Source organism: Nicotiana tabacum, chromosome 15 (genome assembly GCF_000715075.1).
Source record: "Nicotiana tabacum cultivar K326 chromosome 15, ASM71507v2, whole genome shotgun sequence".
In the NCBI taxonomy this organism is placed as follows: Eukaryota; Viridiplantae; Streptophyta; class Magnoliopsida; order Solanales; family Solanaceae; genus Nicotiana; species Nicotiana tabacum.
In genome coordinates, this window is record NC_134094.1 from 98,079,225 (window position 1) to 98,151,313 (window position 72,089).

General features: G+C 38.0%; 2 protein-coding genes and 1 long non-coding RNA gene across 4 annotated transcripts; 1 reads left to right on the forward strand and 2 right to left on the reverse strand.

Moving 5' to 3' along the window:
• Positions 1 to 31,596: 31,596 nt before the first annotated feature.
• On the reverse strand, positions 31,597 to 35,299 carry LOC107794140 (uncharacterized). Its single transcript, XR_001649876.2, has 5 exons — positions 35,202 to 35,299; positions 34,927 to 34,997; positions 34,712 to 34,798; positions 32,741 to 33,125; positions 31,597 to 31,793 (listed from the first exon to the last, which is right to left on the reverse strand). It is a non-coding gene; the product is annotated as an uncharacterized LOC107794140 (long non-coding RNA).
• Positions 35,300 to 38,350: 3,051 nt separating this feature from the next.
• LOC107794142 (mitogen-activated protein kinase kinase kinase 5) lies at positions 38,351 to 45,761 on the forward strand. Of its 2 annotated transcripts, XM_016616606.2 has the most exons (11): positions 38,353 to 39,096; positions 40,676 to 41,287; positions 41,365 to 41,452; positions 41,824 to 41,886; positions 41,976 to 42,139; positions 42,370 to 42,445; positions 43,735 to 43,794; positions 43,876 to 44,001; positions 44,182 to 44,403; positions 44,596 to 44,684; positions 45,398 to 45,761. In XM_016616606.2, exons 1-11 carry the CDS (start codon positions 38,717 to 38,719, stop codon positions 45,612 to 45,614), a joined length of 2,097 nt encoding a protein of 698 aa, XP_016472092.1. In that variant the 5' UTR covers positions 38,353 to 38,716; the 3' UTR covers positions 45,615 to 45,761. The 2 variants fall into 2 exon arrangements, with proteins under 2 accessions (XP_016472093.1, XP_016472092.1); XM_016616607.2 differs by lacking the exon at positions 44,596 to 44,684 and having other exon boundaries at positions 38,351 to 39,096.
• A 1,852-nt stretch (positions 45,762 to 47,613) lies between these two features.
• On the reverse strand, positions 47,614 to 48,861 carry LOC107794143 (protein MIZU-KUSSEI 1-like). The gene has a single exon (XM_016616608.1). The coding sequence runs from the start codon at positions 48,795 to 48,797 to the stop codon at positions 47,991 to 47,993; it is 807 nt and encodes a 268-aa protein (XP_016472094.1). The 5' UTR covers positions 48,798 to 48,861; the 3' UTR covers positions 47,614 to 47,990.
• Between the last annotated feature and the right edge of the window lie 23,228 nt (positions 48,862 to 72,089).

Consider the following 72,089-nt stretch of genomic DNA (forward strand, 5'->3'; position numbering starts at 1 on the left):
ACACCACGATCCTTACTCAAAGCTCACCACTAGAGATCCCAACATAAACCACACTGCCCTAAGGCCCATAAGCCGTTGTATTCTTCCTAAGCACCTCCATAAATACCACAACCGAGACATCCACTCTTAAAGACCTTATGTGAATTTAAAATTATTTCTCTTTCCTTTATTATACTGGAATATATAATCCATAGTCATACAGAATTAGCACAAGTCCCGGCACCATCCAATGTAACTAACTGATTCTAGCGATATACAAATCCGAAAAATTTTCAATTACTTACATATAAATCTTTAACTCTTTAGAACCTTTTTGAGAGTCATCCACTCTGCTCAAATCTAAATTGTTTCGCCCAAACGGGCCGAAAGACACGTTCCCCATTAGCACTATAACACTCAAAGAAGTAATCCTGCTTTAACACCACCGATTGATTTCATACTCCATGCGCACTACATTCTTCGCAAATAACAACTTACTCGTCCCTATGATTTTCATATACTCATAAAATGCAATATAACCAGTATGCAGGAATTTTCTTACTCTAGTCATCCTCGATCTCAACCTCTGCAAGTCATAACTAAACCACAAAGATGCCTCAGACCCAAACTTAAATTTAACATATAACCATGAAATTGAATTGTCAATAACAGGCTCCCCCACTTGGCTTAAAGCCATAGAACAAAACACTCAATAACTCACAATACACATACTCTATTACTGCCATAATACCGCAGTCAGTTCAACGAGAATTCTTCTCAAGCTCATGCAACACCAACCATAAAATACCTCCATCATCCACAAAGCTCGCATTCATTCTCTTGATAGTCAAGTCAACTTTCTCAACCAGATTCAAATTCAAATCTCAACACATACACCCCGCTGGTAGAAAAGAAACTCTCCACTCAATATTATAAGGAGCACACCTCCGTAGATTACTCCGCATGAGATAACCCACATGCTTAGCCTAAAATTGGCATCTTGATATACCCTTTCGCAACCACAATTACTACGGAATCACTTAATCTTTTCGAGCCCAAACTCATTAACAAGAAATGAGAATTTAATTTGTCCCATAATTTAACAACGTGAAAGATCCCTTAACACATTCATACTCGAGACTACGTCGAATCAAGACAGGCATCAAGCACCCAATGGCTCTTTTTACATCTCAAGAAACTTTTCTCGTCACATTCAAACCATCACATAGTCATTCAACCACTCATCTAGCCACAAATTTCACTCATAGGGACACTATCGGACGTATAAGTCCAAACGCACAAGTTCTCATAACCGAAACTATCGATCTTAAGCTGCAGTCTAACTCTAGCATCAAGTCCTCCAGACTAGCCCATCACCAAAACACAAAATACTCATCTCGAACCTCGTTCATGGAATCATAAGCAGGCTATACACGGCTAATACCGAGCACTCACATGCACACACGAATGCGTGAAAGGAATTCAAAGAATTAGGTTTCAAGCTGAATCAATTCCGCACTAGAAGGAGAGAAAGATGGGAAATTATCCTAAATGCCTTGTAGCCTCTCGAAGATAAGTATGGACGTCATCATACAGATCCGCAAGACTCTACTCGACACTTGCTCATGACTTGTAGAACCTATGAACCTAGAGCTCTGATACCAATTTGTCACGACCCAAACTCCAACTAGCCGTGATGGCACCTAACCTCACCCGCTAGGTAAGCCAAATAACAACAATCCGATTCAATTAATATTTAACTGACTCTAATACACTCCCCAAGGACTGGTAGTACAAATCATGAGCTACTAGGATTAGAATTTACAAAGCTGGTATGAAATAAAAATATGTCATCTGTCTAAAATATACATGAACATATTTAAAATTCTCAAACTACCATAAACAAGAGGCAACAATGACTAAAACACAGGTACATCTTCAGATCCAGCTCTCGTCGTACGTATCTACATCAACATCCAAAATTTGCACGCAAGGTGCAGAAGTGTAGTATGAGTACAACTGACCACATGTACTCAATAAGTAACAAGACTAACCTTTGGGCTGAAAGTAGTGACGAGCTCAACATGTATAGTCCAATATAAAAATAACAGTACAAAAATGTAGGCATGTTTTCAAGTTCAATAGTTAAGCTCAGTACAAGTAAAATAGCTCAATTCTGACTGATATGAGGAATATGACATCTCTATATCTACATGCCAATGTACATACTATATGTGATGCACTTCAGTGGAAACCTCGTATACTCAAATCTCAAATACTCAATCACTCAATACTGTATCTGGCAATCCATCCCAGTGAAGAACTATCCCATATATATGTACACATCGACTGAAAGTTAATCATTCAGTACTGTATAAGGCCAATACAGCCCAGGGTAAATTTATCCCCAAATGTAAATGACTCGGGCAAGATTCATGTCCAGGGAAATTCATCACAATTATAAATAAATAAGGCAAGTCCATGCCTTAGGAAGTCCATCCTGAATATATATAAATAAGGCAAGTCCATGCCCTGGGAAGTCAATCCCGAATATAAATCATCTGCGCTCACTGTGGGGAGGTGTAGACTCCAGAGGGGCTCCTTCAGCCCAAGCGTGATATAAAGCCGATATGGCCTGCTGCAGACGGGCAGCCCCGATCCATATAATAATAAAGGCGATATGGCCTACTGCAGGTGGGAAACCCCGATCCATATAATAATAAAGCCGATATGGCCTGTTGCAGGCGGGCAACCCCGTTCCATATAATAATAAATATAAAGCCAATATGGCCTGCTGCGGCGTGCAACCCCGATCTCATAAATATCCTCACAATGGATGAGCATGACTGAGTATGAAATGTACATTTTAAAATAATTAATTCAACAGCAACACGACCCTATGGGTCCCAAAATATCGGCATATAGCCTAAACATGATCTTTAATACAGTCTCAGCTCAATTTCTCTAGCACATGGAGGATATGAGGATAATAACATGATTTTTTAGTTTTTACAACTCTACAGAATTTATTCAAGTCACCATTTCTATGGTGCACGCCCACACGCCCGTCACCTAGCATGTGCGTCACCTCCATATAAATCATATAACACGTAATTCAGAGATTTATACCCTCAACTCCAAGTTTAGAAGAGTTACTTACCTCGAACAAGCTGAATCCAATGCCGAGCAAGATAAAAAATACTCCAAAAATTCTATTCCACGCTTATCAACCTCCAAACGCCTTCATATCTCCTCAATTCAAGCCAAATGATCCGTATCTATTCAAACAACGTGTAAATTAATCACAATGTACTCCAATACTTACAATTTAACAATTTATAAAAATTCCCAACTCTGCTTGAAAAGTCGGCAGTGGGGCCCATGTCTTGGAATCTGACAAAACTCACAAAATTTGATAACCTATTCAATTATGAGTCCAACGATACTAGTTTCACTCAAATCTGACTCCAAATCGACATTCAAATCCCAAAAATTCCTTTTATGAAATTTATACAATTTCCCCAAATTTCCATCTCAAAAAACTAATTAAACGATAAAAACAATGATATATTCATGTTTATTAATCAAATCCGAGTTAGAATCACTTACCCCGATGAATTTCTTAAAAATTCCACAAAACATCGCCACAAACCGAGCTCCCAAAGTCCAAATATAAAATATGAGATGAAACCCTCATTTATATGGTACCAATCTGATCTCCCAATGTGCTGACTACACATTTTTTGTGCGGTCCGCACATTCCAGTTCCGCGGCCGCAATCCAAATTGTGCGGTCGCACTTCAGCAGTGACTGCACTACCAGGCTTAGGTAAATTGGCTATACCTTTCAATAAATATGTAAAAATGATGAATGGTTTAACTTTCTGAAAACTAGATTCAAAGGTCTATAACTTTTGTTTTTGGATCATCTCCAAATGCTTTGTAGATTAAAAGATATAAGCTTCCGAAGTCGGAACATCGAATCTATAGAATCTTCTTTCTGCAGCCGCGAGAGGATTTCTGCGGTCCGCACCTGAGGCTTTGCCTCAGCACTCCAAAATGTGCCCCCAAAGTTCCAGAATAGCATCAGAGTGCCGAACAACATCAAAGTGCCAAAATGCCCAGACTCGCTCAAAACTCACCCCGAAACATACCCGAACCACTCAGGCCCCCGTACGAATGTACCAACAAGTCTCAAAACATATTACGGACCTACTTGAGGCCTCAAATTGCATATAACAACATCGAAACGATGAATCGTACCATAATTTAAACTTAAAATTTTTTTAAAACCTTACGATTTCCAAAACTCGTGCCGAACCATATCAATTCAACTCGGAATGAACTCAAATTTTGCGTACAAGTCATAAATGACGTAACGAAGCTACTGACATTTTCGGAACCACAATCCGAACCTGATATCATCAAAGTCAACTTCCGGTCAAATTTATGAACATTCCAAACCTTCAAGTTTCCAACTTTCGCCAATTGGTGTCGAAAATTTGTAGAAATATCCAAATAAAATTTCGGGCATACGCCCAAGTCCAAAATTACCACCCGGACCAAACGGAATCATCAAAACTCTAATCCGAGGTCGAATTCTAAAAAGTCAAATTTGGTTAACTCTTCCAATTTAAAGCTTCAAACACGAAATTCATTCTTCCGAACTAATTCCGAAACACCTGAAAACCAAAACCGACGATTCACACACGTCAAAATACATCATATGAAGTTATTCAAGACTTTAAATAGTTAAAATGAGTGTAAATGTTCAAAACAATAAGTCGGGTCGTTACAATGCCTCTCATTAGATAGAAGGTAAAACTCTTTATATGAACTTTACCAAGAATCACGGAACTCCTACCCTTCTCGCATGAGGTAGCCCACCTGTGTAGCCTCATATCGACATCCTCCAATGAAATTGCCATAGATACATCCACTATGAAATCAGTTAATTCTGATGAGTCCACACTCGTTCGTCGGCCTAGGAAATCCATTCATTCCAGTAATATCAACTAAAGATCCAACAATACGTTTAAAACTCGAAGCCATATTGCATCCCAAAACGATAATCAAATATTCACGTTCCTCTACATTCCAAGCAAACTCTTTCGTCACATTCGAACTTCCTGAGTACAGAAGCCACCACCCCAAATGAAATACACAAACTTAGTCATTTGTTCATCATAATCCAAATCACACCAAACTTTCTAAAAGCATGTGGCTATCCTACCATAAAAATCCATATGATTCGCTAACACTCCCGCTCTAGGTTAACCATCTTCCTATGCAAACTACTAGATCTCTACTGCTCGTACTTGGCCTGTTAACAATTCAACCACCGCGAGACATATCCCACCATGTCCTTTCTCATCATCCGCCACCAATCATACCGCCCCAATTCATGATCCATCTGTGTAGCGTCCGAACAAATAGATTGCCATCAACTCTAAGCCTCATTAATGACCATCCCCCTTGAGCCATCAACACAGAAACATCGATCCGACCCTGAAGTCACAATACACCACCATCCCTGATAATCGCTTCTTAGGTACCATTTCACAACACCATGCCCCAAAGGCAAACAAATGAAAAGCATCCTACCGACGAACCTTAATGCGTGCAAACAAGGACGATAACACCACAACATAAACAAGAATTCCACCAAGTTCAGAAATACGCAATATCATAACTTCGCCAACCAATGCCTGAACATCCATAGTCCAATTGCCTCTCCTCCGCTGGAACTAAATGCAGAATCAACCAATCATGAACCGACTAATCCTCCCCCGAATCATTCACTACTGTGACACATAAGCAAGAACCCTACCATTCTCACCAGCACTGCGCGATAACAGTGCATGAACATCACAATATACTGTGTAAAGCCTCGAAACCATGGGCAACACTGACACTGGGCTAAAATGACAGAACACCTCTTCACAAGGAGACGATAACAGCCCGCCCGCATACGCATGGAAAAATATCCTGCACCACATTTATAGCATCTCCACAACTCATTGGTGCCCAACTATTATGGAAGGCTCGACATCGCGTACAAATGAGTAGGAAGGAACTGAAGATATAAGCTTTGACCGAAATGAATTCGCACGACAAGGAATCAAGAAAGGAAAGTTCTCCTAACACCCACGTAGCCTCTCAAAGATAAGTACAGACGTTTCACAACTTGCCAAAATCAACAATACCAAAGTTACCAGAACATATAGCCCATGGCTCAGCCACAATACAAACAAGAATCTCAATAATAACAAAATGAGTGAGAATTACTCAACAAGGAAAGATATCTCAATAATCAACAACTTCAAATAAGAATAACCCAGCAATAAAGGAGGTAACATGACAATAAGAGAGATGACAAAGGCAATAAAGGCATATAAGAACATGTTTGACAATAAATGATAGAACATGTGATAACAACATCAAGTAAAGCATGTAAGAGCAATTTATCAATGGAAGATCTAATATGATATTTCAATTGCTAATTAAATGCATGAAAGAGTCTAAACCGGTCGAAAACCACATATAAGCCCGTGTACACACTCGTCACCTTATATACACGTCTTTCACATAATCAAAATAAAACCAATCAACTCAAGTCCTAAGGGGTAGTTCCCCCACGCAATGTTAAACAAGATACTTACCTCAAACAAGTTAAATCAATCCCTTAATAAGACTTTTCCGCGAAAATCCAACTCAGGACGGCTCGAATCTAGCCAAAAGAACTTAATACCATAAATACAAACCATAGGAAGCAATTCCGGATAATAAAGTTGCAATCTTTAAAGAAAATCAAGAAGTCAACTCAAAAAGTTAACCCTGAGCCCACACCTCGGAACCTTACCAAACTTACAAAATTCGAATACCCATTTCGATACGAGTCCAACCATACTAAAATTATCCAATTTTGATCTCAAACCGACCTTCAAATCCTCAATTTATAGTTTAGGAAAGTTTTCACAAAAATCCCAAATTTCTCCAACTCAAATTACTAAGTAAATGATAAAAACAATGATGGACTCATGATTAATGAACAAAACCGAGTCAAAAACATTTATCTCGATCCAATCCTTGAAAACCCCCTCCAAAATCGCCCAAAACCAAGCTCTCTAATACAAAATGTGAAAGATGAAATAAAACCCTCGATTCCCCCCTTTTCGGTCCAGTGATTTCCGCTTCTATGGATAACTGGTCACTTCTACGACTCCGCATCTGCGGAAAAACCATTGCAGATGCGGCTTCATTAAGGCTCAACAAATTTTTGCTTTTGTCCAGCCAGTGCATCTGCGGACACAAGGCGCTTCTGCGCATCTGCTTTTGCGGAAAGAGACCACACTTGCGGTCCCAAGTCAACAGACAAGACTCTGCTTCTGCGGAAGGAATCCGCATCTGCGGTTGCGCACCTGTGCAAGGACCTCTGCACCTGTGGACCCAACTCACCTAGCCCCATCTCGCATATGTGTCCAAGGGACCGCTTCTACGGTGCCGCACCTGCGACCATGACCTCGCAGGTGCGATCGTACCAGAACTCAGCAGGCATCAAACTTCTTCAAGTCTCCAAATGAGTCAGAACTCAACCCAAATCACACCCGGGGGCCGCCCGTCCGAATATACCATCAAGTCCCAAAACACATAACGAACCTACTCGAGGCCTTAAATCACATCAAACAACATCAAATCTACGAATAGCACCCCAAATAAAGCCTATTGAATCAATGACACTCAACTTCTAAAACTAACAACGAATCATATCAAACCAACTCTGAATGAGCTCAAATTTTGCATGCAAGTCCCAAATGACACAACAGACATATACCAACTCTCGGAATCACAACCCGAGCTCAATATGAATAAAATAAACTCTCGGTCAAACCTCTCAACCTTCCAAACCTTCAATCTTCCAACTTTTGCCAAAAATACCAAATCAACCTACGGACCTCCAAATCAACATTCGGACATACGTGTAAGTCCAAAATCACCATACCAAGATATTGGAAACATCAAAACTCTCTTCTAGAGTCTCATACAAAAAAATCAAACTCCGGTCAACTCTTTCAACTTAAGATTCCAACCTTGGGACTAAATGTCCCAATTTACTTCAAAAATCACCCGAAACCAAACCAACCACTCCGAAAAGCCCCATAACCATAATTGAACATAGAGGAGGCAATAAATAGGAGAACAAGGCTAAAATACTCAAAACGACCGGTCGGGTCATTACAAGAATGCAGCTCACCATAAAGTCCCCTTAGCAATTGCGCCTATGTGCCAAGATGACCAGCAAAATAAACATGTCTCAGTACCTGCATATTTAGTGCAGAAGTGTAGTATGAGTACATAAATCAACGGATACCCATTAAGTATCAAGCCTAACCCCGAAAAAGTAGTGACGAGGGGTTGATATCGACAATTACTAGTGGTCCAATACATTAAGTACAATAAAAGTAGACATGTATGAAGCATGGCAAGTAAAACAGATATAGGTACATAATACTATCCTCAACTAAAGAGTAAAAATGAAGTCCTCAAATACCAGATACTTACTCAAATGGAATACATAATGGTCAACACTAAATAAACGGTCACATCAAGTAAGGAAGACTCATAAGTACAGTGACTCTTTATCAACTATTTCACATGATTCTGCCAAGGCGCACGACCCGATCCCATAAGAGTAATGGCATGATTTCATGTCATGGCGTATGGCCCGATTCCATAATAGTAATGCTGAGGCATTCATCCCGATACCGTAATAATCGTGTACACTACCGAGGGTCGACCAGCTCGAACCATAGATGTATCTCATAATACTGCCAAGGTCGTACAACCCAATCCATAACAGTACTGCTGAGGCGTTCAGCTCGATTACATAGGAATAGTGAAACTTGATGGGTCACTGGCCCAACTCACGAGTATATGTGTGAGTGATGAAATTCAAGATAATTTTCAGACAATTTCATACAACACGGGTTAAATCCATAAAATAAGTAGTATAAGTTCCACGATTAACTAAGTAGCTCGTCTAGTATCTAAGATAACAAGGTTCGATACTCTATACAAGTCCAGTATTAGGCTAAATATGATAATTAAGGCAAGTAAACATGCAAGAATAACTCAAATAATACAATTAAAGCATGGTGTAAGTCTAAATATACCCGGACCTAATCATGAATTCTAGCATATGCATGGACACTCGTCACCTCATACGTGCGTACTCCCACAACATGTAGCGCATAGCAAATATAACACCTACGAGGTAAATTTTCCCTCACAAGTTTAGACACGAGACTTACCTCGCTCCGAAATCAGATAACCGACTCCAATGCCTCTCTAACACCTCAAATCAATGCCAAACGCTCCGAAACTAGCCAAAGAACGTGTAAACCAATCAAAATATACTCAAGACTCGTAAATTAATAATTAGAAATAATTTCTAACACCTCACGAAAAGTCAATAAAGTTAACCCCGGGCCCACGTACCCAGATTCCGAAACTTTTAGAAATTAAATATTACCCATAACACCACAAACTCAAATATATAATTTATTCCAAATTTTATGTCCAATTTCATGGTCAAAATCCAAAAATATAATTTTTAGGTTTTTCTTCAAAAATCCCACAATTCCTACCAATTGTCAAGTAAAAATCCATATATAATCGATGTATTTAACTTACAACAAGTAGGAATCACTTATCTCATGATAGATGATCAAAATGGCTCTTCAAAATCTTCGCAAAATCGACTCCAATAGAAGAAATGAGTCAAATCCCGAGAGGCTAACTTATATTCTACCCAGGTACCTCTTTTTCGCGAACGCGGCATGTTCCTTGAGTTCGCGAAGCACAGCATGTTCCTTGAGTTCGCGAAGCACACTTAGCTACTGCTCTGAAAATCATCTTCGTGAACACGACACTAGGACCGTAAATGCGATGATTTATCAGGCCGCCCCTTCTCGAACACGATCACGCCTCCGCAAACTCGAAGGCCAAGTCTCCAAGCCTAGCTTCTCTTTCGCGAACGCGACCCGGCTATCGTGAACGCGGAGAACCACTGCCCAAACTTTCATGAATGCGACTCTTCGATCGCGAATGCGAAGAACAAACGACCTCCAGCTCAAATCCTTCTTTGCGAACGCGTGCTCCCCACTGCGTTCACGAAGGACAACACCAAAAAAAGTAACCAGCAATAACAAAACACACTGTCATAGTCCGAAACCACCCTGAAACACACCTGAGACCCCTGAGATCCTGTCCAATCATACAAGCCAGTCCCAAAACCTTATTCAAACTTATCCAAAGGCTCGAAACGCCACGAATAACATCAAAACCACGAATCGACGATCAAAATCCTTCTTTTTAAATTTCAACCTTCAAACTTTTCCGAATGACACTTAGACATTCCGGATCATGTTCAAACTTCACACACGAGTTTCAATCAATAAAACGAACCTATCCAAGGTTCGAAAACACCACCCGGAGTCATATGACACCAAAGTCCATTCTAGGTCAAACTTGGCAAATTTCAAAACCTTCAAAAAGCAAACTTCCAATATTAAGCATCGAATCGCTCGTGGACCATCCGATACTCAACCCGGACATACATCCAAGTCTGAAATCACCTTACAAACCTAAAGAAACCTTCAAATCTTGATTCCAAGGTCGTTTACTCAAAAGTCAAACTTTGGTCAAACCTTCCAACTTAAATCTTCCGAATTGAGAATTATTCTTTCAAATCAGCTACGAACTTCTCAAAAATAAAAACAAACTACATGTGCATGTCATAATGCATAAAATGACGTTACTCAAGGTCTCAAATCGCCGAATGACATACTAGAGCTCAAAACGGTTGGTCGGATTGTTACAGATTCCCCCCAAACTTCTCATCACCTGGCATTACATCATTAAAATCTCCTTCCAAAAGCCAGGGACCCTTATAATTATGATTAATATTTTCTATAATCTTTTCATTAACAAATCTCTGACAGACTTAGTGGTGCTAGCATATATAGACAAAAATAACCAAGTGTTTTCGCAAATGAAGTACCTCAATAGTTGCATGGATCTCTTGTCACTACTAGAAATTCGGTAAAAAGCGATAAAAAAATCGACCAACATTGGTCGGTAATGGCCAAAAACCGACCAAAACGCGACCATTTACGTGTGGACGGTATTTTTGTGGTCGGAAAGGAATACCGACCAACTTTGGTCGGCCAATTAAATTCAAAAAAAAAATATTGCAATTTTTTCCGACCAAAGTTGGTCGGTATTTTAATTATGTAATAAAAAGATTCACCATCTAGGAATCGAACCGGGGTCTGTACTGTGGTAGAATACTATTCTACCACTAGACCATTGGTACATTTTATTTTAAGACTATCTTTTATTTGATTTATACTCTTTAATTATATTTTCGCACGAAAATAACCGACCAAAGTTGGTCGGTTTTATTAAAAAGTAAAATTACCGACAAAAGTTGGTCGGTTTAGAAAAAAAAAAATTAAATTTTTTTTTTTGAAAAATCGACCAACTTTGGTCGGTTTTTTGACCCACTCGGTCAACCTTGATCGGTTTTTGCCGAATTTTTAGTAGTGTATTTTCCTCTCACAAAATTATGGTGTGACCCTAGTATGATCCCAAAGGATCACCATACCTCCAGCTTGGCCCTCCGCAGGGACCTCGATCATTTCGCTGAAACTCAAAATCATTAAGTAACTGATAGTGAGTTTCCATCCTAGTTTCCAGTAGTTTCTCAGTTCCTAAAAGAGTTATTGTTTTACTTCTTAAAAACTGTTGGATTCAGTATGTTTATTTATTAATTTTCATTTCTTAAAAAGGATGATCACTATATATTTTAAAACTGTTGGATTCGGTATGTTTATTCTAACATCACACGAAATAATTTTACTTAACTATTCTGCTTCAAATTCATTAAATTATTTATACATTTTTGTTTGATTACATTATTATGTAAATTTGGTAAGCTACTATATTAACCTTTTCTATTTGCTTTTTCTATTTTATTATCCTCGTTACAACAAATTTTGTTAGCTATAATAAACTACTTTTTATTCGGTTTTTTTAATTATACTCTTTAAAACTAAACCTGTTAGCTACAAAAAAACCCTCTTAGCTACAATATACTGCTAATTTTTATTTGCTTTTCTGTTTCATATATGCAGAAGTGCTTTTTATAACTAATAAAAACGTATTCCTGTGATACAACCCACGAGCAAATTAAAGAGATAAATACAATGTGCACGATCCAACTGTCACGATCCAAAACCCAGGTCGTGATAGCACCCAACGTCGCCGTTAATCAAGCCAACGTTGAATTGTCAACTTAATTATTTATTTTATTATTTTTGAAATCATGAATCTAATTAGATAGAGAAATTAATGCGATAAAAGTCATAAGATACATACGATTTAAATAAAATATAAATTAAAAGTGTATCAATGTTAAGCAAAATTATAAATAAATTCTAGAATATCCCAAAATTCGGTGCCACAAGTGCATGAGCGTCTGCTAAAGAGTGCAATAATAATACAATATCTGTATGGAATGTAAAATAGACCGGATAGAGTAAATAAATAAGATGGAGACTCTGAATGCTGCGGTGCGTAGCATAGATATCATCTCACCATAAAGTCACCTCAGCAGTTGCGCCTACGCGACAGGATGACCACCACGTGAACCTATCAGATCCTGCACCTTTAGTGAAGAAGTGTAGCGTGAATACTTAAATAAATACGTATCCAGTAAATATCTAGCTTAACCTCGGAGAAGTAGTGACGAGTGGTCGACATCGATACTTGTGGTCCAATAAATTAATATGATAAATCATACACAGATATGAAGCACAACAGTAATAATGAGGAAAAAACGGTAACTATCATAATCCTCCAACATTCCTTCTAACAATATAAATCTCTCGATGTCATATGCCGTCTCAACGCATCAGAAATATCAAGTGTAATCTCAAACAGATAAGGAATACTATATAAATGTCAGGTCTCAACAAAAGAAAAAATCTCACGAATATTCGGACTCCTAGCGGTATAATGCATGATTATGCTGAGGTCGTACGACCCGATAGAGAGTGGTGTGTACACTGCCGAGGGTTGACCGGCGCGAACCAAAGATGCATCTCAATATACTGCCGAGGCATTCGACCCGATCCATAGAAAATGAAAAATTTTATCGAGTTACGAGTCACGTGCTTATAACACAGGTACATGAGTATAAAGTAAACATGACTTTTTACTGTTTATCAAATATCTTGCCAAACAACTCAGGGTGATAAAGCTTAGCCTAATGTATTCCCAAATCAATGACAATTATAAATTCAGTTAATTAAGCTAGCAAATTGAGTTTAAATAATTCAAATATTACATGATAAGGTCTTAAGTCTACCCGGACATAAACATGTTTTAGCTACGTACGGACTCTCGTCACCTCGTGCGTACGTAGCACCCATAACTAGTATCACATAACAAATTTTTAATACCTACGGGGACATGAAACTTACCTTTCTTCGAAGTTCCATAACCTGTTCCAATGCCCCTCTAACACCTCAAATCAAAGCCCTTCGATCCAAACTAGTTAAACAACATGCAAACCAATAAAAATATACTCTAATGCTCTCAATTTAGCAATTTATAAAAATTTTCAACTCCGCTCGAAAAGTCAACAAAGTCAACCCTCGGGCCCACGTATCCGGATTCCGAATATTTTCGAAGATAAATATTACCCATAATGCCACGAACTCAAATATATAATTTATTCCCAAATTCATGTCCAATTTCATGGTCAAAATCTAAACATACCAATTCTAAGTCTTCTACCAAAAATCCCACATTCCACATAAATTCTTGAATTTACAAGTCTAAATTCGTGTATTTAACTCACATCGTATAGAAATCACTTACCTCATGATTGATGATAAAAATGCCACTCCAAAATTATTCCAAAGTCGGCTCCCATGGAAGAAATGAAGTAAAAATGAGCCAAAACCCCGATTTAAAACAACACTACCCAGCCCGACCTTCTTCGCTAACGTGGCAAGTCCCTCGCGTTCACGAAGTACAACCAGCTTTTGTTTCCCAATTCCTCTACGCGAATGTGAGACAGGGCACGCGAACGCGAAGCTTTACCAGCCTGCCCATCGTGAACACAGCTGCACATTCGCGAACGTGAAGACCAAATCCCCCCCCCCCAGCCCAGCTTCATCATCACGAACGTGCTTATGGAAACGCGAACGCGAAGCCTTGCCGTCCAAACATTCACGAACGCGAAGCACAAAATTCCAGCAGCCAAAATCCTTCTTCGCGAACGCATGAATCCCTTCGCGTTTCTGAAGAACAAAATCAGACACCAGCACCAGCAATTGCAAAACAAGAAAAAATTATCTGAATCACACTCGATGCCCCTGGGACCCCGTCCAATCACACCAACAAGACCCAATACCTTATCCAAACTTACCCAAAAGCTCGATATGCTACAAATAACATCAAAATCATGAATCGACGATCAAAATTCTTCTTTCAACATTCAAATATTCAAACTTCGACGAAGGCTTCCGAATCATATCTAAACATTCTGGAATGACGCCAAACTTTACGTATAAGTCACAAATCATGATACGAACCTATTTTCAGTCTCGGAATCCCAAATAGATGTCGATAACACCAAAGTCCACTTCAATTCCAACTTAGGAAATTCTAAAACCTTCAAAATGCCAACTTTTCACATTAAGCGGAGAAACGCTCCCGGACCATCCGATACTCAACCCAAACATATGTCCAAGTCCAAAATCATCATACGAACCTATTGGAACCTTCAAATCGCGATTCTGAGGCTGTTTACTTAGAAGTCAAACCTTCATCAACCCTTTCAACTTAAAGCTTCCGAATTAAAAATTTTCCTTTCGAATCAACTCTGAATTTCCCAAAATTCAACTCCGACCACATGTACAAGTTATAAAACATAAAGTGAAGCTACTCAAGGCCTCAAATCGCTGAACGACGTGCTAGAGCTCAAAACGATCGGTCGGGTCATTACATTCACCCCTATTTAAACATACGTTCCTCCTCGAACGTGCCAAGAACCATTCTGGAGTTTCCCAAAATCGTTGTTAAACACCTCCTACACCTACCCGTGCCACCATAGCCCATGTGAGCACATTAGCTCGAGTCAGACTGACAATCCTTCCTTCTACCTTAGCCAACAAGCCTTAGAGCCAAATTCTAACATCCGAAATTCTTTACGAGATCTGATTCTAATTTACGAACACCGTATCAATCTCAACACGTTGTACCAAACATGATCATGCACCCATGCTGAAACCACACAATGCACCACATAATTCGTATGCCTATAATAACATCCTCCAACCATATAAGCTAAAAATTCACTAACCCGATGCCCATAGTATACCTCATAATGCGTATAAGCCCTAATCCAACCCTCACAATACTGCAACGATGAAAGCGACATGTAGAAGCTCATTACCACCTGCCAAATCAATAAAAATTAGAGTCTCTCTGCTTGACAAGAACCATTTCCTTATTCTGAACTGATTATTGACATTTTCCTCCTAATATACATTGTATAAATGCGATTGCAGTGATTTCAGGCCCGACAACCGCGTCTCACCCAGTACAAGTTGCTCGACCGACAAGCCACATAAAAAATAACCTAAAATCTCATACGACGACATCAATGCGTCAACAAGCCACAACTCGAATATGACCAATTAGTAAAAAAATGAACTCGGGAAAAGAACTATCCAGCCCGCATAACGAATAAAACGAACCAACAGATGCTATGAACTTATCTCAAGAGGTGAGAAACAAGGCACACAAAATAAGTATCAACCTCTCACTATTGCAGCGTGCAACCCAATCCACACAAGATACCGTTACGGTGTGCAACCCAATCCAAACATCATACTTGTGGCGGCGTGCCACCCGATCCACACATAACAATCAATAAGGAAATACCTATCGATCCAAACTGTTCATACTTGAAATGCCCGAATATCGACCACAAGCATGCCAAGTGCATAAACACAACCCTGGGGAGACAGATAGTGCCATGCGCTACTAAATGTCGAACACGACTAAGATGCAATAAATGACCTACATCTCGAGAGCCATTTTGCTCATATAACACCACAAGCTACACGGTATCATAACACATGTGCGAATAATCCAGTCGTCTCACAAGCCATATGGAATAATAGAGTACTACATAGAATAGCTGACGACAGGAAGACTCTTCCGTAAGCAATGCTATGGTGAAGGAACATGTTTGACCTGATGTAGAGCATACATTCACCTTAGATCTACCCACAGACCTCATGCTGATTTCAATAATCCCATACTGAGCCAACAACCTTTCAAGGATCCACAATGACCCTATTAGTAACACATACGATCGATAGTCAAATTTAGAACAATTTCCATAGTTTGTAACCAAAGGAATAGAGTATCTCTCAGACATAACTCTCCAATCAGCGACAATACTAGAATCTTCATACCTGATTTCAATCTCTAACACTTAGATGACTAACACGTCATAATTATACAATCATCCCATGGAATATACTCCTACAACCTTCCACACCGGGTAGTAAAAACTACACATCCATGGCTACCAACCATACTATTTCTATAATGCAAATCATGAACCCAAAATTAAATACACAATACCTTTTCCATAAAACAACATTCTCAGGCGACACTAAAATAGCGCCAATATTCTCTAAAAGTCTGAATCTCTGCCGCTTCTTTGAACTCATGACATCCTCGACAAAACTAAACCGTAACCTTGACTTTTCAATCCCATATCGCTCACTGCAATATCATGTTGTTACGCGAGAGTACAAGAATTTTATCATAACTCCTGAACCATCAGTAAAATTAACACTTCATCAGCTCGAAACCTTTCACTTAACTCACTTTAGAAGAAGAGACGTCACCCACAACCAACTTTCCATAATCGCAGAAAATGCAAACCTCAAGTCGTGGCCTAAACCACCATAACTCTTCCAGAATCTATTTACGCATAACCCAACCATCAGAATCAAATACCTCCCAATCAATCAAAACATGTCGATTGTCAAGCCCGCACGTACAACTATGAATCACCTGTATAGCCTTACCACACCGAAGAAACTGATCATTTCCACAACCATACTGATTCGAACCATTACTAACTGACTCAACTTCTTTATGACTTGCCTTCAAAATAATAGCTCTATTCAAACACCTAGCGGACCTTAAACAACACTCATCCCGAGTGACCAAAGTCACTAGACCACATCGTCTCAATACTTATAAGCTTTCTCATACCCTCCTCATGCACTCAATAGTACCTCCAACTGATACACCCATTCAGAAAGACCTTCCGCGAATCTGAAGTTATTTTTCCCATTTCTCCAACACTGCACCACAGACCCGATGATAACATAGAATTTCCCCAAGTATTCTTCACACTCTGCTGCAAAATCCAGTCCTCAACCATATAACGAACCCAAAATTCTTAGACATTGCACTTTAACTCTTAAAATCATTATTAAGAGTCACCCACTCTGACCTGGTCCCGAATATAACTAAACTCTAGTGCTCTGTTAGCACACGAACACTCCCAAAGAAGCAACTAGATTTATTCTTTTCCTTGTACATCACATCCACAAGAAGCATAAACAGTAAGTCATTCCAAAATCTGCACATGAATCGATAAGGCAAAATATAGCACACATTCATCAAGTCCTTTTCCCGAATTACCCTTGATGTTTTCTTTCCTTAGTCATAACAAATGCATAATGTACAGATAACCCGATACTGCCAAGGCACACATCCACGTGACCCAATCATAGACGGTGGGCTCCCCCACTTAGATTTAAGCTACAATCACATAAATCCAGAACCCACACCAGCTCCCCCTTCTTAATTACCATGATATCGCACCGTTAACCCGCCAAATTTCTCGTAATCTCTTGTTAAACTTGTCATAAAACATTTCAAATTATCAGCCACAATCGCACCTTCCACCTCCTAACAATCGTACCATCTTCATCAAGCAATCCAAGCTCACATCGCAGTACATGCCTCCCGCTGGGTAAAAAGTAGAACTCTTCGTAGAAACTTTATCAAAAATTACGCGCCTGCTAACCTGCTCACAGGAGATAGCCCACCTGTATAATTCCATATCGACATCTTCCAACAGCATTGCCCTAGTCACAACTGCCACGAAATCAGTAAACCCTCATAGGCCCATGCTCGTCCACCAGCTATAAGAGTTTGTCCATTCCCCATTAGCATCAACTGAAGTTCCAACAATACATTCCAAACTCAGAGTCATGTTGCATCCCAAAATGATAATCAAGCTTTCACACCCCTCTTCATTCCAAGCAAACTCTTTTTCGTCATATTCAACCTTCCTCAGTACAGTAGATACTATCCCAAAGGAAATTCATAGAATTAGTCATTGTCCACCATGATCCCTAAATCGCTCTAAGCTTTTGCAAGGCATGTGGCTATCCTACCACATAATCCATACGCTACTCTACCACTCCCACTTCGGTTAAACCATCTCCTTAAGCAACTATTTGGCCTCTGATGTTAAAACTTGACCTGCTAGCAATTCAACTGCCGCGAAACACCTCCCACCATGTCCTTCCTTCTCCTTCGCTGCCAAAATACTACCTCAAATCATAACCCATCTTTGTAGCACCTGAACGGATCAACTGCCACAAACTCCGAGCCTTCATAAAGATCATATCTCTCGAGCCATCAACACTAGAAACATCATTTCGACTTTAAAGCCACCATACAAGATCATCTCTGATAATTGCTACTTAGGCACCATTCCACAACACCCTGCACCAAAGATAATTCAAAGGAGGCCATAACACCGATAAGCCTTAATGTGTTCCAACAAGGACAAGAACACCACATCACGACGAAGAATCAAGTAGGGAAGTGCTCCTAACAGCCCTACAACCTCTCGAAGGAAAGTACAGATATCTCTGTATCGATCAGCAAGAGTGTGCTAGGCTTGCTCATGACTCGTGAGACCCAAGTGAACCTAGTGCTCTAATACCAAGCTATCACGACCCAAAACCCACTATAGGTCGTGATGGCGCCCAACGTCACAGTTAGGAAAGCCAATGGTGAACTTCCAACTTAATTATTCATTTCATTATTTTTGAAATTATGAATCTTATTAGATAGAGAAATTAATGCGTTAAAAGTCGTAGATACATACGATTTAAATAAAATATAAAGTAAAAGTGTGTCAATGTTAACAAAAATCATAAACAAATTCTAGAACATCCCAAAACTCGGTGTCACAAGTGCATGAGCGTCTGCAAAAGAGTGCAATAATACTATAATATCTATTTGGAATATGAAATAGACCGGATAAAGTAAATAAATAAGATTGAGACTCTGAGGGTTGGGTGCCTAGCATAGAGAAAAGCTCACCATAAAGCCCCTTGAGCAGTTACACCTATGCGCCACGATGACCACTAAGTGAACATGTCAGATCCTGCACATTTAGTGCAGAAGTGTAGCGTGAGTACGTAAATCAACGCGTACCTAGTAAGTATTTAGCCTAACCCCGGAGAGTAGTGAAAAGGGGTCAACATCGACACTTACTACTGGTCCAATAAATCAATATGATAAATCGTAAATAGATATGAAGCACAACAGTAATAATGAGGTAAAAACAGTAACTATCATAATCCTCCAACATTCCTTCTAACGATATAAATCTCTCGATGTCATACGCTGTCTCAACGGATCAGAAATATCAAGTGTAATCTAAAAAACGTATAAGGAATACCATATAAATTCCAGGTCTCAACAAAAGGAAAGTCTCACGAATATTCGGACTCCTAGCGGTATAAGGCACGATTATGCCGAACTCGTATGTTCCGATCCAGAGTGGTGTGTACACTATCGAGGGTCGACCTACGCCAACCAGAGATGCATCTTAATATACTGTTGAGGCGTTCGGCCTGATCCACAGGAAAGGAAGAAACTTATCGAGTTACGAGTCACGTGCTTACAACACAGGTACAAGAGCATAAACTAAACATGACTTTTTATTGTTTATCAAATATCTTGCCAAACAACTCATGGTGATAAAGCTCGACCTGGTATATTCCCAAATCAATTTCAATTATAAATTCAATTAACTAAGCTAGCAAATTGAGTTCAAATATTTTCAAATATTACATGATAAGGTCTTAAGTCTACCCGGACATAAACATGCTTTAGCTACGTACAGACTCTCATTACCTCGTGCGAGCGTAGCACCCACAACTAGTAGCACATAATAAATTTTTAATACCTACCTCACAAGGTCAGACATGAGACTTACCTTGCTTCGAAGTTTCATAACTGACTCCAACGCCCACCTAACACCTCAAATCAAATCCCTTCAATCCAAACTAGCTAAACAACATGAAAACCAATTAAAATATACTACAATACTCTTAATTTAACAATTTATAAAAATTCTCAACTGCGCTTGAAAAGTCAACAAAGTCAACCATCAGGCCTACGTGTCCAGATTCCAAACATTTTCTACGATAAACATTACCTCTAACGGTACGAACTCAAATATATAATTTATTCCCAATTTCATGTCCAATTTCATGGTCAAAATCCAAAAATACCAATTTCTAGGTTTTTCTTTAAAATCTCAAATTTCAACTAATTTTCTTGAATTTACAAGTCAAAATCCATGTATTTAACTCATAATGTGTAAACATCACTTAACTCGTGGCATTTATATGGTATTTAAAACAACACTGCCCAGCCCGACCCTCTTCGCGAACGCGGCAAGTCCCTCGCGTTTGCGAAGCACAACCAGCTTCTACTCTCCAATTCCCCTACCCGAACGTGAGACAAGGCACGCAAACACGAAGCTTTACCAGCCTGCTAATCGCGAACGCGACTGACATTCACGAAGGCGAAGACCAAATCTCTCACATGGCCAGCTTCTTCATCGTGAACACTCTTGTGGAAACGCGAATGACAAAGCCTTGCCGTCCAAACCTTCACGAATGCGAGACAACAGTCGGGAACGCGAAGCACAAAATCTCAGCAACTAAATCCTTTTTAGCAAACACGTGAATCCGTTTGAGTTCTCGAAGAACAAAATCAGACACCAGCACCAGCAATTACAAAACAAGATAAACTGATCTGAAACCACTATGAATCATACCCGAGGCCCTCGAGACCCTGTCCAATAACACCAGCAAGTCCCAATACCTTATCCAAACTTATCCAAAGGCTCGAAACACCACAAATAACTTAACAATCATGAATCGATGATCAAAATTCTTATTTAAAACATTCAAACTTCTCGAAACCCAGGTATTCAATTCTTCCAAATTTCCTATGGTTATTATCGCTAGGTGAAAATTTAGTCAAAGCACTTAAGTTCTCATTCTATGAAATTATTTTTATATGTAAGTTTAAGTATTCATTGAAATAAATTGATAGAGCTTTTGAGGATCATATTTTCTAGTCATGGCAGAGAAGTTTTCTTTGAATGCCCATATGATAAAAGTTTATCTTTAGTTAGTGCCAAAGTTAAGTGAGAGAATCTTTCATATATAGTATTTAATTGTAGAATACATAATTGATGTTATTGGGTCTAGAACTAAGGATTTATAATGAAGTCACTTTATCTTTTTGTAAAATCAGTTTACTTGAATTCATGGCCTCTCCATCTATATACCTTTGTGGAAGAATGAAAATATTTAGTTGAAAACATTACTTGAATCAGTGAGGTGAGAGTTTCTAGATTTAAAGCTAAGTAACAACAAGTAAGAATTAATAGCTTATGAATTGACATGATTAAGCCTATTATTGTAGATTTCGCGTTGTCGAATACTCGAAAAACTTGAAAAGACGAATTGCAACTAAAGTTTTAAGGTGAGTTGAGGTTTACTTTCCTAGTAGGGAATTCCATTATAACCCTTGTGCTCCATATGTTAGCTAAAGCTAAGTCATGTCTTCTCGTGATCCAATGCTCAGTTCACTTATTCTTATTCAGTACGACATTATATGTGACATGAATACATGCTTATGTATATTACCAATTGTTATATGCCTGTAATTGTGATATTCACATTCAGTAGGGAGAAGGGGCCACCCTCCCCCAGCGTGAGTGCCATGATTTCAGGGTTACCCTCCCCATGCTCGCAGGTGCCAACTATTTGTTGGGGAGATAGGCCAACACTCCCCCGTACGTGTTCCCAGATGCTCACGTACGCAGCGCCATTATGCATAACAATTAACTTTGAAAAATTATATCTTAAAATATATATAACTCAGTTTCTATTTCAGATATCAGTTATGGGCTCAATTTCTACGTTAAGTTTCAGTTTTAGCTTACATTCTAGCTTACAGTTTCAGTTTCCAGATTATTACTTGGTTGTAAACTTTTATATGATTTTCCATAAATCCCTTTTCTTTCTTATATTTTCTAGAAGGTCTCGCTACACCTTTTTAGGAGGTAGCCTATGAGACTTATTGGGTATCCTTTGGTGATACTTAGCCCGTTTGGGCCTGCTACGCCGTATGGCAGGTATTGAGGATGCAGGTAACGAGGCACGTGGCTAGAGGAGATATTCTAGATTCAGTTTACAGATTCCGTTGATTCATCCCATAGGTAGCGGACCCTTTTCAAACTATTATTTATAACTAATTTTTTGCGTTTATTTTATTTTCGGGGGATGCCCCCGCAGGCAATGTATTTTAAATATTATTTTTTAGATTCTAGAGGCTCATTACTTGTTAGTGGGTCAGTATTAAAATATTTTGAGATTTATACTTTATTTATTATATTTTATCAGTCTGCTTAAGAACTGTTATTTGATTAGAATTAATATTTAAGCATGTTAGTTTCTTTACTATTGAACTTGAAGTTTGATACAAATAGTATAGGGTTCACTCAACGAGTGGTAAGGGTTGAGTGCCAATCACGTCCCACCGTAGTTTGGGGGAGTGACAAGTTGGTATCAGAGCAGCCAGATTTACGGAGTTCTAGGAGTCATGAGTCGTGTCTAGCAGAGTCTCAAATATGCATATGTTGTGCACCATACTTATATTTGGGAGGCTGCAGGACATGTTAGGAATTATTTTTTTCTTTCTCTCCTTTGATTCTTATATCGTGCGTTAGAGCTAAATGTTTCTGAATTCTAACACCCATTTATCTCTCATTTCATCACTAACAAGATGGTTAGAACAATCAACTTCATCATCTGTTGCTAACAATGTTGAGATACCAGTTACTAATCATCAAGAAGCAGCACCAGAGGTGCAAGCCGCACTAATAGCAACAACTGTAGTTAGAGGATGTGGCAGAGGTAGAGGTATAGGTCAAAATGCTAGGTTTAGAGGTGGAAATGCCAGAGGTAATAAGGCTCGTGGTAGGGCCACAAGACAAGCACAAGCTCTACCTCAACAGGTTGTTAATGATCGGGTACCACCACATCAGCAGGATAATCGAATTGATAGAATTTTGGACTTTTTGGAGTCCCTAGCCCCTCCAACTGGTGGTCGGGCTGCACCTGTTCACGCTCCTCCTCGGGACCCACATGATTCAGATAAAGAGGTTATAGGAGATTATTTTCAAGCTCCACTCGAGGTACCACCACCAGTTGTCCCTGCAAATATTATCCAGAGAGTGCAGTTACCAACAAGAAAATTTGATCCACATGCCTTTCTGAAATTAAACCTTCCTACTTATAATGGTATCGATAAAGAAAATGAACCAATGTTATTTTTGGAAGAGATAGAGGAAATGCTTGTTTCTTTTGGTTATCTTAACACAAGCCATAGAGTTGATTGAGTTTTGATTGAAGGGTGCAGTAGCACAATGGTGGAGAGGTTACAAGAAGGCCAAAGATTCTACATTACTGCCACTTACTTGGCCCTAGTTCAAAGAAGCTTTCAGAGCTAAATTTTTACATGGAGTCGGATGGATGAGCTCCGACGTCAGTTTGAACATCTTAAATAGGGTACCATATCAGTGACTGAATATGAGATGGAATATATAAAATTGGCAGAGTATGCACCTAATTTGATACCGATAGAGAGAGAAAAAGTGAGAAGGTCCATTGAAGGCTTGAATCCACATATGGCAAAAGATATGACTTCACATCAGGATGACAAGACTTATCTTCAGGTTGTCAATATCGCCACGCGTAAGGAAGCTTTTGATAAAATCGCCAGGGAAGCTAGAGATAACAGCAAGAAGGCTAGAACAACATGTATTTATAATAGATTTTCAGTTGAGGGTAAGAACATCAATCATTTAGCTCACATTCAATTAATGGCTCACTCATCTCCTTATCCAGCTCCACCCATACATAGCCAGTAGAGTAAGGGTTAGGCCCCTCAGGGGCAAAGTTCAACTAGTCAGGGCCAACCTCGATTCTCCTATCCTATATGTCCTCCGTGCAACAATAAAAGATATCTAGGGAAATGCCTTTTGGGTCAGAAAGGTTGTTTCCACTGCCACGATCCGGGTCATATTAAGAGAGAATGTCCACTACTTGGACAACCTCCGGGGACAACTCCAACCAGACATGCAACATCCATGGGTAATTTTATAGTTGCACCTCCTCCAGTTCGGGCATCTAATACTCAGACTGGGCGTGGTGCCAATAGAGGTGGAGCTCTGGGAGGAGGCAGACCAGCCATATTCTATATAGTTCTAGATAGGCAGAATGCTGAGGCGTCTAATAAAGTTATTACAGGTATTCTCTTAGTTTGTGATCGCCTTGCTTATGTATTAATTGATCCTGGTTCAACTTTCTCCTATGTGTCTCCTTATTTTTGTGTCAAGTTTGGAAAAACACCAAAAAAAATTAGGGGTTCCGTTTGAGGTTTCCACACCTATAGGGGAATCTGTTAAAGTTGAACTTGTTAGATATGGTAGAGTTTGACATCATAGCTGGCATGGACTGGTTATCTTCTTGTCATGCTACAGTTGACTGCCACGCGAAGATCGTTAAATTCTCATTTATTGGGTAAGATCCAATTATAATTAGAGGTGAAGTGGGTACACCTGTGGGTAAGTTTATTTCTTACCTTAAGGCTAGAAAAATAGTGAGCAGCGGGTGTTTGGCGTATCTAGCACATGTGCGGGATATAAAAGTTGGCTCCCCAGTGCTTGAATCTGTACCGATTGTGAAAGAGTTTTTCGACGTGTTCCCGGATGATCTCCCAGGGATACCACTAGATAGGGAGATTGAGTTTGGCATAGACACATTGCCAGGAACTCAACCAATCTCGATTCCTCCTAACAGAATGGCTCCATCCGAGATAAATGAACTCAAGAAGCAGTTACAAGCCCTCTTAGATAAGGATTTTATTCGACCTAGTATTTCACCTTGGGATGCTCCAGTGTGTTCGTGAAGAAAAAATATGGTTCCCTATGGATGTGTATAGATTACCGCCAGCTGAATAAGGTTACTATCAAAAATAAATATCTACTGCCCAGGATAGATGTAGGGTGCCAGGTATTTCTCAAAAATAGATATGAGATCGGGATACTATCAGTTAAAAATCAGAGAAGCACACATCCCGAAAATAGCTTTCAGGACTCGGTACAGTCACTATGAATTTTTAGTGATGTCCTTTGGGTTGACCAATGCACCAGTAGCTTTTATGAACTTAATGAACAGAGTATTCAAGCCTTTCTATGATAACTTTGTCATAGTATTTATTGATGATATTTTGGTATATTCTTGTAGCCAGAAAGAGCATGAGAATAACTTGAGAACACTTCTTCAAATACTTAAGGACCTCAGTTGTATGCCAACTTTTCCAAATGTGACTTTTGGCTCGATACAGTTACATTTTTTGGGACACGTGGTTTTGAAAGAAGGCAGTAGAGTAGACCCATAGTAAATAGAAGCAATTAGGAATTGGCCTAGGAAGACGACCCCTACAGAGATTCGCATTTTTCTAGAATTGGCAGGTTACTACTGTCGTTTTGTATAAGAGTTCCCTTCAGTAGCTGCCACGTTGACAAAATTAACTCAGAAAAATGTAAAGATCCAATGGTCTGAAGCTTGTGAGAAAAGTTTTCAAGAACTCAAGAACAGGTTGACTACAACCCCAATCCTGACTTTGCCTACCCTTACAGGTAAATTTATGATCTATTGTGATGCTTCCAGAGTAGGATTAGGAGGTGTTCTTATGCAGAATGATAAGGTAATTGCTTATGCTTCTAGGAAGTTAAAGAATCATGAGAGAAATTATCCTACCCACGATCTTAAGCTAGCAGCAGTTATTATTTTTCTAAAAATATAGCGTCATTACCTTTATGGAGAGCAATGTGACATTTATACAGATCACAAAAGTTTGTAGTATATATTCAAGCAGAAAGAGTTGAATCTGAGACAACGTAGGTGGTTGGAGTTGCTTAAAGATTATGATTGTAATATTCTTTACCATCCAGGTAAAGCGAATGTGGTTGCTGATTCTTTGAGTAGCAGATCCATGGGGAGTTTGACCAAGTTGTGTGGTCGGACATCCAATAGTTAAGGAAACCTAACAAATAGCTAGCCAAGGGGTTCGTCTCGATGAGAAGTATGATGGAAGGTTGATAGCAAGTATGGGTGCTAACTCTACTTTAGTAGAGCAAGTTAAAGCCAAACAATTTGATGACCCTAGCTTGCTTAAGCTCGAGGAAGGTGTCCTCAGTGGCAAGATTAAGAATTTTGCACTTGATGAGAATGGTGTGATGAGACTTGATGGCCGTTTATGCATGCCTAATGTAGAAGATCTTTGATGGGCAATTATGGTAGAATCTCATAGCTCCAGATATTCAATACATCCAAATTCAACAAAAATGTATCATGATTTGAGGGGTGTTTATTTGTGGAATATTATGAAGTGAGATATTGCAAATTATGTATCACGGTGCCTTAGCTATCAGCAAGTAAAAGCTAAACACTAGAGGCCAGGTGGCTTAGCTCAAGTCATTGAAATATCAGAATGGAAATAGGAACGAATAAATATGGATTTTATGGTTGGCTTGCCACAAACTTTTAAGAAACATGACTCCATTTGGGTCATAGTAAACCAACTCACTAAGTAATCTCACCTTTTGCCAGTCAAAAAAACCTACATGGCGCCCCAATATGCATCATTATACATAAAGAAGATTGTTCGGTTGCATGGTTCTCCCATGTCTATTATTTTTGATAGGGGTGCACAGTTTACTGCCCAGTTCTAGCAGAGTTTTCAGAAAGGTCTCGATACCCGAGTTAATCTGAGTATAACTTTTCACCCTCAAACGGACGGACAGGATGAGAGGACAATTCAGACTTTGGAAGATATGTTACAAGCCTGTGTTCTTGATTTTAAAGGAAACCGGGATGATCATCTACCTTTAATTGAGTTTGCATATAATAACAGTTATCAAGCAAGCATTCAGATGGCCTCATTCGAGGCCCTATATGGGAGACGATGTTGTTCGCCTGTAGGGTAGTTTGAGATAGGTGAAACAAAGCTTACTGGGCCAAACACAGTAAAAGATGCCTTGAAAAAGGTGAGACTTATTCAGGAACGACTTATAACAGCTCAAAGCCGACAAAAGTCATACTCTGATATAAGATGCCGTGATCTTGAGTTCAAAAAGGGTGACTATGTATTTTTAAAGGTGTATCCAATGAAGGGTATCATGAGGTTTGGTAGAAAAGGGAAGCTTAGCCCAAGATATAGAGGGACTTATCCAATTCTTGAAAGGATTGGGCTTATGGCGTATCGACTAGAATTACCTCCAGAGTTATCTTCTGTGCATCCATTTTTTCATGTGTCCATGCTGAGATAGTACTTTCATGACCCGAGTCATGTACTTGATAGATAGGAGATAGAGGTAGATGATACTCTGACATATGAGGAGGTCCCTGTAGCAATAGTAGACAGGCAGGTTCGTAGACTTCGAACCAAAGACGTTTCTTCGGTGAAAGTAATATGGAGCAACCACTCAGCTGAGGAAGCTACGTGGGAGCCCGAGGATGTCATGAAGAAAAAGTATTCTTATTTGTTCGAGATTTCAGGTACATAATTCAATTTAAGCTTTAAAATATTTAGATTGTCAAGTTATGTGATATTTGTACTTATAATGATGTAAAATGGCTTTGGCGGGTATATGTGTATGCCTTGATGTTGTATATTATTGGATTGAGTAGCTGAAGGTGCAAAGTGTTATTGTTCGATTGGTTTTGACAGGATTGAAACTTTTGGGATAACTCCAGTTAAAAAGGAAACTCAGCCGAAATGTTTGAAAATTTTAGGAGTTAGCCAAATTTTAAGGTCCTAAGCGATAGTGAGAGTGGCATAAGGCCTAAGATCTTTCTTTATACTCAAGAATAACTGTGATATGACATTTGAGGACGAATATTTCTTAGGGGGAGAGAATGTAATGCCCCATTTCGCTAGCTTTTAAATACATATTGCTTAATAATAGCAAGTAGCAACTACAATGATTAAAAAGCAAAAAGAGAAAAAGAAAAAGAGACTTAGTGGGACCAAAGCCTAAAGGAATTAGAAGGGTAAAAGTTTTTTTTTCCGTGAGAAGGGTTGGTAAAGGTCTTTGTCTGAAAAAGTAAATAGAAAAAAATGAGATTTTAGCAAGAAAACCAAAGTAATTTAATTGCTTTAGGAGTTAGGCAAAGAACGTAGAAAGCCATAAAAAAAAGTCAAGGTTTTGTAATTTGCCATTCTCGAAACCAAGGTATTCAATTCTTCCAAATTTCCTATGATTATTATCGCTAGGTGAAAATTTAATCAAAACCCTTAAGTTCTCATTCTATGAAATTATTTTTATACGTAGGTTTAAGTATTCATTGAAATAAATTGATACAGCTTTTGAGGTTCATATTTTCTAGTCATGGTAAAGAAGATTTCTTTGAATGCCCATATGATAAAAGTTTATCTTTTAGTTAGTGCCAAAGTTAAGTGAGAGATTCTTTCATATATAGTATTTAATATTAGAATACATAATTGATGTTATGGGTCTAGAACCAAGGATTTATAATGAGGTCACTTTATCTTTTTGTAAAATCAATTTACTTGAATTCATGGCCTCGTCATCTATATACCTTTGTGGAAAAATAAAAATATTTAGTTGAAAACTTTACTTGAATCAGTGAGGTGAGAATTTCTAGATTTATAGCTAAATAACAATAAGTAAGACTTAATAGCTTATGAATTAACATGGTTAAGCCTATTATTGTACATTTCGCGTTGTCGAATACTCAAAAAACTTGAAGAGACGAATTGCAGCTAAAGTTTTAAGGTGAGTTGAGGTTTACTTTCCTTATAGGGAATTCCATTATAACCCTTGTGCTTCATATGTTGGCTAAAGCTAAGTAATGTCTTCTCGTGCTCCAATGCTCAGTTCACTTATTCTTATTCAGTACGACATTATATGTGACATGAATACATGCTTATGTGTAAGTGCCTTTAATTGTGATATTCACATTCAGTAGGGAGAAGTGGCCAACCTCCCCCAGCGTGAGTGCCATGATGTCAGGGTTACCTACCCCATGCTCGTAGGTGCTAACTGTTTGTAGGGGAGACATGCCGAGACTCATCCGTACGTGTTCCCAAATGCTCACGTACGTAAGGCCATTATGAGTAACAATTAACTTTGTAAAATTATATCTTAATATATATATATATAACTCAGTTTCTATTTTAGATATCAGTTATGGGCTCAATTTCTACGTTAAGTTTCAGTTTTAACTTATAGTTTAGCTTGCAGTTTCAGTTTCTAGATTATTACTTAGTTGTAAAATTTTATATGATTTATATGATTTTCAGTATATCTCTTTTCTTTTTTATATTTTCCAGAAGGTCTCGCTCCACCTTTTTAGGAGGTAGCTTATGAGACTTACTGGGTATCTTTTGGTGGTACTTAGCCCGTTTGGACCTGCTAAATCGTGTGGCAGGTATTGAGAACGCAGGTAACGAGGCACGTGGCTAGAGAAGATATTCTAGATTCAGTTTACAGACTCCGTTTATTCATCCCAGCGGTAGCAGACCCTTTTCAGACTATTATTTATAACTTTTTTTTACGTTTATTTTATTTTCGGGGGATGCCCCCGTAGGCTGTGTATTTTAAATATTATTTTTCAGATTCTAGAGGCTCATGACTCGTTAGTGGGTCAGTATTAAAATATTTTGAGATTTATCCTTTATTTATTAGTATATTTTATCAGTCAACTTAAGAACTGCAATTTGATAAGAATTAACATTTAAGCATGTTAGTTTCTTTTCTATTGAACTTGAAGTTTGATATAAATAATATAAGGTAAACTCAACGAATGGTAAGGGTTGAGTGTCAATCACGTCCCACCCCAATTTGGGGGCGTGGCATTTACGTACAAATCACAAATCACGATACGAACTTATTCCCAGTCTTGAAATCCTAAACGGATGTCGATAACACCAAAGTCCACTTCAACTCAAACTTAAGAAATTCTAAAACCTTCAAAATGCCAACTTTTCACATCTAGCATCAAAACGCTCTCGGATTATCCGATACTCAACCCGAACATACGCGAAAATCCAAAATCATCATACAAATCGATTAGAACCTTCAAATCGCGACTCCAAGATCGTTTACTCAGAAGTCAAACCTTGGTCAACTCTTTCAACTTAAAACTTCCGACTTGAGAATTTTCCTTTTGAATCAACTCCGAACTTGCCGAAATTCAACTTTGACCATACGTACAAGTCATAAATTATGAAGTGCAGCTACTCAAGGTCTCAAACCGCCGAACGACATGCTAGAACTCAAAATGACCGGTCATGTTGTTACATCAATGAAGACCTCCCTGCTTCACCTACTTCTACCGCACTTCTTATATTGGAGAAAATGTATTACTTGTCAGTTTACAATATATAATTGTCCTCAACTTTCTGTTACCATAAAAGGTTGAGGGCTTGTTCATATATATCACAAGTTTAGGATAAACAACAACTAGCAACTAGTTCCTCTTCCTCGCTTTATATATCACTACAAAAAATGCTAAATTTGCGGAGGTTTTATTTATATATTGCGGCGGTCAGAAACCTCCGTAATATTCTGTTACGGAGGTTTTCAAAAACCCCATAATAATATTCGCCGCAATCAATTTACGGGGGTTTTTTGGGAGACCGTCATTCTAGCGTCGGTCTTTAGCGTCGGATATTTAGCGTCGGTCTAACCTCCGCAATTCGATAATTTGACTTTGTAAGAACACATGTATAAAAATATTAGCGGCATTCAAAACCCCTACAATATGTTTATTTAACCCCCGCAAGTTTTAACACAATATTATTATACATTAAATTGCGGCAGTTATAACCTCCGCTATTCATTGATTTTTTTTTTGGCAATTGTTATACCCATAACTGATCCGATTTCAATTATGCTAATATAATGAAATATTATAATATTATATAAATTACTTGCTAGAATCAAATAACATCAATATATTAATAAACCATAAAATACATTAAAGTAAATTATCATTAGTCTCAAAAACTTAATTTAAACACAAAACATCAGTATTATAGTTAGTCTTAAAACTAACTTTAAATAGAACATCTACTACAACTATAATGGACAAAAGATCTACCATGACCATTCAATCGAGTACGATACATTTGCAAGCAACTTCAATGATTGTCGTTAGCATTATTTCCACCAGACGATCTTCTTACATCCATGGGTGAAATGGATCTGCTAGCCACATCACTTGGCTAAAAAAAATAAAATAAAATATAATTAACGAAAAGTACCTCAACAATATCATAATTAATAATCATTTAGCTTCAGTCAAATATCAGTAACTTCTATGATCCGAATACATAGTACATTAATGACCAAAGCCATCATTCACTCTTTATCAAACTCTCTTAGCTTCTTCTAATATCCCATAATTCATTAATTTTCTACTGGCCCAAATTAAATTAAAACTTGAAATGAGTTTGCAGGAGTTCAGGAAATGGCTAAAGAGATTTGACATAGACAGAGATGGGAAGATAAGCAAAGAAGAACTCCGAGACGCTATCCGAGCCAATAGCAGCTGGTTCAGCAGGCTAAAAAGCATCCACGGTATAAAAATTGCAGACGCTAATGGCGATGAATTTATTCATGAGAAGGAATTCAGAAACCTTACTGAATTTGCACAGAGGAATTTAGGTGTTAGAATTATCTAAGAAAAATATATGAGCTTCTAGCTCTAATATGGAGTATAATACTAATATAATGTTGTATGTGGGTACAGAAATACTTAGATATACTAAATCATTCTTATTTGTATGCTACTTCGCTATTTCTTCCTTCCTATATACTGTAGATATACATGCATTCCTTCTCATGTGCTATATGTATGCAAAATATGGTGTGTTGTATGCTCCATATATCTATCCTAGCTCAAGAATCTAAAGCTCAAAACTTTAAATCAAAACCTCACAAAAATTTAATATTTGGAGAGAGCGGCTGCTAAGCACAAGCTGAAAGTGAAAAAAAAAGAACACTGCCAACAAAATGAGAATGCATGTCTAGATATAGGAGTGAAGAAAGAGAAAAAAAGAGTCAAACACCACATAGCACAAAAGTTTTCTTCTTTCTCAATTCAGAGTCACATTTGGACTGATCAATCACACTTTCAAAATTAAATAAGAAAGTTATGAACTTTTCTTACTGTTGAATGAGGAGGAGAAACAAAGATCCCTGCAAATTCTTCGGGTATCCTCCCTTCTTTCATTATCATATACGCCTTAAAAGCATTCATGGGTATTAACATTCATCATTTCTATGTAGTTCTCTTGGCTTTGATTGTGAGCATTCAATATTTGATTTACTTCTCTTGGCATTGGGAAGAACATGAACCGTTATTATAACTTGAAGCATTCAAATTACTATACCGAGGTCTTGTTTGTTTAAAAGCTCTGCCAGGAACAACTCCTAATCCCAAGCACTTTACCCTTCCAGAGTGCTCTTTTTCCAGCATCTTACCAACGGCATCATTTGGCAAAAATTTCAGACTCATCCACGGTGCTTTGGCTCAATGCTAGTTTAATTTTTTTCTAAATACATTACACACCAAAAGTCAGTGTCCTACTTTCAATCAGTGATTGATAAGTTATTAAAAAGAAAAATAAGAGAAGAAGAATATCTTTTTCTTTTATATCAATTACAACAGCAAATTTATCATACTTACCAACTTCTCATAACTAAACTCTTAAATTAGCAACAGATAAGATGTTTATTGGAAATTTTAACTCATTTCAGTAGAGTGGAGGCAAACTTATCAACAAGGAAGAGGCCCTACTCAGGTTCTATTTTACTAAATCACATACTTATATGTTCATAACATTACATGTAGAGCTTTTCGGAAGAAAATCACTAGCACAAAAATAATAGACCCAAAGTTTAAGAGCTATATTACCTTAAATTGGAAAAATCTGCACCCAATAAGCTATATTGCCTATCCAGTTTGTTAGTAGTCAGTTCTGAAGGGCAGACATCATTTTGTTTTTTCAGCAAAACATAGCAAGTGAACTACTTGGTAAAGTACCTATCTACCTGGAACCTACATAAATGTCTTGTTTCTTCCCCAGATGGAAATCGGATTTTGGTTCATTGGTTCAATAATAAGTTAAAATACAACCATATTATGACATGTCTTTTGTCAACAATAATTGTATTCTTGTATAATCATGAATTAGTGTGTAACAACAATCTACCTGTATGCTAGTCATGTATAAACAATGTATATTGTAAGGCAACTTTATTTCCTTGTTTAACCATTCGGTATCCGAAGTCTACTAGCCCGACTAACACGGGATTCGCGTCAGGTAGACCCAATAAAGGGGTGAATGGATCTGTACCTAAAAGCTATGGATCCGACTAATACCAGTAACTCATCATTTATTCACTCAATCTTGGTAACCATTTTTTCTTAAAATATAAAGAATATATCACATAATAACATCATCGAAGCCATTATTTGACGAAATTTCCTTTCTTCACCTAAATATTCAGATGTGGCTTCATAATAAGGGAAAAATTATGACCTGGACAGACAAATTACATCAAATTATGAATCTCCGTCTTCCATCAAATTATAACTAGTAAAGTCAACATTTCCCCTGGAGTGAACATTTCCCTTTCTGACTCTTGGCATAAATGGATCAATCGAAATCAAAAACCACTTCAATAATAAAAAGGATCTTGCAAATACCAACTACCGAGTGCATAATGCTTACAGAAAAAAGAAGAAAATATACAAACTAAACTATCAAAGATAAATAATAAATTAATTATAAAAGGCTCCTCATTGGGTAGTTAGTAACCTGGGATAGGAGGAATAGGAGGTGCTCCAGAAATCACTAAGGTGACTAGAGTTTAGGCTACTATATGATACTTCCTGTCAAAATTAGCATATTTGCAGAATAAACAGCTCTACAGATGCGACTAAGATAGCAATTCAAAAGAAACTACAACCACTTGAAATCAACACTGGCTCAAATGCAGTAGTTACTGCACTTCAAATAGGTAATGTTCATTTTCTGCCGGTTGGAAAGTAGTACTATAGTTTTTGTACTCTTATCCAAAAGAAGATATATTTTTGTGACTCCAATATTATTAAACAGAAAAACAAAAAATGTACCTTGAGACTGATTCAAACACAACGCAAAGCAGAAAGAGGAAAAGCAGCCAATGACAATTACATCTTCTCTGAAGGTCCCCAGGAGTTCTAAAATACACATGCAAAAGAAAATATTTTAATTAAGACCCAAATCACAGAAATAACCTACAAAATACACAAAAAATCTAAATTTTAGAACATATAATAACTAATGCAAAAGGAGAAAGAGGACTTACATCTCGATTTTAATAAAGAGTGTTATAGCCTTCTTCAAAATACACCGATTCTACCAAATTTCTGCTACTTTCTGTTGAGAATCGAAAAACATCAAGATGAAAGAAAGAGAAAAAAAATCAGTAAAGGAAAAACATAAATTAACAGATAAAATGAACCTAAAAGCGATATGCATGAAGAAAGAAAGACAAAAAAGTAAAATCAAAGAATGAAAGAGGAAAATCAAAGCAAAATCGAAGAGGAATTTGTATGAAAGAGCGAAATCAAATAAACTTACATCAAATTAAAGGTTTTGTGTTAGAGTGGGCCGCTCATTTTCATCCCTTGCCTGGTAGGTCTGTTAAGGATTTGATTAGAGGGGGCGAGGGTTTCTGAAAATGAAGCGAGGGGGAGAGAGAAGGGTAGCTGAAAATGAGAAAGGGTTTTGGGAAAAAAAGAGAGGGAAAGGATTAAAAAACGGGGAAAACATTGGGGTTAGTGGGCGCTATATTATTTTAAGGGTTGCGGAGGTTACCGACCACCGTAAATACAATATATTTATGGGAGTAAATAAACCCCCACAATTTGATATAGATTGTGGAGGTTGTAATAACCACCACAATAAAACCTCTACAAATTTAGCATTTTTTTGTAGTGTATGTACCCACCAATCGGTATTACTTCTTGCTTACATTAGACTTTGTGTATTGAACAATGTTTTAAAAGACTTTTTGGGATTCGTTCGGGACTCGCTGCGGGGCAGGGCATTATAAAAATGCCCCAAGCCTCATATGTGGGACTTAATTTTGAAAGGCTTACACCTCAAGCATCTGACTGTGCGTCCTAAACACGCATAATGCTTGGGGCTTGTTAAACAATTATTACCCTAATCATATGTCAAATTTATTTGTTAGTACTAATGATCCTCAAAATTCTTTTATAAATGAATGATAAAAGTTTTATTCATCTATAGGAACATGAAGATTAAGAGTAACTCAAATAACGAGTCATAATATTGTATATTTACTAATTGAGAACAACGTGAATGTGAATAATTTGAACATTTTTCTTAAATAGATAGCCAAAATTTATGTTCACTTGCTATTGGCCTTCATATCTTAGTTCTATATATGTCTCTCAAAATTATCAAACTTTTATTATTTTGCTATTTGAAAGAGATTTTGTATTTATTATGAAGGAGTAATATTCTAAATTACAATACTAGTGAAGTTTATTAATTATTTACTTTTAGAAAGGTAAAATATTTAGTTTAATATTAATATTTATTAAGAAATTATATTTTTTTATTATTTGAAAGTTAAGACATTTTTGTATTTCATAGTATGATTAACATTATTGATTGTTTATACCGATAAAAACATGTTAAATTTTTTATTTTCTATGAGTTTTTTAATCATTTGTAATTTTCTTAAAATTTTAATGTACTTCCTATATTTTTATGTTATTATGCTATTTTATAAAATTTATAAATTAAAAAATTTAAAGGTCCACAGGGCTTACACCTCACCTCAAAGTAAATAAAATATTCTGTCTCGCGTCCACGTCTTTTAAAATGCTGTTATTGAATTGTAATAATAAATGAGATTGGAGGATTTAATCGCACCCTCGAAGGTCTTGAAAGAACAAAAACTCGTGAATTGAATTACAAAGAGTTGCCAACACTTAAGGGTCAAGCTTTCAAATTTGAGCGTGTAGATCCACGAGTAACCACAATTGACCATACAAACAAGATACTTTTTTCTTTTGCGAGTGTTCTCATAAATGATGTTTTCTTCGTTCTAATTTATGTAGTGGTGTTCATTGATCATGTAGTTTAAGAAAAAAATATTTTTTAAAAAACTTTTAATCTAAAATAAATTATAAATATTTATGTGGCCATAACATTACCTTGAGAAACTTCTTTTACAACACTAATCCATACTCATAGAGTCATACACAAGCACACACGTACAGATGCACACATTCTCACATTGGAATGAAGATGGAAACCGGCCCTTCCATTCAGCCAAGGAAAAATTCAAACGAGTATACTAGTACTACCATAAGTTATTATCCTTATATATTTATTCTATTTGAAAAGTCACTTTCTCATCGAAGTATCAAAACATGATGTTGTCGTTCTATGAGCTTAGTCATTGAATAAAGTACTCCTTGTTGTCGAAATTGGACAATGATTTCATTCATTGTTTACCTATGAGAATTCTTTGAACATCAACAAAGTGTTATTCGACCCAAAAACGTGCTAGAAACATCAAATTTGGATCTTGTCCATATATAGTATTCAGTAGAGTAGGGGTCGGTTTTTCTCGACTTTTTCGGGTTTCCGGGTTTTTTCGATTTTTTATTTCATAAAGTCTTCATAGCACAAAACGTAAAATTTGTGCTCCAAATATTTCTTTAATCCTAGTAAGACAGAACTATATAAAGTGTTTTTTAATAAAATAATATAAATATGAGATGAGTTACGGCATTATACTAAAATATTCAACAAAAAAGATAATAAAATCGCATAAAATAAATATTATTAATAAGCCATAACGAAAACAAACATAATTTAAAATTATGACTAATAAGTACTATTATTTACATGACTAACCACTAAACGAAAAATAAGTTGTACGTACATTTTATCTAAACCATAGAAAAACTAAAAAATAGATATCCAACACTATTTTCATTCATAGTACAATTGAATTGAATATTTTTTATTAGCATTAGTATTGATTTGATTTTGGTTTAGGATTTATTTGAGTTACTAACATTTATGAACTATAAAACTTACTGGAGCATCCAAAAATTATAAGCCCAAACTTGAAATAATACGTTAAAAGATAAAACTATGAAAAAACTTAAAAAATATTTATAAACTACACTACCATAAATATTTTTATGTATTAAATATATTTAAAACTTCTATACATAAAATGTCGGGTTTGTTTTGTTTCGGTTTGACTTTTTTAGTTAAAACGAAACAAAATCAAATATGGTCGGATTTTTTTTTCCAATACCAAATCAAATCAAACCAAATCATAATCAGATTTTTTTCTTGATTTGACTCGAATTATCGGGTTGATGCGATTTATCGTTTTCATTTGTAGCTCCTAGTATTGAGCATGCGTCCCACGTCCAGCTAAAGCTAACTAACTAGCTGCAACGACTAGTTCTTCTTTTAACTGATACTTAATAAACAAAATAATACTCCCCTTAAGCAATATTCTTAAAAAATATACAATCCGTACAATATGGTTTGTTGGACTATTCAACAAGGGTGACTCATGACTTTGCTGACTTCACTGACATGATGTCGTTTTATAAAGTAGTACGTGTGAGATTTTCTATTTTCACACGGCGATTTGTACTTGTCAACCTTGACATCGTAGAATGGAAATAATTTCTCTTTTCTATGTTCATACACGTACACAAATAGTATACTTTTACTGACAAATTGACTTTATACCAAAAAGAAACAAAACAAGACATCGTGTTTCTGACTTCTAATTGCATCCAAGTATACTTACAAATTCAAACATTTGACAAAAACAAGAATGAATTTTCCTAGTAAATGTGCCTGCTAGAGACGACTCTATAGTTTCTTGAACAACACTACTACCACCTACCCTTTAACACCTCACAATCCCATCAACCAACCATTCTTGAGGAGTTTCAATGGCCTAAATCCCACAACCCCACAAGCAATTCTTGACATGTCTTTAGTACTAGAAGCATATTGATTGTTTTCGGCTCGATTCATAAGTACATCTATTATACTCATTCTGAATCCACTGAATTGAAATGCCATTTTCAAGGAAAGCATTTTCACTCTTTTCCAGTTCTTCTACTTCTACTTCTCCTTCTGAGTCTACTAACGCCAGAAAAATTTATGGAGGTGGAAGACGGCTTACTCGGGTGCGGAAATTGAGACATGTTGGTGATGATGAGGTTGATTTGCAACACCCGAATTTTCATCCTTTGGTAATGGATGAACGTTCGAAATCTATGCCAGTTTCTCCTGATAACTACAAGAATTCAGAGTCTCGGTCCTGTCAGCAGCCTTGTCACTGGTCCAAATCAGCCGGACCTCAACCTTTGCCGCTTCCTGAGCTCAATACTGCTCCAAAACAGAATTTGCTTACCAGAGTCCAGGGGGATGCTTCTATTCCTGCTGTCATAAGGTCACTTCTTTTAATTTCTGTTCACTATTTTTGCTTTTGATGAGCAAAGGTTTTCAATTTCCATCAATCAATTCACTGAATTATATGTGTGGATAGATATTGAAGAAAAACTGTTAAAATGACTATAATATCCTTAATGTTATTTACAAAAAATCCATACAAAAAGAATGGGGCGAAAGTTTGGGGTTTTGTTTTGAAGAGGGCATTTCGGAGTTAATAAAATATAGTATTAAGGATGTAAAAATCTTAGTCTAACCAAAAGGATTATAGGCTGGAATGTCATAAGTTGACTTTTGACTGAATTTTGACTTATAAGCTAAATTATTCGGACTCGGGTGCGGGTGTCCAATATGGGTGCAAATATAGATGACGGATCCTTCATGATCTAAATTTTCAGATTTCGGGATGCACATCCAAGTACGGATACGAGTGCGGGGATTCAACTAAAATAATTTAAATATCTAAAAATAGAGTTATAAAAATATGTCTAAATTATGAGACACTGTGTGAAAAACTTACAAGGTATTCCAAGAATAAAAAATATTGATCAAGAGGAGAATTCAAGTAGATAAAAGGAAAAAGACTAACATAGAAATTTCTATATACAAGGTATTCCATTTTCTTCAATTTCACCCTAACTTTTGTTTTGATTTCAGAAATTATTGTATATATCCTGAATTTCTCCGTCGATTTTGGTCAAAGTACTCAAAAACGGTTGACCAGATTCGGTAGGGATCCCACACCCACACCGACGTCATGTCGACATGGGTGCGGCACTGAAAGTGAAGAGTCCGAGCAACTTAGCTTATACGCACACTTTTGATGCTACTAACCGTGTCGATAAACCGATTTGATCACACAAACCGATTTGATCAACTTATAAGCTTATCTAAACACCTTCCTAGTTGTTATGTTCACTCAATTCTACTTGAACCAATTTTCCCTTTCTAATACTAGTAAATAATGTCTGATAAGACAAATAAGACACTTCCAATGCTTAGAGGATTATCATATATTAACAGTTTTTGCACTAGTGTCAGTTTATTAAAATCATCATATTCTTTTCCGGATATCGTTAGCTATATTAAACTCAGGTAGGCGGAGTTAAGAAGTTTTTTCACTTTATCCTTGCCAGCATTATGTCGAGGGCATGTTGTAGGTTATTGGTTGGTGTTTGAATCTGCTCATGCACCACATTTGTACTTGTGGCAACTTACATCTGATAGATTTATCATAGTGAAGGTTGTGATGCTAATATGTCTTTGACAACAATATTTATGATGGAAAGTAGCTGGTTTAACAGCTTCAAAGGCATTGGTTTGGTGTTTCCTGTCGAACCGAATTAATAAAATTCTTGATCCCTTGTGCTTGACGTCTCTTGGTAGAACAATTAATCGGAAATGATCAGTACCCCCTCCCCCTGGCTAATAAAAGGCCAAATAGCAAATGATGGAGGCTGCCGACTGTCTTTAGATAGCAACACTTTAACTTGGAAATGATGATTTTGTAAAAACAAACCAAATTACAAGTTTGTCAAACATATTCGCGATGCAGAATGTGAACCCGCTGTATGTTGCAGGGATCCTTCTTATCAAACTCCAGTTCAGATGACAAATCCTGTGCATAGAAGATCATCTCCTCCAACTTATCGCCGTAGATGTTTCACCCAGGATCAGAATGCTGAAGATGTTGAAGAGAATTTCAGACTTAATGTCTCCGCTAGAAGTGCTCCAGGCAGCGGTTTTACAAGTCCGAATCTTAGCCCAAAACGATATAACTCAGTAGACCTTTTCCGTCCTACATTTCATCATGCATCATCACCTTCAGACATTTCTTTGGATAGACGAGCAGGTTGTCCTATCCAACTTTCAAGTGCAAGGGATACACAAAGCGCTGATCATTCTCCCCTTAGTAGCCCGACTCTACGGAATCCAGTCAACAGAACTTGGAATCACCAAAATGGTGCTGTGCATTCACATCACAAATCACTTCCAGAAAGTCCAGTGGGTTGGCCTGAAAGCAATAATGTGCACCCTCTACCACTTCCACCTGGAGCTTCACAACAGCCACAATTATCTACCAGCCATAACAATATGGATCAACCAGATGTTCAATCAGTGAAAGGTCAATGGCAAAAGGGGCGACTTTTAGGGCGTGGTACTTATGGAAGTGTATATGAAGCTACTAATCGGTATTTATCAAAGTTGGCTTTTTTTGCTAGTTCCTACTTTGGCTGTCAGTTTAACATTGCCTTTTCTCTTCTTATAGTGAAACTGGTGCTCTGTGTGCGATGAAAGAAGTCGATCTCAATCCAGATGACCCTAAATCTGCTGAATGTATAAAGCAGCTAGAACAGGTTAGTCCTAATGTCCTTCATATAGCATACAAACCTAAAATTGGACGTTACATTGTAAAATACGAGAAACATGGCCAGAAAAAAATATTTTAGAGGCCAAAAGTAAACTGAACTTTAAATTTAAGCATACTATCTGGAACACACAAATTTTATTTGGAGTCAGAGAATTGACTTTTCAAATGGCAGTGATTCTCATTCTACTTGCTTATGCATAATTTTTGGTATTATGTCACACTGAAATGTTGAACTTTTATTATGGAATAACAAATGCTATAAAAGTGCTTTTCACCAGTTAATGCTATGAGATATGGTATAAAGAAATATATTTAGCTAAGATACATTTATTTTGCTGATTTTGTCTTAACTATCAGGAAATAAGAGTGCTCCGGCAGTTAAAGCACCCAAACATTGTTCAATATTACGGAAGTGAAACAGTAAGAAGATGTTCTTTCATACTTCATACACCACCTACTTGAATATCTCTTTAGAACGTTTTAATGGATAACATTTACTGGCTGTTCAGATGGAAGATACCTTTTGCATATATCTGGAATATGTTCACCCAGGATCAATTAATAAGTATGTCCGGGAACATGGCGGAGCTATGACAGAGTCGATAGTTCGAAATTTTACACGACATATAGTATCAGGGCTGGCTTACTTGCATAGCACTAAGACAATACACAGGTAAATGCCTGGTTTAATGAATGTGATAATGTTAGTCAATATTAATGATCCATTTACAGGATACTAAAGCCTAAAAAGCAAAGATGCCCATACTCTCAGTTTTTATTTTTTATTTAGGATATGATTGAGGAATTTCATTGGATTCTTATCTTATTGACTGGAATGAATGCTTTATCTGGTTCGCTGATATGATCCGAACTCTAATGCATTTGGATGGTTTTGTTGAGTAGGGACATTAAGGGGGCAAATTTGCTTGTTGACGCATGGGGAGTTGTCAAGCTTGCGGACTTCGGATTAGCAAAACATGTACGTCTGGAAATTTCTAAATCTTAATAGAATATGATAAATCTTTCTTTACTTTGTTGTAATGTTTGAGTTCTCTTGTGAACTCCTATATGTAGTATGAAATGAGTTACATGTTTCAGCTATTAAGGTTACCAGTTTTGAATGCTTTCTTATTTCTGCTTTCCCTCTGTTTCTCCATCATTAATCATTTTGGATGAGGCGTAATTGCAACTGGGGTGACCGGATCCTTTAGGAAATAAAAAAAGAAAAAACCTTTTTCTACTCCAAAGTAATACAAGCAGCAACATTAGGAGAATACATAATAGAGTGATCTTAAAGTTAAGATATTAAACAATGGAAATTCTAATAACCTTTGTTACCATGGTTCGATATCCATAACAAAGTCGTCACCTCCTTCCTTTCCCCTATGGAAGAAGTGAACTGTAAAGAAGAGGGGGGGGGGTATCCTAGTGGAAAGGCTCTCCACCTGTAACGGTGAGGTTTCGGGTTGTCACTAAGGATGAAAGAGGGAAAAGACACTGTTGGGCCCTTTGGCTGGTGGGGACTATATCAGAGAAGAGTCTGTTAGAGATTTTTGGGAGGAGGAGCACTCTCAAATCACTCAAATTCCTTTTCTTCTTTAGTTCACTCAACTTGCTTACATAAAATGGCTATAATGCCTAGGTATTTATAGAACTTTTCTAACACGTACCTAGTCTAATACGTCTATCTTATTTATTCTTAGAATATCTCCCTAGTTCATGAACCAAATCATATATGCTATCTTCATTAATTTCCTAACACATGAACTAAGTATATTCATGTACTTGAAATCGATCTTGTTTATATTTTCAACAGAGTTTGGGGGAGGGAGGGACTGAATACTTTACTTGATGTTAACATTCAAATATGTTATCCTCACTCCTCAACCAATTTCATTTCAAATGTCCAGTGGACATTATACTTGATAAAGCAATCTGATACGGTTATACAATCACCAGGATATAATTAAGGGACAAATTGTATGATCAATAATGCGAACAATGAGGAGCAACTACATTTGAAACAAGCACATGAAACTCCAAATATAGTCATATAACATCTCTTGTGGAGGAAGTGATGTAACATGCTTTAGTATATACCAGACCTTGAAAATGTGCCTTTGATGTAGCTGGTCGATGACGTAATTGTCTATCACGTGTTACATGCTGGTTTAGATTTTAGTTCCAGTGTAAACTTTCTTGCATATTAATTATTTCAGTCATTTATCATTTATGCATTATTATGATTCTGCTTCTCTCATTTCTCAGCTCTCAGCATGTGCAACTGATCTATCTCTGAAAGGGAGCCCTCACTGGTTGGCTCCAGAGGTATTCTGAAGCTACTTTCTATATACTGGCTAGCTGTTTCCTTTTTCTTGTTCTTAAGGTTTTCCTTTTCCTTATGTGCAGGTAATGCAGGCTATGTTACGCAAAGATAACAATCCAGAACTTGCCTGTGCTATTGATATATGGAGTCTGGGTTGTACTGTCATTGAGATGTACACTGGAGAGCCTCCTTGGAGTGGATTAGACGGGGTAAGCTGTGTTAATAAACTTTGAGCCATTAAGTTGCCACATAATAATAGCTTCATAGCCTGAGACGATATAATCATGGTCAACTGGCCCGATCTCAATGAAGAGGCTGGAAGTCCAATTTTTAGTTATTCCAGTAGTGATGTCTGAAGAAACCGTGTCTGGTTTTTTGTCACGTTTTAGGTGAAAGCTATGTTCAGTGCACTGAACAAATCACCACCTGTACCAGAAACGTTATCTTCGGAAGGAAAGGATTTCCTCAGGTGCTGCTTTCAGAGAAAACCTGCAGACCGGCCAACAGCTCTGATGCTACTTGAGCATTCTTTCTTAAGTAATACTAGTTTACGTGAGCATAGTGCTACTATTTCAGGTTGCTTTGAAGATTTCTCTAGGATGAAATTACATGTGAGTTTTACAAGCTGATTCATGTTTAAAATATCGGTATTTGGTATTGATTTCTCTTTTGTTTCTCGAGCTTTTATTAGTTTGATTGTTTTCTTTTCATCATAGTTAGACTTCATTCATTTTCTGTTAATAACACTTAAATAGTGTTATTCAAGTGGTTTCAATTCATTAGCTTTTCATGATATTTTGCAGAGTGCAAAAGACCCAACAAACCTTACTAAGGAACTTAATCTACTTTCACCAGGAACATCATCTAGGCAACCAAAATCTCTATATAACGGGTAATAGTGATTTTTCGAGTCCTTTTCTTTTTCTTTCTGTAAATGATTGGTTTTTGTCAAGAGGCTGCATTATATGAAATTATCTACTATCCTTATTCGGGTCAGAGTGGGAGTGTCTCCGGTGGAGGACAAGATGCGGGAAGCTAGGATTAAATGGTTTGGGCATGTGAAGAGGATGAACACAGATGCTCCTGAGAGGTTGGTGCTGGAGGGGGGGAGAAGAGGTAGAGGTAGGTGAAAGAAGTATTGGGGAGGAGTGATTAGGCAAGATATAGCGTTACTTCAGCTTACCGAGGACATGATCCTTGATAGGAAGGTGTGGAGATCAAGAATCAGGGTAGACCGATAGTAGGTAGTCAAGAGTTTTAGTGGTAGTCTTGAATTCTATTATTGTTAGATTTTTTTTAGTACGTATTACTTGTTGTTCCTTTCGCTTTGTTTTCATACTATCTTGTTGTTGTTACTGCTTGGTGCTACTGCTTTTCTTTTCGTCTTTCGTGAGCCGAGGATCTATCAGAAACAATCTCTATACTTTCAAGGTGGGGGTAAGGTCTACGTACACACAACCCTCCCCAGACCTCACTTGTGCCATTACACTTGGTTTTTTTTGCTGTTGTTATATTAACATCGATTGTTCCAATCAATTTGTTTGAGTTGTCTCCATTGACCATGATGCTTATCTTATGCAAAGGGAACTTGTGTTTCTGTTTCAGTGAAACAAGCCATCGATCACATTCTGTAACCTGTGACTATGGAGGAGCATCTTACCACTCTCCCCGTTCTACACTCGAAATACTTCCTTGTATTTCTTTGCCGGAGCTGAATCCCAGTTCACTTGCAGCTGGTTCCTCAAACAATCCCAATAGTAATTTGTTCCTTGGATCTGAAAACAGAAGTGCTTGTGTTTTCAACTGCAGGACTTGTGTATAAGATCATAAAGCAAGAAAATACGAAAGAACTTGTGTACATATTAGACTAGGTGAAATAGAGAATACTTGTAATATGTTCATTAATTCATTTGTGTTCTCGACATCACATGTTTATGTTTAAAGAATGTAAAATGGCTATATTTTGGATGAAGGTAGTAATTCTTTTTATAATTAAAGTTGTATAATTAAAAGGTAATAAATTTTATGTTTAAATTGTTTTTAACTAACTAATGAGAGAGACTACTCTGTTGAGATACTATTCACTTTCTTTTCAACAAAATATGCCAAAGATTTAGTACAACTTACATAACACAAGGTTGATATGTAAGAGGATGTGAACGTGAACCTTTGGCAATTAAATACAATCGACCTTGATATTTTGGTGTTGAATTTGGACAATGCATTTAAAGATTAAAATAGTGACCACACCAAGGTATATCTGTAATTTTAAGTCAGTGCATGCATGGTATATATAGCTCATTGCTCTTTTGAGACAATATGAGAACTTAATTACGTACTAATACATATACATATATTTTCATAATTTTTTTAATTTTCCACCTGTACTATCGTAAAGGTGAATCAGCCCCTGGGCCTAGCTCGGAATAGAGATAAAGCCAATATTTTGGATTCACAGGTGAAAGAAGGGCACAGTCGTAATTTAATTAAATGAAATCACAAACTCATTTAAGAGAAAACAATAACAATAATTACGTACGTTTCAATTTCAATTATGTTTGGGTCGGTCATATGAATTGTTCATGTTACTCCATTTAAACTCTATCTCAATCCAATATTATATAAAACTTAAGAAGAAAATTTTCTTACCACTAAGAATTTTCTATATTTTTTTTTACTGACACAGACAAAAGCTCTAACAAATTTGAAAGACTTCTAGCTAGGAATAGTAAGACCTAAAGTAAACCTATAAATATTTCCTAACAAAGACGACCAAGACTCGAAATCTATGGTTAATGATGAAAAAATATTTATCACTAAATTGTAACTCTTGGTAGTTGGCTTAAATGAACCTAACCGACACAGTCATGTACCTGAACTTCTAACGAGAATTGATGTTTCTTTGTTCTTCATTTTCAGTAACCTTTCCAAGTTTCAATAAATCCATGCCATCAATTTCACAATCGGTGCACCTAAGTTTTTTTGAAGTATTATATACGTTAAACACGAAAACTGCAAATTTTCCATATAAAAAATTTAACTGAAGGTAGCAATCTAGATAAAGTATTTTTTTCCTCTCTTTTCGAAGCAATCTAAATTTTCCTAGATTTGCCTCTGATGGTAAGTCTTTAAAACAAGTTCTAAAATATAAAATTTTCTCATAGATGCTGCAGTTTTTTCTACCTTTTCTCTTGTTGCTGTGAGAGGGCGAGATTATGAGCCTTATGCTGGATACTGCTAGGAAGGAAGCACTTTTGGCATTAAATTAGTAGTAATATCAATGAAGATGTTGCGATTAGTCAAATTTGCAGGATAACTCATTCGGCAATTTTGGGCAACTTATATAGAAAAAAAACATAAGAAAAGAAAACAAGCACACGAAACAAAAGAAAGCAACAAAATTAAAAACAAAAAACAGACGGTTGCTCATCTTTTGTGCAGTTACTTTTCAAAATATGCCTTAGATAAACCTTTTTTTTTTTGGTTTTTCAACCGTTCGGTACCTGCATCGGTCTTTAATGTTAAATCCGGATTAACGTCGGAAAGCTAAGCCCTCCCTAACAAACAAGACTCTAAAATGAAGGCTCGAATCTAAAATCTCTGGTTAAGGATGCAAGAGTACTTATTATAGTTGGCTTAAATGAACCTAACAGATACAATAATGTACCTGAACTTCTAACGAGAATTGATGTTTCTTTGTTTTTCATTTTCAGTAACCTTTCCAAGTTTCAATAATTCCATGCCATCAATTTTCACAATCGGTGCACCTAAGTTTTTTTGAAGTATTATATACGTTAAACACGAAAACTGCAAATTTTCCATATAAAAAAATTTAACTGAAGTAGCATTCTAGATAAAGTATTTTTTCCCTCTCTTTTCGAAGCAAATACAAGTCAAACCAATTTATATCACCTTGTGTTCTAGATATTCTAGTAACTCTAGAAACAAAATAGAGGGAAAAGGAATTTGACTTTCCCTCTTAATTACCTAAACCTTCAAGGGTTATATTGTACGAACCACTAACTCGACTAATTTGCATTTACGTTTAGAATCCTCATAAAGGAACTTAAAGTGTTTCCTATTAAGAAGTTATGTTTTTCATTATCAGAGCTCAAATTCGAGACCTAACGAAGGAATCCGAACTATCCCATTACACTAACTCCTTGGTGATATATCATACAAAATATTCTTTAAATTTTCAATGAACTCTAACAAAGAAAATACTCAATTCTTGACCAGATGCACCATCAGGATTTATCATGTAAAAAGCTTCTGAATCTTTTGATCCAACAACCCTATCAAATCTTACTCTCATATAAGTCATTTCTCCATCAGCAGCACTCTCTTTTTGATCAGGTGGACAAGGAAGAACGCCTGCACCCATTGAAACTCCTCTCAATAATTGCATCACATGAACTTCATCATCAGTCATATTTTTCCTCCTTATAGAATACCCAAATTTCCTACCATTACAATAAACAGCCCAAACAAACTCCTCCAACACTTTCTTCTTAGGTGTCTTTGTTTCACTCTCAAGTGCCAATCTTACTATATCTGATCCCATTTCTTTGTGAAAAACTCCGGTGAGCATTGGTAACTCGATCACGAAAATGGGAAGACGGTGTGGATCTTCTTGAATAGCTAGACTAACTCTGCCTTTTTTGTAACCAAATAAAGTACCTGTGGTTGCTTTATCAGTTAACATTGGCTTTCTTGGACGACCTAATAAGGCTACCATTTTGCAACCAGTTGTTAACATGGGAAGAAGTTTAAACATGCGAAGAATGCCACCACCACTACTTGAGGATTTTCTACTTTTCTTGGTTTCTGTATTATTTTTACTACTATAATTGTGATGATTCTGATGATGATGATGATTTGTGGTACTACGTTGGAGTAATGATAATAAGGCAGGGTTTTCCATTTGGTTGAATGGGCTAGAGTATATAGATGACATATTGTGGTGAGTTTGTTTAGGGTTTTGGTTCTTGAATTGGAAGGCCATATCTTGAATAAGGAACTGGTCAGAAAGATGAATCTTGATGTATTGCTATTTATAAAGGATTTTAGTTATATATGTTGTTAGTGTATGAATTTGTATTAGTGTATTTTAACATCATGTAGCAGGAAATCAACTTGTCTTATTTTTTAAGTTACTAATTCAATTATCTGCGTTATATGTGGTAGTCTCTCCGCGTCCCAATTTATATTTGTGATATTTGACTGAGCACGGAGTTTTAAAAAAAAATAAAGACTTTTGAAATGTTATCTAAAAAAACCTTAGACGATTATGTGACCAAAAATCATCTCTCAATAAAGAAAAAATAGAAAGTTTAAAATTAACTTTATAAGGAAGTATGAAATTCTTTAGGTCATATTAAAAATGAAAGTATGATACATGATAAGACATAGAAATTAATATTATTTAAGTAATTTGACAGTATAAAATTAATGTACAGTATTAACATAGAAAAATCGAGATATATTTATTATATGTGTAATTGTTTGGAAAATGGATAAAAGAGAAGTTAAGAAAAAGGCAACTTTTTGGTTAGGTTGTACTTGTAATCTTTTTAAGTGGGGAATGGAAGACATTACTCCTAGTTGGTTAAATTGGAATAAAGAATAGAAAAGAAAAGAAAAAGGGAGGCTTTTTAAATTTTCTCCTGGACATTTTATTTTGAGGGTCCTGTCTTGGCCTTTGGATACGTTCTTGGTTTGATTTTCAACTACATATTCGATTTGGGAATAATATCTTATTTGTTATCTTTCTTTTATCTTTAGCATAGTATAATGTTTAAAATTGTCAGATTAAAATGGAAGGAAACATCATAGTATAGTGTTCTCATCTCAACCATATCTCTATACTTCGATTTACAAACAGAATAAAGTATCTATAAATAAGAACTTAGTTTATTTATTATTTGTGGAAATTATTAGATTTGTAGGAGTATAATATTTTATATGAAGTTACATATAATTGTGCCGACATCTAATAGTTGTCATTATGTTCTAGAAATACTAGGATTTGGTGTAAGAATTTAATGCTTAACTTTAAATTAATGTTACATTCCGAAGTGGAAAACATATACTTTGATCCTACAAATATCAAAGTAAGACCAATAACGAGCGAATTTTGCGAATCAATTGAACCCATTATTTTTTACTCATATTATAACAATTACTATTACTATGTCTCATTGCCAAACAAACTAAGTTGGGATTATCTATATAAATCTTATTGACTATCCGTACATACTTAAAAATAATTAAAACGTAAAACATTATGATGTTATTCTCATTCTGAATCTGCATTGTAAATTCTGGATTCACATTTAGCTCTATATAGTAAGCCACAATTATTACATGAAACTCATATAAGGAGAGATTTATTAAATTCTAGAAACAAGATATAAACGAAAACGGTCCCTAAGCCAAAATTTTGATGTGACCAAGTTCATTGAGGAATATAAATATTAAAAAGAACTTGGAAAGTGATAAGATAAGGATATATTGTCACACCACCAATTAATTTCTTGGGGGTGTGGGGAGAAGGTGAGGAAAAAACACTTCAAGAAAAGATGAAAAAAGTGTTCTTTTTTAAGTGATACTTTGGTATTTGCATGTGCCTCTCTGATTATCACATGGAGTATCAACATCAATTCCCTTTATGCTTTTCTTTTTTCACTATAGCCTATAGGTGCAACTCATCTATCCCCAAAACTTTGCTAGCTAGTTCCTCTTGTCAATTTGAAACTCACTTTAATTTGTTATATTTAAAGTGACTATCCTTTTCATCACTCCATCAAATATATATCTCAATTTTTCTTTTATGATCTAGACTAAAGACAAGACTGATCACTGAGCCTAAGAGGTGCTCTGACCTCTATTTCCAAAAGTCGATTATGCTAGTAATTTTTGGGGAATTATATGTTCAAGAGTTTAACTTTTTCTTGTCTGGGAGAAGTTAGCTACGAGCATATTAGTGGCGGAGGCAAAGTTGATCCGTCACTAAATAGATTCAACGACGAAAAAATACTATTTAGTGATGACATATAACCATGGTCATCGTGCTAATTTTTGTTATTTTAGTGAGATGATCATTTACAATTAGTCTTATTAGCTAGAAACATGAAAAATAAAGCAAGTTTCCTTTAAAAATTATTGTTAGTAAAACAAAATTTAAGTTATTAGTGTATGTGATGAGTTAAATTCCGTCAAACTAATCTTTAATTCCGTCATTTAAGTTTTAATACGAGATACATTCGCTAGTTTGACCAACTTATAAGTTTAGTCAAACACCCATCGTACCCCTTTAGTATAATTTAATCAATTGTAGCAAATAAGTAATACATGTGTTACTTAATTGCTTTTCACTCTTGAAGAAAAGATCCCTTGTAACTATAGCCTTTAATGATATTTTTCCATAACTCTTACAATCAATCGGCTGTCAAATTAATAAGTGGCCCTTTTACATATTGCTGGTCCATATATATGCTAAAGGCACATCATATCAAAATGGAGACCATTATAATTGATACTCTTATTGGTAACTCAACAAAAAGTACGATGCTACCATATGCATAACTATTAGACAATGTGGCCAGAAATTCTTTTGCGTAATGGGATCGCAATTATGGACAGACAGTGGCCTACTTAATGCCACACCCTTATCATATATCACATGGATCATAGATTGAAAGGAAAAAAGTTGGCGGTAATGTCGATGAAACTTGTGCCATGAAATCACATGAACTTGAGGTCGGCAGCATAAATATAAAAAACTTATTCGCCCTATTAATTACAATTAAATAAATGTTGAAGCATATATAAAGATACATTAATTAATTGCAGTATAACAAAAATTAATATATAAAAACATATTATCTAGATATATTTTGGCTTGACATAAAGAGACGATTTTGAGTATATATATTTTTCCACTACAAAATGTGGCTTTGAAGCACACAACATGACATGAGGCCACAGCCCACAGGAGACAAAGGAAACCTACAAGGCTAAGACTCTTCTTCCTTAAAAAATGAAAGCAGACAACTTTGTTTGGCTTCCGGTGAAACATTTTCGACATAAAATATCTTTATTAAAAATCAATTCAATTAAAGCCATCATCTTCTTAATCTAATGAAAATTGTTTATCTTCCAAATTAGTAATAGCGTCTTATTAAATCAGTAAGGGGAATATATCTTTTCAATGTTTTTCTAGATCTACCATGATTTATCTTAGGCAACTTAGCAGAAGAAGCATATGATTTATGAATAGTGCAAGTGACGTAAATAACTTTTATTAAGTCCTCAAAACTAAAGGGAAAAAACTAATAATAATCCACCAAATTTTTCATTGTAAAACTGGCATGTCTGCCCACTCGTATAATTGTGCTAATGATGGGTCCGATTCTTTATGTTGCTTTCAGAGAGTTTGATGTTACATTTAACTGATTTTACTTTGATTAGGATTGGAACACTTGAAAATGTTTTCTATGGAAGATGTTTTCCTAAAAAAATTTCTTGAAAAATAAGTGATTTTTTTACTTTTTTTTTTTTTTTTTTTTTTTTTTGATATTTGGCTACTTAACAAAAAGGTTTTTTGAAAAATATAATCTAGGAAAACACTATGGGAAACGAAATGGGTGAAGGCACGTGGAGGAGCATGGCAGTGAGGTCTGGCCTAGGGTCAAGGCGGGGGATCGGGGTTCTAAATTGGAGTCAGGATCGAGGACGTGAGTCGGAGTTCAAATACGGGGCCAAGATAGGGGTTTAGGGTTGGGGTCCAGATCGTGTAGGGGTCTAGGGTCGGGGTCAAGTAGGGGTCAAGGTTTAGGGGTAAGATCGGTGATGAGGGTCAAGATCGGGGATAGGAGTCGAGGTCGGAGTTCGGGGCGAGTTTCCAAGTCAGGGTCGTAATCAAGATCCAAGGTCGAGACCAGTGATTGGGGCTTAGGTCAGGGTTGGGGTCAAGGTCAGGGTCAACATTCAGGATTAGGGGTCGAAGTTAGGGGTCGAAGTCGAGTTGGTGTAGCGGTCGTGGTTTAGAGTTAGAGAAGGATCCTGATTCTAACCCCGGATCATGATTTCGACCCCAACCTCGGACCCCAAACTTTGACCTTGAAGAACCTGACCCCAACCCTGATCTCAATCCCGATCTCGATCCCGACTCCGAATTACGATCTCGATGTTGACCACTAACTCTGACCTCGACCTCGAAACCCGACCTGAACCCGACTTCGATCCTGATTTTGAATCGAACTTAACCTTGACCACGAACTTTGATCCTCATACCCCGACCACAAAAACCAACTATGCTTCTAGCCCCGACATTAACCCCTGACCTAACCCTAACCCCTAATCTTGACTCTCAACCCAGAACTAGGGGAAGGGGGCCGAATGAGGAGTGGGTGGTGGGTTGGGGGCAGAGCGTTAGTTGGGGAGGGAGAGGTTGGCGGGGATGGGGTTTTGAAGATGAGCGGAGGGTATCGCGGTAGAGGTACGTCGAGAGTCTGGGGCCCAAAATGGCAAGGATATGTAGATTTAGGGGTGAGGGTAGGGGCGGAGAAGATTGAAAGAGAGTTTTGGCAAATATTTTCCCTCATCTAGGTAGGAAAGTCATTTTCCTCTATGAGTTTAAAAGGAAAATATTTTTCAAATTATTGAAGGTGACGAAACATGAAAAACTTAAAACAATATTTTCCAAAATATATTTTCATTCGTACCAAACACACCCTTAGTTCCAAAGAAAATTTGGTCTTTTAGAATGATTGCTTAGCCCCCCCTCCTTCAAAAACAATCTGTATGGTTTTTACCAATGAAAATATGAATTAATTAACTATGATAAGTCCCTACCCCACCACCACCCACCCTACCCCCTGTCTTCTTTTCCTCTCTTTCTCTCTCCTGCTTTCTTCTTCTTCCCTATTACTTCCCTTTCCCTTTCTTTCTTGTCTGCTTGCCCCCCCTCCCCCCCTGCTTTCCAGATCTACCCCTTTTATATTTCCCTTTCCCCCTTTTCTTTTCTTCTTCTCCTTTCATTCTCTCCCTTATACCTCGTCGCTTCTACCCTCCGTCCCCCTATTTTCTAACGCACTGACCTAGCCTAGCGGTGGCGGCGACGGCTGAGATAATTTTCCAGCGAGCCTCGGGAGAAGCGGGCGGGAAATTCCAAAACATAGCTGCTGTGGACAACATCTTTCTCGGCATTCATTATGACTTCAAGTTCTATTGTTCTTGCTTAGAATTTGCTATTTGTTAATATTGGGTCAGCTGCCTTTTATCCTTTTATCCAAGACAATTCCAAAGTTCTACTTGTGGGAGTTGGTACCTCCCGTTTTTCCAGTTTCCCTTTGTTGTGTTAGTTAAATTGATTATTCACCGTATTAGTGTGCATGTAGTTGCAACTTGTCTTCTTCTAGTTTGGTCTGTTACCTTGCGTGTGTTAGTGATTCCCCTTACTCTGCCGTAGGTATAGTGGTTGTGGTCTGGGATGGTCGAGTGAGGTCATGTTCTCGGGGGAAAGGGGGTGGGGCGGGAGGCAAGGGAGTTAAAGGGAACAAGGGTATCTGTAGGTTGAGAATTGGGTCATGGAACATAGGTATATTGACGGGTAAGTCTATAGAGTTCGCGAAGATCCTCCAAAAGAGGAGGGTCAATATAGCGTGTGTCCAAGAGATAAGGTGGGTAGGGTTGAGGGCGAATGATGCAGACGGGTATATACTTTGGTACTCAGGAGTCCAGAAAGGTAAGAATGGAGTGGGCATCTTGGTGGATAAGGAACCTAGAGAGTCTGTGGTTGAGGTTAGATGAGTGAATGATAGATTGATGATTATTAAGTTGGTGATTGAAGAGTGCACCATAAATATTGTTAGCGCCTATCCCCCGCATGTGGGCCTAGATGAGGAGGTTAAACGACACTTCTGGGAGGGGTTAGATGAGATTGTACGCCAGGTTTCGTCTGCTGAGAAGCTATTCATAGGAAGGGATTTCAATGGGCATATTGGGTCGACCGATGGTGATTATGGCAAGGTGCATGGAGGCTTTGGTTTTGGGGAGAGGAACGTTGGAGGTACATCGTTATTGGACTTCGCTAAGGCATTTGGTTTGGTGATTGCAAACTCTAGCTTTCCGAAGAGGGAGGGGCATTTGGTTACTTTTCAAAATACGGTGGCGAAGACTCAAATTGACTATCTCCTCCTCAAGAGGTGTGACAGAGAGTTGTATAAGGATTGCAAGGTGATTCCGGGTGAGATACTCGCGACGCAGCATAGGCTCTTGGTGATGGACGTTGGTATTATATTAAATAGGAGGAAAAGGTCTACTCGAGGAAGACCGAGAATCAGCTGGGGAGCCTTAACTAAGGATAAAGCCCAAGAGTTAGAGGGGTGGTTGTCATCTATGGGAGCTTGGAGAAGCAGTGGTGACGCGAGCACTATATGGTCAGCGACATCAGACTGTATTAGGGAGGCTACGAGAGAGGTGTTGGGGGTCTCGACGGGCATCTCTGGTGGGCACAAAAGAGACTGGTGGTGGAATGAAGTGGTCCAAGGTAAAGTGGAAGCGAAGAAGGTGGCGTACCTGAAGTTAGTGGGGAGCATAGGTGAGGAGGAGAGGCGAGCGTGCATGGAGAGGTATAAGGCAGCTAGGAAGGAGGCTAAGCAGGCGGTTAAGGAGGCTAAGACTGCGGCTTATGGTCGTATGTACGAGGAACTAGGGAAAACGGCGGGGAGAAGAAGTTATTCCGGCTGGCCAAGTTGAGAGAGAGGAAGGCTCGGGATTTGGACCAAGTGAGATGCATCAAGGACGAAGATGGTAGAGTATTGATGGAAGATGCCCAGATTAAGAGGAGATGGCAGACTTACTTTCATAAACTTCTGAATGAAGAAGGGGATCGGGATATTGTGCTAGGAAATTGTAGCATTCCGAGAGTCACCGTGACTTTGGATATTGCAGGCGCATCGAGGTTGAGGAGGTCGTGGGAGCTATGCGTAAGATGAGCAGGGACAGAGCGACCGGGCTAGATGAGATTCTGGTGGAATTTTGGAAGTGTGTGGGGAGAGCAGGTTTGGAGTAGTTGACTAGGTTATTTAATGTTATTTTTAAGGTGAATTGGATGTCGGATGAGTGGAGGTGGAGTACGGTGGTTCCATTGTATAAGAATAAAGGTGATATCCAGAGTTGTAATAATTATAGGGGTATCAAATTACTAAGTCATGCCATGAAAGTGTGGGAGAGGGTGGTTGAAACGAGGGCGAGGATGACAGTGTCTGTATCCGACAACCAGTTCGGGTTCATGCCAGGTCGTTCGACTACATAAGCTATAAACCTTGTTAGGAGGTTGGTGGAACTGTATTGAGAGAGGAAGAAGGATCTGCACATGGTGTTTATTGACCTAGAGAAAGTGTATGACAAGTGTCACGACCCCAAATTTCCTCCGTAGGAGGTCGTGATGGCACCTAGTCTCTAAGAGTAGGTAAGCCTATCAATGCTGAATAATAATAGATATCTGAAATAAATAAACTACAATTCAAATAATTATAACTCCCGAAACCCGGTAGAAATAAGTCACAAACTTCTAAGAATTTATTCTCTATGTCTCTATACATCAGAGTCTAAAGAAAATAAGGAAGACAATATACTAAGATAGAAGGGGACTCCGGAGTCTGCGAACGCTGGCAGATATACCTCGAAGTCTCCTCGTACAACTAGTGTACTGATGCCTGGTCTGATAAGATGTACCTGGATCTGCACAAAAAGATGTGCAGAAGTATAGTATGAGTACACCACAGCGGTACCTAGTAAGTGCCAAGCCTAACCTCGGTAGAGTAGTGACGAGGTTAGGTCAGGCCCTACTGGAAAATAAATAATAACATGGTAAAATATTTAACAATATAATAAGATAAAATGACAATGAAAATAAATCAATTAGTATATCACCATTTAATTATACCAAATAATGGCAATTAATACATCGTGGAAGCAAAACATAATTCTTGTCAACTTTAAGAAAATCACAACAATAATCAAAGGCAATTGCGGCCATAAATCAATATCCAAAAGAGCACTTCCGAGGTACCGCCTCGTAGTCCCAAATCATAAATAAATTCACAATATCTCATTTTCTTATATCACTGCGGGAGCCTTCATAATTTATTGTAAAGAAAATATTTTTTCCGAAATAGCATCCCGCGTTTTAGCCATCCTTATCACACTGCATGACTTCTAGTAGTTTCCCCTACTAGCCACGCATATCAAGCCACCCTTATCTCACCGCATGCGTTTCAACACCCAAACCTTATACCACCGCATGCGTATCAATATCACAATATATCATAATTTTCACCTCAAGTGCCCAAATATTTCAATTTGCCAAAATAAATCAACCACAATATTTTTTCATAATAAAGAGCTCACGGCTCATGCCAAAATAATTCAACAATAATATTTTTTCACAATAAGGAGCTCATGGTCCCATCACAATAAGTACGAAAATCTCACAAAAATATTCGGGAATAAATAACTCAACAAAATAATATTTAAAAAATTTAATACGTTGCTTCAAAATCCAAATTTAAAATGTCAAATAATTCATATTTATAATATTAAATTTAAAGAAAATCAACCTTCAAATAATACACAGTTAAAAGGAAACTAAGTTTCAGCTAAAAAGGTAAAACAATTAGCAGGAAAAGGTCAAGCAAATTTAAAGTATAAACATTTAAATCAATGATGAAGAATATAATAAGGTAAAATTATTTAGTTAATATGCAACAACGATCTACACAATTTAAAGACATAATCCTTCACATTTAGCCCGTACACACACTCGTCACCTCGTGTATATGACTTTCAACACATTTTAATTTATCACATCAATAACAATCCTAGGGAAACTTTTCCCCCCACAAGGTTAGACAACTCACTTATCTCGACTTGCTCCAATTTAGCTAAGTAGTATGCCTTTTTCTCGATTTTCCGACTCTGATCGACTCGTATCTAGTCATAATTAATTCGATATAGTCAAAAAAATTATAGGATTCAATTTCATAAAAAAAAAAATTCTATTTTTCAATAAAATCTGAAATTAGCACAAAATTCGCCCGTGGGGCCCACGTCTTGGAATCCGGCAAAAGTTACGAAATATGAACGCCCATTCAACCACGAGTCTAACCATACCAAAATGACTAAATTCCAATAACAATTCGACCCTCAAATCCTCAAATCTATCCAAGAGGGTTTTCAAAATGTTTCAACTTAAATTACCAATTAACTGATAAAAACAATGATGGATTTGGGTAATCTAACCAAAATTGAGTTAAGAACACTTACCCCGATATTTTCTCTGAAAATCTCCCAAAACTCGCCTCAATCCGAGCTCCGAACCATTAAAAAGTTTCATTTTTTCAGAACTTAAACTCTCTACCCTGGCTTTTACTCTTCACGATTGCGAACATCCACACGCGATCGCGAAGTACAAATTTCCACTTTTCGGATTTAAATCTACGCTATCCCGGAATATCCCACGCGATCTCGAAGCACAGTCTCCGCAAGCCTACGCGATCGCAAGCCTTCTCACGCGATCGCGAAGCATTAAGCGCGTGGCCCAGCTTCTGCCTCATTAATCTACGCGAACGCGACCTTCTTCACGTGTTCGCGAGTCACAAAATATCAAAGCTACATGATCGCATCCCGCTTCACGCGATTGCGAAGTACAAAACTCAGCAGCCCTCAATTAACCTTATGCGATCCCGATGCACAGATTTGCCCAACCTGCGCGATCGCGGACTAGCCCACGCGATCGCATAGCACAAAATTCCAGCTGTCCAATTAACCCTATGCGATCGCATACCTTCTCACGTAATCGCGAAGAAGGGAATCAACCTGCAGAATCCAGATTTTCAGCTATTAAGCCAAGTCCAAAAATGATCCGTTAAGCATCAGAAACTCACCCGAGCCCCTCGGGACCTCAACCAAATATACCAACAAACCCTAAAATATCATACGGACTTAGTCGAGTCTTCAAATCATATCAAACAACACTAAAAACACGAATTACACATAGATTCAAGCCTAATGAACTTTGAAACTTTCAATTTCTACAAATGACGTCGAAACCTATCAAATCAAGTCCGATTGACCTCATATTTTGCATGCAAGTCATAAATGACCTAACGAAGCTATAAAAATTTTCAGATCTGGATTCCGACCCCGATATCAAAAAGTCAACTCCCCGGTCAAACTTCCAAGCTTAAATTCCTATTTTAGTCATTTCAATCCTAATTTAACTACGAACTTCCAAATAAAATTCCGAACATGCTCCTAAGTCCAAAATTACCATACAGAGCTGTTGGAATCATCAAAATTCTATTCCGGGGTCATTTTCTCAAAATATTGGCCGAAGTCAAACTTAGCATTTTAAGGCCATCTTAAGGAACCAAGTGTTCCGATTTCAACCCGAACACTTCCAAATACCGAACCAACCATCCCCGAAAGTCATAAATTAATAAAAGCACATATGAAGAGTTTTATTTAGGGGAATGGGGTTCTAAAAGTCAAAATGACCAGTTGGGGCATTACAACAAGGTTCCTAGAGAAGTTCTCTAGAGATGCCTGAAGGCAAAAAGTGTGTCGATTCCCTACATTATGGCGATTAAGGACAAGTATGATGGGGCTAAGACTCGGGTTAGGACAGTAGGAGGCGACTCTGAGCATTTTTCGATTGTAATGGAGTTATACCAAGGTTCTGCACTCAGTTCATTCTTATTCGCCCTGGTGATGGACACGTTTACACACCATATTTAAGGGGAGGTGCCATGGTGTATGCTATTCGCCGATGACATAGTTATGATTGATGAGTCGCGAGCCGATGTTAACGAGAGGCTGGAGGTTTTACAACTAAAAAATTAGGTTTTAGCGACGGACAAATTTTGTTGCTAAATAGTAAAATCTGTCGCTAACTCATTTAGCGACGGATTAGCAGCGGATTATCAAGAATATCTGCTAGCTACGAGTATTTTAGCGACAGATTAGCGACGATATTCGTAGCTAATTCCAGTTTTTTTTGTAGTGTTTGGAGACAGGCTCTTGAGTCTAAGGGTTTCAAGTTGAGCAGGACGGAGACGGAATACCTGGAGTGTAAGTTCAGCGCTGAGCCGGGTGAAGTGGGCGTGGATGTGAGGCTTGAATCACAGGTCATCCCGAGTAGAGGCAGCTTCAAGTACCTTGGTTCGGTTATCTAGAGGGGGGAAGGGGAGGAGATCGACGAGGATGTCACACACCGTATTGGGGTAGGATGGATAAAATGGAGGTTAGTATCTGGAGTCCTGTGTGACAAGAGAGTGCCACCGATACTCAAAGATAAGTTCTATAAAGCGGTAGTTAGACCGGCCATGATGTGTGGGGCTGAGTGTTGGCCCGTTAAGAACTCACATATCCAGAAGATGAAAGTAGCAGAAATGAGGATGTTGAGGTGGATGTGGGGGCACACTAGGATAGATAAGATTAGGAATGATGATATTCGGGAGAAGGTGCACGTGGCTCCCATTGATGACAAGATGCGGAAAGCGAGGCTTAGAGGGTTCGGACATGTTCAGAGGAGAAGCTCAGATACTCCGGTACGGAGGTGTGAGCGGCTGGTTGTGGAGGGCACGAGAAGAGGTAGAGGGCGGCCTAAGAAGTATTGGGGAGAGGTGATCAGGCAGGATATGGCGAGGCTCCAGATTTCCGAGGACATGACACTTGATAGGAAGATGTGGAGGTCAAGTATTAGGATTGTAGGTTAGGAGGTAGTTGAGTCTTGCCTTACTTAGTACCATTGTGGGACTAGCGAGGTAGGATTTTTGTCTAAGATAGCTAGTGACAATGTTGTGTCTTACTATTTCGCTTTTCATTGCAGGTCCTATTTACTAGTTATCGCTTTTGCTTTGCATCTTTCTTCTGGATTTCATGGTGTTCCTATTTTTTCTATGATTGCTATGGTGATACTAATATTGTCTCCTTTTGATCTTTTGTCTTTTTGTTTTCTTGAGCCGAGGGTCTTTCGAAAACAACATCTCTACTCCTTCGGGGTAGGGGTAAGGTCTGCGGACACACTACCCTCCCCAAACCTCATTAGTGGGATTTTACTGGGCTGTTGTTGTTGTTGTTGTTGTTGTTGTTGTTGTTGTTGTTGTAACTATGATAAGTCTAATAATAAATTATGTAAAGACTTTATTGCATTTATCGATTTGCCTGTAAAATACATTTCTTGTCAAGTTAGCTATGGCTAATATTAACTCCACTTATGTGAAGTTCGTATAACTCGTCCCAGGTTCAGGTAAAAGATAATATTGGCAATTTAAAAATATTTGCAGCATCATGAATCCTCCCAATATTGTTGCAAATCAGCGTCAATAACGGGTACAACTTATTTAGGATTGCTGTAAAACTGATTAGCTATTAATTTATTAATGATTATTTGGTTTTTTGCCCTCCCAGCAATGAACCTTATTATATTTATTTGAATACGAATTTTAGGAACTTCTGGTGAGAAAAAATATTGTTAAGAGGACATGGAGTCGTGTTTGGTATGAGATAACATAGTTTTCAAAACTTTTTTTTTTTGTGGAAAATACGTCTAGTGATCAATGGAAATAGAAAGACGCACACTTACATAAAACAAACAAAAGTATTTTAACGATTTGTAAGAGAAAATATTGGCACTAGACAAGGATAACAAAACCATTTGTAGAATTAATGAACATCAAGTTACGTTATTCCTTAGTTGATCATGTTCCTGGTTAGACAAATTTGGATCAACATAAAGTGTTGTTCAACTTGCTAATTGCTAATGGAATAATTGTCTCTCTTTTTTTTCCCGATGTCCTCTTTGCATTCTCAAGAAAAATATTGTTTTCTAAAAATATTGGTATTGGTTGCCACTTGCCTAGTCTAAAATTGGGCGAAAATTAGCAGTCTTGTTGGAATTAGTAAAATAGTTGGGCTTCTTATTTTGACGGCCCAATACAAGTTTCAATTTAAAGCAAACCCAACCGCATCCTACGTCTAATCAGATCAGGAAAAACATGGAATATCGATGATGATTAACAAAGGATATAATTACTTTTAACTTTCCCTTTTTTAAAGTTAGAGTTCGTTAAGTATTATGCAAAAAGCGTTTCCCCTGTTTAATACTTTTCGTATGTACTATTCCTATTTTATGACTTGCGAGGATGGTTGGTTTGGTTTTGGAAGGGTTTGGGTTGGATCTGGAATACTTAGTTCCATAATAGTGGCCTAAGGTGTCCAAATTTGACTTGAGTCAAAATTTTGAGTAAACGGCTTCGGAATTGGGGCTTGAAGATTCCAATAGGTTCGTATGATAATTTAGGACTTGGGCGTATGTTCAAATCGAGTTTCGGGTGGACCGGGAGCGTTTCGACGTTTATTATTGTAAGTTGGCATCTTGAAGGTGTTAGAGTTTTTTAAGTTTGATTTGAAGTAGACTTTGTAATGCCTGTTAGGGATTTCGAGCCTTGAAATAAGTTCGTATAGTAATTTTTGACTTGTGCGTAAAATTTGGCGTCATTCCGAATTGTCTATGTATGATTCATCGCGTTAGGAGTTAGTTGGAAGAAGTTTGAAGTTCTAAAGTTGATTTATTTAGCTTTGAAGTGCTATTCTTGGTTTTGATATTATTTTACTTTTTTTCGAGACTTCGAGTAGGTCCATATTGTGTTTATAGACTTGGTGGTACATTTGGACGGGGTCCATAGGGGGGGTCCCACGAACGCGATTGAGGACCTAGCTCCTATTCACAAACGTGGAGCTATCTTCGCGATTGCGAAGAAGGCTGAGGCAGGGGGAAGCTGGAAGGCATTTAGCCTTCGCAAATGCAGTTGTGGGACCGTGAACGCGGAGGGCCGGGGGTATGTGCATCGCGAACGCGACCTAGGTATTGCGAACGTGAAGAGGAAAACCTGGGCTGAGGCAGTTTGATCTTTGCAATTGCGAGGAGCTTTCCGCGATCGCGATGAAGGAATCCTGGGATATAACATAATATTTATAAGGGACTTAGGCTCATTTTCACCATTTTTCATTTGGCTTGGGCGATTTCGGAGCTCTTTTGTGGGAGATTTTCATCGAGCATCATAAAGTAAGTGATTTCTATCAATTATGAGTAGATTTTAGTATATGAGTTTGTGGAATTTTGTATAAGAACTTAGTGTTTAGTAAAAATAGGATTTGACCACAAAATTGATTATGGAATTGGAAACAAGTTATATATTTGAGCTCATAATGACATGGGTAACATTTATCTTCAAATATTTTTGGAATCCGGGAACGTGGGCCTGATGTTGACTTTTGTTGACTTTATGAGTTGGGTTGAAAAATTACTCTAATAGTTAAATTATGAATCTTTGAGCATATATTGATTGGTTTATATGTCCTTTGATTAGTTTTGGGTTGCTCGGCGTTGATTCGACGTGACTAATAAGGTTTGAGAGCCGGGTTGAGGGCTTAGAAACAAGGTAAGTCTCTTGCCTAATCTTGTAAGAGAAAAGTATCCATGTAGGTATCCTAATTGTTTTGTGCTACTTGTTATGAGTGCTACATACGTACGAGGTGACGAGAGTCTGTGCGTAGAGAGATTCATATTTATGTCCGGGTAGACCTAGATCCACATCATGCCTTACATGTGCTATTTAAATTAAACTTGTTTGTTTGATGTTTGAATTTATGACTTAGATTGAGACTAGAATAAATACATTGACCAAGTCTGTCACTTTGGATTTTGTAAAATATTTGATGAACAATAGTTCTGTATCTTCTCGACTCGCATGTATCTTCGTGAGTGAGAGACTTTCTCTACTCTTATGGGATCGGGTTGTTCGTCACGACATAATTTTAAATTACTCTTATGGGATCGAGATGTTCGCCTCGACAGGATTTTAAATTACTCTTTTGGGATTGGGCCGTTTGCCTCAGGACTGTAAATTACTCTTATGAGATTGGGTTGTTCACCTCGGTAGTATTGTGAGTTATTCTTATGGGATCGGGCCGTTCGCTTCGACAGTATGGTGTAACACTATTCTTATGGGATAAGGCAGTTCAGCTCGGCAGACTCATGCATAATACTTGAAATTTGATTTAGTATTGGTATCAAATGGTTTTGTGCCTTCGAGGCAGGTTATGGTATTTAGTAGTTTCATAATAATTTTTATTTAGGTTTTTCATAATAATTTGATATTTATCTGTCTTGTTTCTAATTGTTGTGTTTCATACATGTCTACTTTATGTATCTTATTATTTGACCACTAGTAAGTGTCAAGGTCGACCTATCATTACTACTTCTTTGAGGTTAGACTAGATACTTACTAGGCACGCGTTGATTTACGTACTCATATTGATTGTACAGGTACAGAGACAAGTACATTAGGTGGTCATTTGGGCGTGTAGACTTACTACCCAGAGACGTATAGGTGAAATGCTCTCCATGTTTCGATATGCAGCACTCGGTGTCTCCTTCTTGTCATGTTTATTATTTCTATCTCTTTTATTTCAGACAGTAGCTATAGAGATTTTATATATTCTGCTAGTTTGCTCATGCACTTGTGAAACCGGGTTTTAGGAGTTCTAGTGGATGTTCACAGTTGTACATGATGTTATTATTATTATTTCGCTTATGTTTTATTCATACTCTGTGACTTGGTAAGGAGGAATGTATGTGTTCCATGATTTCTAAATTTAACTCCACTTACTTAATGAAACTTCCTGAGTTTGAAAGTTAAAAATGGATAACTAAGTGGGAGGTTCACCATTGTCTTTCCTAACGGCACCGTTGCGTGCCATCACGGACTAGGATGAGAATTGGGTCATGACAGCTTGGTATCAGAGTACTAGATTCACATAAGTCTCACGAGTCATGAGCATACCTAGTAGAGTCTTTCAAATCGGTGCAGAGACGTCTGTACTTGTCTTCAAGAGGCTATGGGGTGTTAGGAAACTTCTGTTTCTTCATCTCCTATCATTCAGTTGATGTTGTACTAAGTTCTTTCTCTTATTCTCACAGATGGTGAGAACACGCGCGATCTTAGTACCCGGCAGCTGAGGGGCTGCTCCCTAGTCATCAGACGTAGAGGCAGAGGTAGAGGCTGAGGGAGGGCCACAAATCCTATTAGAGGACGAGGACGTCTTATAGTTTCCCTAGTAGTACCACCAGTGGATTCCAGTGGAGGATCCTATTATTGAGGAGCAAGATGAGGTACCTGTAGCCGAGCCGACCCCGGCAGACTTTATGACAATACCGGGCTTTCAAGAGGTTATGGGTCCTATGTTGCAGTTCATGGATTATATGACTCATGGTGCACTATTCCCTGCAGATTTGACCACATCTCAAGCGGGAGGGGAGAACAAACCTCTACCACTCATGCTCCCTGGCACGCTGCTGTCAATTATCAGACCCAGGTGTACTACCTACAGGTGGAGTTCAGCTAGTTGCAGTGGTTAGAGCAGACACAAGATCAGCACGCGACCGTTGATGAGAAAAAGCGTCTGGACAGATGGACTAGGTTTCATCCTCCCGCATTTAGCGGTGGACAGTTAGAGGACCTATAGGATTTCATTGACTGTTGTAAGGAGATGTTGCATAATATGGGAGTAGTGGAGTCTAACGGGGTGGACTTCACTACATTTTAGTTGGAGGGGAAGGCCCGTAGATGGTGACAGTCTTCTCTCCAGAGCAAGCCAGCAGGTTCACCTCCCTTGACTTGGGATCAATTTACACACCTCGTCTTGGAGAAGTATATTCCCCAATCATAGAGGGAAGAGCTACATGGTCAGTTTGAGCGGCTCCAATAGAGTCAGATGTATGTGACTGATTACGAGACGAGATTCACTAACTTGCCTCGTCATGCAACTATCATACTCCCCACACATGAAGAGAGAGTACATAGGTTTATTGCAGGCTTGCACCCTGAGATTCAGGTTTCTAAGGCACAAGAGGCAGAGAAGGGGACTCTATTCTTCCAGGTTGTAGAGATAGCTTAGAGAATCGAGCATATCCGCAATCAGAACAGAGAGTTCATGTCGAGGGATAAATGACCTCGACATTTTGGTAGATTTAGCGGCGCCCCATCTAGGGTGGGGGGGTCAGTTTATGAGGGGCAATCCTAGCAAGCCCATGCATTCAACACCACAGCCTATTCGGGGTGATTTGGCGCAACCCTACTTTAGCGCCATTCCAGAGCATACTTACCCTCTGCCAGCTATTCAGGGTTCCCCCTAGTGGGTATTCGAGTTATCGGGGTCAGACTCATAGTTAACAATTTTCTACTTAGAGAGGTTGTTTTGAGTGCAAGGACTTGGGCCACGTGAAGATGTTTTGTCCAAGACTTCGGGGAAAAGCAGTCTAGTAGGACCATCGGCCTATGATTACTGCACCAAATGCCGCACCGCCCGGCCAGCCGACCATAGGTGGATAGAGAGTGGGTAGGGGTCACCCTAGAGGTAGAGGCCAGTCAGGTGGCGCTCCGACTAGATTCTATGCCTTCGATGGAATGATCACATGTATTATTTTTGTTTGTCGTAGAGATGCTTCAGTACTATTTAACCTAGGGTCTACCTATTCTTATGTCTCTTCTCTATTTGCTCCTTATCTGGATGTATCTCGTGAGTCATTGGGTGTTAATGTATGTGTCCACGCTAATGGGTGATTCTATTGGTTTGGATCGGGTTTATCATCCCTGTGTAGTGAATTTCTGTGGGTGTGAGACCAGAGCACATCTTATATTACTCGATATTATTGACTTCGAGGTTATACTAGGCATGGATTAGTTGTCTCCATACCATGCCATTCTCGATTGCCATGCCAAGACTGTCACCTTGGCGATGCCAGAGTTTCCTAGGTTGGAGGGGAGAGGCTAATATATTAGTAAATCTAGTCGGGTTATCTCTTTTTTTAAGGCTCGACATATGCTCGAGAAGGGGTGTTTGGCTTATCTGGCCTTTGTTCGACATAATGCTGTAGAGACTCCCATGATAGATTCAGTGGTTATGGTGCGGGAGTTTTTATGTATTTCTTGCTGATCTACCAGGCATGTCACCAGATCGTGATATCGATTTTGTCATTGATTTCGCACCAGGCACCCAGCTTATCTTTATTCCACCTTACTGTATGGCTCCTGTGGAGTTGATAGAGCTTATGGTGCGGGAGTTTTTTGATGAATTTCCTGCTGATCTACTAGGCATGCCACCAGATCGTGATATCGATTTTGGCATTGATTTGGCACTAGGCACCCAGCCTATCTTTATTCCACCTTACTGCATGGCTCCTATGGAGTTGAGAGAGTTTAAGGAGCATCTTCATGAGTTTCTCGAGAAGGGATTCATTAGGCCGAGTGTGTTGCCTTGGGGTGCACCACTATTATTTGTGAAGAAGAAGGATGGGAGTATGCGGGTGTGCATTGATTACCTTCAGCTGAACAAAATCACCATCAAGAATAAGTACATGTTTCCATGCATTGATGATTAGCTTGATCATCTATAGGGTTCTAGAGTGTTCTTGAAGATTGACTTGAGATCTGGGTATCATTAGCAGAGGATTCGTGCTTCGGATATTCCAAAGAAGACTTTTCGAACTAGATATAGGCACTATGTGTTTTTACTGATGTTATTTGGCTTGACTAACGCCCTGCGACATTTATGGATTTGATGAATCAAGTGTTAAGGACATATCTTGACTCATTTTTCATTGTCTTCATTGATGACATATTGATCTACTCGCGTAGCATGGAGGAGCACAAGCAACATTTGAGGATAGTGCTTCAGACCTTGCGAAAACAAAATCTATATGCTAAGTTCTCTAAGTGCGAGTTCTGGTTAGATTTTATGACTTCTTGGGGCATGTTGTTTTAGGTGAGGATATTAAGGTAGATCTCAGGAAGATCGAGGCAGTTCAGATTTGGCCTCGCCATCAGGAGTTTCTTGGGGCTAGCAGGTTATTATCGTCGGTTTGTGGAAGGATTCTCATCTATTGCAGCTCATTTGACTAGATTGACCCAAAAGGGTGCTAAGTTTAGATGGTCCAATAATTTCAAGGCGACCTTTTAGAAGCTCAAGACTACATTGACTACAACATCAGTGCTGGTTTTCCCCTCCGATTTAGTGATGTATACCATGTATTGTGATGTTTCACGCGATGGTTTGGGTTGTGTGTTGATGTAGGAGAGGCGAGGTATTGCATTTGCTTAACGTCAGTTGAAGCCCCACGAGAAGAACTACCTTGTGCATGATTTGGAGTTGGCTACAATAGTTCATGCTCTTAAGATCTGGAGGCATTATCTTTATGGAGTGTTATGTGAGGTTTACGCCGTTCACCGCAGTTTGAAGCATCTATTTAAGCAGAGGGATCTTAATCTGAGGCAGCGTATGTGGCTTGAGTTACTGAAGGATTATGATATTACCATCCTTTATCATCCGGGAAAGCCGATTGTGGTCGTGGATGCCTTGAGTAGAAAGACTAAGAGTATGGGTAGTTTGGCATTCATTTCAGCAGAGGAGAGGCATTTGGCTTTGGACCTTCAGTCCTTAGCTAAACAACTAGTGAGGCTGGAAATTTCAGAGCCCAATCCAGTTCTTACATATGTTGTGGCCCAGTCTTCTTTATTCGAGTAGATTAAGGCCCGTCAATATGATGATTCGCGTTTGCTGGTCCTTAGAAAGACGGTTCTACAGGGTGATGCCAATGAGATTACTATCAGAGATGATGGTGTTTTGTGACTCTAGGGTTGCGTATGGGTTCCTAATGTTGATGGCCTGAGGGAGACGATTCTAGAGAAGGCACACAACTTATATTATTCCATTCATCCAGGTGCCACGAAGATGTATCGTAACCTAAGGCAGTATTACTGGCGGCGGCGGATGAATAAGGACATAGTTGAGTATGTGGCGAGGTGTTTAAATTGCCAGCAAGTTAAGTACGAGCTCCAGAGGCCAGGTGGCTTACTTCAACAAATGGTTATACCAGAATAGAAATGGGAGCACATCACTATGGATTTTGTGGTTGGTTGCCTTTTGGGTCATTGCCGACAGACTAACCAAGTCTGCATACTTCATTTCGGTGATGTTACATCCCAGTTTTTTGTCGGTTAAAGTTTTTTCATAAGTTAATCGACGTAAGCTCGGGAATGAGATTATTTTTGAGTATATAAGTATTTATGTTATTATAACAGGTTCTAAGTAAGTGTCTGTAAAGTTTAGAGGTTAAATAAATCGAACAAAATGAGTTTCGTTGAAGTTTGATAATTTGGGATAAAATACGGTCCAAGCTATAATACCCCATATTTATGGACTAGCGTCATACAATATACCACATGATCGTGATAGTAATGTATATAAAGTATGTTAAAAATGATTAGTATTTTAAGTAATTTGAGATAATTCCTAATTATGTTGTAATGGGTTAAATTGATTTTAGTGGGAAGTTAACTAATTAATTAATTGGTGGATAAGTATTTGGTGGAAACATCCTCCCAGTGTGACAGCAAGTGAGATTCTTAAACAAGCCTAATAGTGACTAGGTAATCTATGTAGCTAGGTGGCATATTTAGGGGATTCTTTGGCAAAGTAATCATATAAAGTGGGGCCCACGCCCATTATGATAAAGACATATACCTACATCATTAAAGTGAGATGTATTTACTTGCTAGTAATAGATAGAAAGCCTCAAAAAGCATACATACGACCCACAAAATGTTATAAGCAGCAAGACTTGAAATTCTAAGGGAACACAGTACAACTTTTCTCAACGAAATTATACAGATTTTTCCCTACTTCGGTCCCACCGTTATGTGTTTTGTCGCGATTGACGTGTGTTAGAGGGATTTTCAAGAGAATCGGCTCAGGTATGTTAAGACTATCCCTTCTTTCCATTTGGCATGATCCATGCGATACAAACAAAACGAGCAAATGCACAACTTTCATAAATGCCTCTATTCATAGAAGCACTAGGGGTGCCTATGTTCTTGATTCCCCATGTGTATTATTATTATATCTTCTGTCCATGGGTCTCATAAAAATACGTAGTTGATAAAATTTATTCGAAGGCATATTAACTTACTTCTTATACATTGCATTCATTTATACATGTACATTGGCCCATGACCATATATCATTATATATGCATATATATATATATATATATATATATATATATATATATATATATATATATATGGGGTATGGGGAAAGGTTACAACGTTATATACACACCACCACCTGATCAGTTGGTATACGTTGATGATTTCGCACACTGAGGCCGAGATGATATGATGGGATGTCCTCAGAGACTTCATGACGTTATGTACGCATATACCTATACATGATATGACATTTGTACGCATGTGCATGACATTATAAATATTTCATTATTCACATAACTATTCAGACTTGCAGGTTGAGTCCTTTATTCCATGTTTCATTCACGTCTTTTATGAACTATTTTTCATGCCTTACATACTTGGTACATTATTCATACTTACGCCCCTATTTTCTGGGGCCTACATTTCATGCCTGCAGGTGCAAGCAGACAGGCTGACGGTCCCCCTTCTTAGGATTCTAGCTCAGTGAGAGTTGGCGCGTTCCACTTGATCCGAAGTTGCTATTGATTTTGGTACGCTATTTTTGTATGTAGATATGGGTACGAAGGATCCAAGTACCGTCCTTTATACAGTTGTACACTCTATTAGAGGTCTGTAGACAGTCATGTATAGTCGAATAGTATGTGGCCTTATCGGCTCGCCCTATCGTATTCCGTATATATGTACATATGTCTTTTGGGCACATTTTCTCGCGTATGTTATTCACACAATTCAGTAGTTTACTGCCAGACGTTATGCATTTCCTACACTTATTTCATGTTTTATATTAGACGTATTCTTAGGAGTGTTCGACAGGTAGGCTCGGGCACTCGTCATGGCCCATCGATTTGGGTCGTGACAGGTGATGACTACATACACTTTAGAGAAGTTGGCCCATATTTATATTCAGGAGATCGTCCAATTACATGGCATGCCTATTTCCATTATTTCAGATAGAGGCACTCAGTTCACATCGCATTTTCGGAGAGCAGTACATAATGATTTGGGTACTCGATAGAGCTCATCACGACCTTTCATCCACAGACCGATGGGCAGTTGGAGCGGACAGTTCAGATTCTCAAGGATATGCTTAGAGCATGTGTGATTGACTTCGAAGGGTAGTGGAATCTATTCTTACCGTTGACCAAGATTTCTTACAACAACAATTATTAGTCTAGCATTGAGATGGCTCCATTTGAGGCTTTTATGGCTGGCAATATCGTTCCCCCATCGGTTGATTTGTGCCTGGCGAGGCTAGGTTATATGGCACTGATCTGGTGAAGGATGTCCTGGATAAGGTAAGGTTGATACATGAGCCACTTCGCACAGCACAGTCCAGGCAGAATAATTACACGAATCATAAGGCATATGAATTGTCATTTATGATTGGTGAGAATGTGTTCTTGAAAGTCTCACCGATGAAGGGTATCATGAGGTTCAGAAAGAGGGGCAAGTTGAATCCGAGGTTCATCAGTCCATTCGAGGTGTTAGAGCAAGCTAGTGAGGTTGCATACATACTTGCTTTGCCTCCTAGTCAATTGGGAGTTCATTCGGCATTCCACATGTCTATGCTCCGGAGGTACCATGCTGACAGGTCCCATGTGTTGGATGATAACACATTTCAGCTAGATGAGAGCTTGGGTTATGAGAAGGAGCTAGTTGATATTGTTGATAGGTAGGTCTGCAAGTTGAGGTCTAAGAAGATTTCAGCAGTTAAGGTCCAGTGGAGAGGTCAACCAGTCGAGGAGGTAACTTGGGAGACCGAGGAGGACATGCGGAGCATATATCCACACTTATTCGGCACTTCAGGTATGATTCTAAACCCGTTCGAGGACAAACTTTTGTTTAAGAGGAGGAGAATGTAATGACTCGACCAATCATTTTGCTTTCTAGATCTTTGATTTCTAGATCTTTGTTCCCCTATTTAAGACTTCCCATATGTGCTATTCCTATTTTATGACTTGCAGGGATGGTTGGTTTGGTTTGGAAGGGTTTGGGTTGGATCCCGAACACTTAGTTCCTTAATAGTGGCCTAAGGTGGCAAAGTTTCACTTGAGTCAGTATTTTGAGTAAATGACCTCAGAATTGGGATTTGAGGGTTTCAATAGGTTTGTATGATGATTTTTGACTTGGGCGTATGTTCGGATCGAGTTTCGGGTAGACCGGGAGTGTTTTAG

Bases quoted from the DNA above. Each gene is read 5' to 3' on its own strand.
- LOC107794143 (XM_016616608.1), bottom strand. From the start codon at position 48,797: ATGGCCTTCCAATTCAAGAACCAAAACCCTAAACAAACTCACCACAAT.
- LOC107794142 (XM_016616606.2), top strand. From the start codon at position 38,717: ATGCCATTTTCAAGGAAAGCATTTTCACTCTTTTCCAGTTCTTCTACT. The intron at 42,140-42,369 runs GTAAATGCCTGG...TTTGTTGAGTAG, and splicing joins AGCACTAAGACAATACACAG to GGACATTAAGGGGGCAAATT. The intron at 44,404-44,595 runs GTGAGTTTTACA...GATATTTTGCAG, and splicing joins TCTCTAGGATGAAATTACAT to AGTGCAAAAGACCCAACAAA.